Source organism: Dipteris shenzhenensis, chromosome 7 (genome assembly GCF_047967505.1).
Source record: "Dipteris shenzhenensis isolate YYH24624 ecotype China chromosome 7, Dip_SZ_1.0, whole genome shotgun sequence".
Classification (NCBI taxonomy): Eukaryota; Viridiplantae; Streptophyta; class Polypodiopsida; order Gleicheniales; family Dipteridaceae; genus Dipteris; species Dipteris shenzhenensis.
Genome location: NC_141602.1, coordinates 34,027,454 through 34,099,542, shown reverse-complemented (window position 1 = coordinate 34,099,542; position 72,089 = coordinate 34,027,454). Strand labels below are relative to the sequence as shown.

The 72,089-nt window shown below is 41.3% G+C and overlaps 3 protein-coding genes across 5 annotated transcripts; all 3 read right to left on the bottom strand.

Moving 5' to 3' along the window:
- Nucleotides 1-35,424: 35,424 nt before the first annotated feature.
- LOC147900259 (uncharacterized) lies at nt 35,425-37,277 on the bottom strand. Its single transcript, XM_087377371.1, has 4 exons — nt 36,996-37,277; nt 36,389-36,724; nt 36,082-36,300; nt 35,425-35,969 (listed from the first exon to the last, which is right to left on the bottom strand). The coding sequence occupies exons 1-4, from the start codon at nt 37,123-37,125 to the stop codon at nt 35,836-35,838; spliced, it is 819 nt and encodes a 272-aa protein (XP_087233497.1). The 5' UTR covers nt 37,126-37,277; the 3' UTR covers nt 35,425-35,835.
- Nucleotides 37,278-43,156: 5,879 nt separating this feature from the next.
- On the bottom strand, nt 43,157-44,115 carry LOC147900258 (antifungal protein ginkbilobin-2-like). The gene has a single exon (XM_087377504.1). It carries the CDS (start codon nt 44,037-44,039, stop codon nt 43,350-43,352), a length of 690 nt encoding a protein of 229 aa, XP_087233630.1. The 5' UTR covers nt 44,040-44,115; the 3' UTR covers nt 43,157-43,349.
- Nucleotides 44,116-63,376: 19,261 nt separating this feature from the next.
- Nucleotides 63,377-66,224, bottom strand: LOC147900257 (uncharacterized). 3 transcript variants are annotated; one of them, XM_087377208.1, is made up of 4 exons: nt 66,093-66,218; nt 65,907-65,968; nt 65,471-65,758; nt 63,377-65,358 (listed from the first exon to the last, which is right to left on the bottom strand). In XM_087377208.1, the coding sequence occupies exons 2-4, from the start codon at nt 65,921-65,923 to the stop codon at nt 63,897-63,899; spliced, it is 1,767 nt and encodes a 588-aa protein (XP_087233334.1). In that variant the 5' UTR covers nt 65,924-65,968; nt 66,093-66,218; the 3' UTR covers nt 63,377-63,896. The 3 variants fall into 3 exon arrangements, with proteins under 3 accessions (XP_087233334.1, XP_087233335.1, XP_087233336.1); XM_087377209.1 differs by lacking the exon at nt 65,907-65,968 and having other exon boundaries at nt 65,471-65,852; nt 66,093-66,224; XM_087377210.1 differs by lacking the exon at nt 65,907-65,968 and having other exon boundaries at nt 65,471-65,852; nt 66,127-66,217.
- Nucleotides 66,225-72,089: the final 5,865 nt, after the last annotated feature.

The following is a 72,089-nucleotide window of genomic DNA, read 5'->3' as shown; positions in this document are numbered from 1 at the left end:
ATCAACAGGCAACAGGCATGAATCTGCAACTCCCAATATCTCTGCACACAGGCATATGATGCAATTTCTGCGGCACCTTTCCACCGACTAGCCGCGCAATGGTCGCACAACAAAAAACAGGGCCTTTTTCTGAGTGCCTGCGAAGAACTTCCGCCTTCAAAACGGGCTTCAAAACGGCCTCAAATCAGAAAAATAAAGTCACTTAGGGCTTCGCCCTGGCCCGCAGCATATACTGTGCTCTCGCCACACCGCGAAGGGTGTCTCAATTTGAAATAGTGCACTCCTGCACTTCTGGCTGTGCTACCTGCAAAGATTTGCTCCCAAACTCAAAATAGGAAAGCAACACTGGTCCTCTTACCAGGACACCACGAACTTGGCTTGCTTTCTTGATCTCCTTACCACGAACAAGGCTCTGATACCATGTGAAGATAGTGGGAGAGAGGGAAGGAGTCTCACTTGCGGCTTTCTCACATGCACAATGGGGGAATACACACAAAGGTGGAGGCTAAAAACAGTTTTCAGTTTTCCTCTTCTTAGTTGTGAAAGCCAAAAGAACTCTAGTACAAAGAAATAGAAGAATCCTATATGTGGGTCTCAAACCAAACTCAACTAACTAAGGTGGCATACTAACTGAGCCACGAACTAGTGTAGATAAGGATAGCTATCATCCAGCTATTATTCGTGGGCGGTGTACCAACCGCATCTCCAGCTAACAAGTCGGTGACATAAATGCACAACAGTCACCCTGGCATATCACGAGTGGAGCTCGATATCTCAACATTTAGAGTACCCGTCATATACTCGCATAACTTTGCAGGACTGGGAGGGTTCCCTAAAAGGTTATATAAGTCCCTAAAAATAGACTCCCAGAGATCAGGTGAGCTCAAAGAGCTTCCTAGCCACATGATGAACTGGAAAAAAGAAAAAAAGACGATTACTAATAAGCTGAGAAGAAAGGGGAAGGGAAGAAAAGATTACTGTCGGAAAAGATTACTGTCAGAGCGCATATATAGACGCATTTGAGAAGCGCGTCTATTTTCGTGTATAACAATGCATCTATAAGCGTGGTTGTCTGTGTCTGCAAACAGTCTAGACGTGCTTGTAGATGCAGTTTTAGATGCACTCTGAGACGCATCTATAGATGCGCTTCGGCAGATGGACTATTCTAAAAAGTAGAAAAGAACATGCACCCGACACAAAAACGTAACACTGATACCAAAATCATTCGTTTCTTGGATATGATAAAGGACAAATCCAAAGAGAGCAACTTTCAAAAAAGATCAACCGTAAAGAGACTTACCTTGGATAGAGGTATGGAAGCTTCTTCTCCTTCTTTAAAGTTGCTTCTCTTCCTTAATCACCCTCTTCTCGTGTAAGCCTAGAAGTAAGTGTGGGTGCCTTCCTCTTAAGTGTAAGCTTGGAAGTAAGTGTGGGTGCCTTCCTCTTAGGCATCGAAACTGTGGATTTATTAATAGCAAAGCAAGCAAGCCATGCGAAGTATAAGTAATGTGAAGAAAAGCAAAGCGAGCGCACTAAAAGCATATTTGAAAACCGTGTCTATAAGCGTGTTTAATAGCACATCTAAATACATGTGTAATTGCGCATCTATATACACAGAGTAGATGCGGTTTTAGATGTGCCTATAGACATGCACCACAGAGAATAGACAGACACGGTTGTAGACGCGTCTTTAGATGCACCACATAGTTTTAAAATTAAATATTTGAAGAAAAGCAAAATTTTTTGGATTGTTTGTTTGTAGGATGTCTTCATCTTCAACAAGTAGCTCCAGTGAGGATGAATCCTTCCGTATCCACCATCGCGAAATGTGGTTGGAGCAAAAAATCAAATGTATGTGTGATCGATGTCTAGGAGACATGTATCATGCACGCAGGATTACACTTAATCACATCTCAAAGTATGGATAATGGGATGTGACCGTAAACATGGTAAGTGTTAAAGAGTTAAGGTTGATTGAGATACCTATGGGTGTTCATATGTTTGAGTTATGATCCTGTTATAATTTGATATAGGATGCAGTGCCACACTCGCATATGTTGTCCTATGCTCGCCATGAGGAGGCGAAGCATCGGCGATATGAGGTGGGATCTTCAAGAGGGACCGTTACGGATGCATGGAGTGATGGTGATAGTAGCCCTCCGCCATTACCTCATGAAGCTGTGGAGGAGGAGGTGTTTGATGATATGGTGCGGGATTTATATGTCCTTCAATCCGAAGGGAGGGATGATAGCATGAAGCAGGATGATCTTTTTACTGTAGCATCGGCTCCACTGTTTGAGGGGTGCACTTTCTCTGTTCTACGTGCCTCCCTTGAGTTACTAAACTTGCAAACCATCTATGGATGAAGCAATGCAAGTTTGAATGCATTACTTAAGTAAGCTTTAAAGTCTATTTTGCAAACATGGTGAATTATGCTAGTGGGTCAATTGCTTGAATGCTTTTCCTCATTTATGGTCTTCACGTGCAGGCTATTGTGTAAAATGCTTCCAAGGGAGATAAATTACCGACCTCAAGAGATATGGCAAGGCAACATGTGACCTCTCTTGGAGGATTAGATTACAAGGGCATCCATGCATGCGTCAACGATTGCGTTTTGTTTCGTGGACTACATAAGGATGCAAGAGAGTGCCCTACTTGTGGAGAGGCAAGATATAGAGCAGATCTCAAAACTTTGATAAGGTTCTGTGACATTTTCCCATAATCCCTCGCATCCAACATATGTTCAAGTGCAAATCCATTGCAGAGCTCATGTCATGGAGAATAAATTACTGACCTCAAGAGATATGGCAAGGCAACATGTGACCTCTCTTGGAGGATTAGATTACAAGTGCATCCATGCATGCATCAATGATTGCGTTTTGTTTTGTGGACTACATAAGGATGCAAGAGAGTGCCCTACTTGTGGAGAGGCAAGATATAGAGCAGATCTCAAAACTTTGGATGTGCCTCGTAAGGTTCTGTGACATTTTCCCATAATCCCTCGCATCCAACATATGTTCAAGTACAAATCTATTGCAGAGCTCATGTCATGGCATTCCTCCCATCGATCAACTGATGGCAAGTGGAGAACTCCCGCAGACTCTCTTGCATGGAAGCATATTGAAGACACATGGCCAAGCTTCAAGGAAGAACCTAGGAGCTTGATACTTGGATTGGGTATGGACGGTGTGAACCCATTTGGTCTCAAAAGCACCTCTTACAGTGTATGGCCAGTGATATTGGTGAATTATAATCTTCCACCCTCTATGGATATTAAGAAAGGACATGTTATGCTATCCCTTCTAATTCCAGGGAAACATAAAGTCAAAAATCCTGATGTTTATTTGGAGCCTTTGATTGATGAGCTAGAGATACTTTGGAGAGGTATTGAGGTGCATGATGTGAGCAGGCCTCCCTCATCACGAGACTTCAACTGCAAAGCAGTCTTGATGTGGATGATGCATGACTTCCTAGGCTATGGCGAGTGTTCAGGTAAGCATTGCACTTCTAATTATGAATAGGCAAAGGATGTGGCACCCTAAACCCTCCTTCAACTCTCACTACATCGAGTTACCATGCATGTCCTGTTTGTGGTCCTTCGCTAGTTGCCTCATGGGCAGATGCATTGAATAAGTTCATCTAAGAGAATCACCATCGATTTCTCCCACCTAATCATCCTAGATATGTTGCCCCTTGGAATGAAGTCCTCCCACAATCACTCACCGCGGGAGATTGGATGAGAATTTGGGATGGTTCCACAACTCCTCCACCACTTGGCATGAGCTGGTAAGGGTTTGTAACTATTGTGTGCTATATTGGCTAGAAATAAAGATTGCCCGCTAACACTAGCTTTTGTTTAGATACTCCATCTTTTATCGTTTACCATATTGGTCCCACCTCAAGAACCATCACCTGCTTGATCCCATGCATATCTTCAAGAATGTGGCATCTTCCATTTGGAAGCATTTGAATGGGACACGAGATTCTGTAGGCATAAGGGAGGATCTACGTACCACAGGGAGGATGCATGAAGCTTGGCCACAAGAGAGACCAAATGGGCATGTTTTTTTACCTCATGCCCCGTGGAGGTTATCAAAGCTAGAGATGGTGGCGGTGAAGCGCGCTATTACTACAATTCGTACTCCCACTGGATGCATGAGGTGTTTGAAGGGAGCCTCTACAAAGAGCAAGAAAAGAGGAGTAGAACAATTATATGGCTTGAAATCTCATGATTGGCACAAGATGCTCCAAGTAAGTATTTTATGTGCATAATATATTTTTCCTTTCAAATTTGTGAGCGAATAATTATAAGCAACTAATCAACCACCTCCTCGTGGGTTCAGTTCATACTACCTACTAGCATTTCTCATAGTGCATCGAAGGACGTGAAGGATTGTATTTACAAGATGGGTGAGCTTGTGAGGTACTTTACATGATACAAAATATGATGCGTATCAATGCTCCATGCAAGGTGTTCATATTGCTAATATGGTGTACTTTTTCATTTCTAGGTATGTGAGCTCAAAGGAAATAGATCCCATCACGCTTGAGAATGCTTGAGTTATGTCAGTGGAGGTGGTTTGTTTAGTGGAGGAGACGTTTCCACGTTCTATTCTCACAAGCCAACTACATCTTATAGTGCATTTGGTGGATGAGATTGCTATATGTGGTACTATACATGCACAATGGTTGTTCTTCCTCGAGTGCTTCATGAAGACCTTGAAGGGCTTCGTGAGACAAAATGCAAGACCCGAAGGTAGCATGGCTGAGGGTTGGTTGGTACAAGAGTCACTTGTATATATTTCTGAGTTTCTTGTTGATGTGGATAGCTCTCTCCCACGACTATGGAGAGATGATGAAGACCTAAGGATGACCTCTATTGTGCCTCAAGGAAAAGGATGCAACAAAGTAATAGACACGGAGTTGCGTAATAGTATCAGCCTCTATTGCATGCTTAATAGCGATGTGATGAAAAGATGGGTGACAAGATACGAGGATGCAAAGGCAAGAAGACAAGAAGAAAGGGCCCTCTTTCGTACACACCACGGATCTCGTGTGCCATACCCTTAGTATCTAAGAGCACTTCTAAAGGATATTCATGTGGATTGGCTACTTGATGAAATGGAGAAAGCAGAGAAAGATGAGGGGATGCATATCACAATGGAAGAATGGGAGTATGCTAGGGGATGCATGAGAAAGGTTGGTATATAGAATGTTATGCATAAGTTAGGAGCTTTCAATAATTTAGATTGCTTATTTAATTGATTTTTTCTTGGCATAGTGGACTATGTTGAATGCTATATGGTGTGAGGGCAAGCATTTTTGAACACAACGGATTGATGATAAGAGAAACACACAAGATTGCGGCATCATTGCTAGCTTTGAGGGAGCCAATGGAGCCATGGATGATTATTGTAGCATAATCCAAGATATTATTAAGCTTGACTTTCGATGCTTATTTATGTATGTTTTGGATGTAAAGTGGTTTAAGGACGTGGTGGAAAGAGGCCCTAATGCAACAATCAAACACCATGCAAGTGGCTTTGTAACTATTGACTTCACAAAGTTTTGGCAAAGTAGGAAGACACACTAGTACTACCGCAACAATGTGAACAGGTACTGTGCACACATATAAAAATACTCGCTTTTAAATATTTGATACCTTCGATGCAAGGAAAATAACATGATTGTATTTGTGTTTGAATTAGGTTGTCTATCAACCAATGGTGGATAATAACAGATGGTGGCATGTCATACCTATTATGCCACGTTCCAAAGTGATGTATAGTACATTTACTAATATGGAGCGTATGGAGGATGATCATGGCCATGGATGTGGTGATGACCGTGATACGAGAGAGGAGGATGATCATGAGATAGGAGATACAGATATTGAGGCCATTACTCGTGAGGACGAGCCTACCAATGGTGATGCTAATTTCGATGAGCACATGAGTAGCACAAGTAGTAGTGGGTTAAATGTATTTGTGGATCTAAACACTTGTTTGGATTTTGAAGTAGATAGTTTGGCAAGGGTTGATCTCATTGACGATGAGATTGAACCGTAGCCCATCATTGATATTGGCAAAACTATTTTACATATTGTCTCATTCTCCTCACCTCACTTAATTCTTGTATATGTGGGCTTGCAAAAAAGCATTGATGTTTTTGTTAAAATTATGTGCTTTGGTAATCATGGGCAATGTTTGGAATGTAGTGATGTACACCAAAATTTCACTTTCTATATTCTCTGTTTTGCATCTAAATATGTGTCTAATTCTCAATGTAGACGCGCTAATAGATGTGCAAATACACGCGCAAATAGACGCATTGACAAACGCAGTGTTAGACGGGCCCATATTTTCTTAGTGTAGACACGCAAATAGACATGCCAATACATGCACAAATAGACGAGCTGTTAGACATGCTATTAGATGCACCCGTAATTTCTCTATTCAATCAATGCCTATAGACGTGCCCGCTATTTTGTGCGTCTATCAAGCGCGTCTATAGTTGCTTTGTGTTGTTGTGTTTGAAGCTTTGTTGCTTGCATTCCTACTTTCCTCCTAGGTTTGTCGCTTGCATTTCACCCATCTACAAGTTTGGTTCTCTTTCATGAATCATCCATGGCAATAGGCAACCCAAGGCATCCAAATGCGAAGTGGTGTGTAACTCGGAATGCAAAAGACCTTGACATAGAGGTGAGAGTTGTTTCTCAGCGACCTACAACGTGCATATCATCTATAGAGTTTGCCAATAGGGTGAATGCCGATGGTCGTTGGCAAAAGATGGTTGTGTTGAAAGGCAGTTGGTTGCTAATGCAGCCAACAAGGAGGAAAAGCCCATGGTCGAATAATATGTTTTTGGCCTCTTGGAAAGGTAGGGTCAAAGATTTCAGAACAATGGATGGTAAGAAAGGTATTAAGGAAATACTAGTTGAGCATGTATATATGCACAATGAACTTGTGCTGCACGATTATTCAAATTATCTTCCACGGCATAGGCCCAATTGTGAGTTTTTAAACCTTTCAAATTCAAAATGGTAGTTTGAAATATTTCTATTTTCTGTGTAAACTAAACATGTTTTGGTTTCCAGATTTGTATCCATCATCATATGAAGAATGGCAATCGGTGGAGTACATTTTGGGATCCTTTTTGCATAGAGCAATAGGAGAATTACAATATCAAGGTATATCTACAACTTGATTAGCTCAGATAGGTTTCTTCTTCTATGACCATTTTTATGAATTGTTGGACAAAGCAGTGTTGCTCAGGAAATAAGATTTTTTGCCATGGAATACGATAGCCTCCTAGTAGTGTGATAGAGACATATAGGGCCATGCTATTTATAGAAGTTCAATGATCTTTACATCTAGGTATTGCTACAAGAATTATAAAAATCAATGTATGCATGCTACTATTTTTGTTGACCTATTTAACAAGCATCCAATCAAGGTGTGCAAAATAATGCTCACATACAGAGCAACTGAAAATGAAGAGAACCTTGACTTCTTGAATGATCATTGGGATAAATCAACATCTAACAAGATCTACTGTGAGGTGGTGCCAAGTATAGTTACCATTAAGTATATGATTGCAAGCCATAATTTTATATTTTCTTTCTATTACAAATGCAGCAAGCTCATTGTAGATTAATTAGTTCCAATGGACCTTAACTCATTTGGCCTTGAAAACTAAGTATTGGAGATCAAGATCTATGAAGATGGAATACTAGTAAGTGTAATATCAATAAGAAAGCACTGTACGCTAGCCCAATCGCTTCATGACATTCATGTGGAGATAGAGGACAAAGTTTCAAAATAATTCTCATCAAGATGTTTTTATTAAAGCTATACTGATATATTAATATAAAATCTTGGCAAAATTTTATTGAGGTAATTTTTTTAGTTTCACAATATTAATATAACATAGTATGATTTTGTATCTTTTCTTTTCAAATTTGAAGTAAAGATGCAAATTCTGGCGAAACTTCACTTTTTTTTGTATAAAAATTTCAAATCCTAGCGAATGTTTCAAACATTTATTTTTATTAGGACATACAAACTTTCAACACCAATATAAAAGTTTCGCTTCTTAACGAAACTAGCACCAAAAAATCATCCTAGATTCTCATTTGTTATCAACAACAAAAAGGTAGTTAGAATGTTTATAAGTCAGTTCTTATTATCTTCATTTGCGATGTTTACACGATTCATTCATTGTCTTCATTTGTTAATAACAAAACATTGCAACAACTATTGTGTAGGAGAGAGAGCACAATTCAATGCAAAAGCATTGGTGTAGAGACTGTTTATATTACTTCTCAATTATACAATGTATAGGACTTCTCATGATTTTTGTACATGTATAGTACTTCTCAATGATTTAGTAATCAACAGCCCATTGATCTTAGTAATTGTGTACATTTGTAGATATCTACTACTATCCAACTCATGGAGTAGGAGAGAGGGAGGGGAGGAGGAGGAGGGAGGGAAGGAGTAGTAGCTCAGGAATTTCAAAAACATTACTTCATTAAGTATGAATGAAAACTGTGAGAGCAAGCTCATGCAAAGTATCATACCCATCAAGTGTGTGCACGTTTTGGGCAGTTGTGTGGGCAGTTGTGTATGACACTTAGTGAAAAATACGATTTGTGGCGAGTTTGACCATCCAAAGCATATCTGATGATGATACTTGGCTCAAGACTAAACAAAGGTTAAATTGACATGATTGAAAGGTATCTTGCCCATCAAGTATGTGCGCATTTAAATAACACACCTCAAGTACTATTTTTTGGCAGTTGTGCATAATACTTGATGAAAAAGTGGGTTTGTGCTGACTTTGACTATCCAAAGCATATTCGATGGACACAATACTTTGCACACACCTCAACATAGGTTGTATTGACATGTGTGCAAAGTATCATGCCCATCGGGTATGAGGGCATTTGAATAACACACAGATACTATTCTGTGGCAATTGTGCATAACTCTAAGTGAAAAATGGACTTTGTGATCCAAAGCATATCTGATGGACATAATATTCTTCATGCATATATAATTAGTTTATATTAACATGTGTGCAAAGCATCGTGCCCATTGGGTATGAGAGCATTCGAATAATACACCTCAGATACTATTTTTTGGCGCTTGTGCAAAACACTTCGTGAAAAAGGGAGTTTGTAACACGTTTGAACACCGAAAGCATATCCGATGGGAATGATATTTTGCACACACCTCAACATATATTATATTGATTTTTATGCACAGTATAGCGGGCATCAGATATGAGGGCATTCGAATAACACACCTCAAATACCATTTTTTCACTGTTGTGCATAGCACTTGGTTAAAAAATAGGGTTTGTGGCAACTTTGACCATATATAGCATATCTGATGCACACAAAAATTTTCATACATATAAAAATAGGTTGTATTGAGGCATGTGAAAAGTATCGTGCCCATCGGGTATGTGCGCATTTGAATAACACACCTCAAAGCGTGTGTTTTTTACGGTTGTGCATAACACTTGGTGAAAAATGAGGTTTGTGGTGAGTTTGACCATCTAAAGCTAATGGGCATGCTACATTGCACAATCCTCAACATCTATTAGATTGACTTGTGTCAATATTATCATACCGATTGGATATGTGCGTGTTTGAATAACACACCTCAAATACTATTTTTTGATGGTTGTGCATAATACTTGAATGAAAACGGAATTTGTGGCAACTTTGACTATCTAGAGCATATATGATGGTACAATAATTTGCACACATCTCAAAATAGGTTGTATTGATGAACTTGAAAAGTATCGTGGCCATCTGATATGTGCGCATTCGAATAACACACCTCAAACCATGTTTTTTGGCGATTGTCCATGACACTTAGTGAAAAAGAGTTTGTGGTGCGTTTGACCATCCAAAGCATATTCGATGGGCAAGATACTTTGAAAAGACCTCAAAATAGGTTGTATTGACACGAATTCAAAGTATCATGTCCATCTAGTATGTCCGCGTTCGAATAACACAGCTTAACTCTATTTTTTTTGCGGTTGTGCATAACACTTGATGAAAAAGGCAGTTTGTGATGACTTTGACCATCCAAAGCATATCCAATGGGCATGATACTTTGGACACAACTCAAAATAGATTTTATTGATGCACATGCAAAGTATCGTACCCATCAGGTATGAAAGAATTTGAATAACCACCTCAAATACTATTCTTTGGTCGTTGTGCATAACACTTAGTGAAAAACAGGGTTTGTGGTGCATTTAACCATCCGATGCATATCTGATGGGCAAGATATTTTGCATGCACATCAAAATAGGTTTGATTTATACTTGTGCAAAGCATCGTACCCTTTGGGTATGAGCGCATTTGAATAATACACCTCAGGTACTATTTCTTAGTGGTTGTGCATAACACTTCGTGAAAAAAGGAGTTTGTGGCACATTTGACCATCCAAAGCATATTCAATGGATATCATATTTTGCACATGCCTAAACACAAATTTTATTGATGTGTGTGCAAAGTATTGTAACCATTGGTATGAACGCATTCGAATGACACACCTTAGATGCTATTTTTTTATGGTTGTGCATAACACTTGGTGAAAAATGGGGTTGTGGTGACTTTGACCATCCAGAGCATATTTGATGGGCATGATACTTTGCAAACATCTCAAAATAGGTTAGATTTATAGACGTGCAAGGTATCATGCTCATCGGGTATGTGCATGTTTGAATAACACACCTCAGAGCATGTTTTTTGGCAGTTGTGCATAACACTTGGTGAAAAATGGGGTTTGTAGCAAGTTTAACCATCCAAAGCATATCCGATGGGCAGGATACTTTGTATAGGCCTAAACATTGACATAAGTGAAGATTATCATGCCCATCGGGTATGCGCATGTATGAATAACACACCTCAAATAATATTTTTTTATAGTTGTGCATAACACTTGATGGAAAATGGGGTTTGTGGCGACTTTGACCATCCAAAGCATATATGATGGATACGATAATTTGTACGTGCATTAACATAGGTTGGATTCACGTGTGTAGAGAGTATCATGCCCATCGGTTATGTGCACGTTTGAATGACACACCTCAAATACTATTTTTTGATGGTCGTGCATAACACTTGGTGAAAAATGAGATTTGTGGGGACTTTGACCATCAAAGCATATCTGATGCACATGATACTTTGCACGTGCTTTAACATAGATTTGATTGACACATGTGCAAAGGATCATGCCCATTGGTTATGTGCACCGTTAAATAACACACCTCAAATACTATTTTTTGGCTTAAGGTTTAGGATATAGGGTATAGGGTTTAGGATTTAGGTTTTAGGGTTTAAGTCATAGGAAATAGTGTTTACAGTATAGGAATTTGGGTTTAGGCTATAGGGATCAAGGTTTAGGATTTAGGGTATGGGGTAGAGTTACAAATATTAGCCTGTGAATTTGGTTTAAGTATAAATAAACTTCATTCACAGGTTTTTAATAAGCTAGAATTTGAAAATTCCAACCCTATAGATGTCTTTAGATGGCTTATGCTGATTGATTTGAGTACTTGGAGGGCTAAATGAACCTCATACGATAAAGTTATGTTAATTTTTGGGTGAATTTATCAAATTTCAAGATTGAAATATTAGCCACACTAGTTTGGAGAAGCTCCTAAATTTGTCCTTGGGAAAATATTCACCCTTAAAAGTTTATCTTGGGAGGGTAGGGACGAAAGAAATAAATGGAATGGAGGAGAGGAAAGGGGGGGGGTTGAAGGGGGGGGAGGAAAGAGGGAGGGGGGGGAAATGGGGGGGAGGGGAAAAGGGGAGAGTGGGGACAGGGGAAAAGGGAAGAGGGGGGGAAAGGGGGTGGGGGGAGGGAAGGGGGGTAGGGGGGGGGGGGGGGTGGGGGGGGGGGAGGGAGAAGGGTGGGAGGGAGAAGGGGAGTGGGGGACTAGGAGAAGGGGAGGCAGGGGGGGAGGGAAAAAGGAGGGGGGGAAGGGAAAGGAGGAGAGAGAGAGAGAGAGAGAGAGAGAGAGAGAGAGAGAGAGAGAGAGAGAGAAAGATGGGGGAGGGAGAGGGAGGAGTAGGAAGCTTGAATTCGAGAGCGGGAAGTTGTTCCTTGAGGGGATTATATTGACTCTCACCTCTCCTATAATTCATTTTCAATCACACCCTCCATCTCGTCGTCTTCCCCTTCCTTCCTCTCTCCCTCTCCTTTGCATTGCATTGCACTCCCTTTCCCCTCTCCCTCTCCCTCTCTCTCATGTTGCACTCCCCTTACCCTTCCCCTTCCCCTCCCCCTCTCCCTCTTGCGCTCCTTTCTCCTCCCTTCTCCCTCCATCTTTCTCTCCATGTCTCTCCCTCCCTCTCTCTCTCTAGGGTCCCATAGATATGAGATAGAGGCTTCGTTTGAGCCTAAGCTTGCTCCATTTGGAGCTCTATACGTGAAGTTGTGGGCAATTCTCTGCCAGGCATCACCAATTTCTTTCTACAATCTGGCATCTCCAGCCCTCAACAGGAGAATACTACGCAATGGGCATTCCTCTCACTCCACTCCCATTCTAAAAACCAATCGAATGGGAAGCTTTGGAACAGTGCCAAAAAATGGTAAAGCAACAATGAATGCAACCTCAACAAAGACAATGCAGTCTCTGAATGCAGCAGCAGTACCACAATCCCCAACAATAGAGGTAATTCCTTTGGCATTAGATGAAATTGCAGTCCCTCTCATTCCATCACAAGGAAGCATTTGGACATTTTTGGCTACTTTGCAAGCAACTATGGCCCAACAACAGTAGGAACTAAGCAACCTTGCTCTCAAGTGCCAAGAGCTTGAATACAAGAATGTAAACATTGAACAAAAGAATGCAAATCTTGAACAAACTGTGACTATGCAGCAAGCTAAAATAAATTAGCTACAACAGACACTAGAAGAATTCCAAGGGACATGATGCATGCAAGGATCTATCAAACAGCCCACCAGTTGGGCAGATGTAGTGAAAATTGGGAATACCACTGCCAGTGAAACTATAATAGAGGTTTCTAAGAAGCATAGGCAAGCTGAGGGAGATCTAGACGAAAAAGAAATTCTTGATAGAGAAAGAAGGGCACAGAACATTGTACTAAAGGGTATACCCGAGCAAGAAGATGAGTCACCACTGCCCTTGGCAAGGAAAGTAACAGATTTTTTTACTAAACATTTTGCGATGCAGCATGTAACAAGTTTTGGGGCACACAGAGTTGGAAAAAAAAAGAAAGACAAAGATTACCATCGGTTTGTCATTTGCACGCTGTTGGATGCTAGGAAAAGAGCAATCATCCTAGACAGCAGTAGGATATACCTAAGAGGGACTTCTTTTTTTGTCACTGAGGATAGGACACCTAAACAACAGGCAGAGAGACGCAAATTTTATGAAGCACATACAAAGGAGCAAGAGGTAGAGGAAGCTAAGACTCTCTAGGGACATGCAACCCATGGGACCCAAACAATGCTTAAAATAATGTTCTGGAACTGTAGGGGTTTCCCATGGCATAAAGGCTCTGGTCTCAATGATGTGTTAGATGATGTAGAGATAGTTTTTTTAGTAGAAACATGGGAAGAGACGTGCAAAGATTACCAGCAGTTCAAGGATACATGGTACATTCACTATGGCAAACACGAGCAGGCACTTGTGGGCAAGGAGGGATTGCATGCATGTACAAGGAATGTTTACAAGACATTGTTAGTTTATGCAAGGATGATCCTTACAAAAGATACATATGGATAAAGATATAGATGAAGCCAATGCCATTATATATTGTGGGATGCTACATCCCACATCGGGAATCCCCATACTATCCACGATATGGTAAAGATGCCTCAGACCCATTTGGAGATCTATGCTCAGATGTGGCCCACTTCAGCTCCAAGGGACGAGTAATAATAATGGGAGACATGAATGCACGAATTGGAAATGCCCAAATTCAGTCATTGATAGGACATGAACACAATAAAGAGGAAGAGATTGAAATAAACACTAGTTGGCATCGATGCTCTCAAGATAAGGAGACTAATGCACATGGGGAAGCACTTATGAGTCTGATCAATGGCCTTCAAATGATTGTGTTAAATGGAACATCCTTATTTCCACGTACAAAGGTCCCGACCTGTTTCCCAGCTAGTGGAGGACAAAGTGTGGTGGACTATGTTCTAGTTTCCATAGATACAATACATCTAGTAGCATTTACAAGATAGGCTCAAAAATGCCTAAATTGGATCATACCCCTCTCTACATCGAGATGCACATACCCCATTGGCAGAAGTTAAAACAACCACAACAGAAAACTGGTCCCTCCGCATGGACACAGACAAAAGGGAATATTATGAGGCTGTAGATACATTACTCAAGAACACATGCATGCTAGATTGGAATAGAATAAGGGAAGCATTATTCTCTACTGCACAAATAGTTTTGGGGCAGAGAAAAAATAAGAGAACATGTACAAAAGGGCTACCATGTAATCGGTGGTTCGATAAAGAATGTAAGAGCACCAGACTGAAGATAAAACATATGCCAAATGGGAGTGAACGTAGAGAATTTGAAAGGCTCTTTCATGCCCTTAACCGGAGGAAGAGAAGGAAATACTTGGTGGGTAAAGAATGGGAAGATGCCATAGAGTTTGCAAAGAACCCAAAAGGCACTTGGAGGAAAACAAAGGGAAGAAAAAAGGATGTTCTGGGAGATTTTATAGCAGAGGAAATGCTTCAATATGTGAAGCAATTATACATGCACCCAAATGCCCCACCTATGGTTGTTGAGAGGTTCTTCTACAACAGTCCAGACATTTTCACTATAGATGCTGTAAATGAAGGTCTTAAAAAAATGACCGATGGGAAAGCACCAGACACTCTACATTTTCATACTTAGATGATCAAGTGGACAAAGGACTATACAAGAGGGTGCTTAGCCCACTTGCTTAATGATGCAATTAAACATGGTTTCCCACTAGACTAGCAAGATAATTGGATAAAACCCATCTGTAAAGAGGGAGATCGCAGTCAGCAGCTCACCAATTACAGGACTATCATGGTAGGATCCATTATGGCAAAGCTCTTCAACACAATTATCGAAAATGAGCTGAGTCTGTGGGCCGAGCTGAATAGAAAAAGAGCCATTGGATAGGCAGGATTCAGGAAGAACCACAGTACAGCTGATCATTTGATTACTTAGAGGGTACTAATGGAAGAAAGCAGGCTAAGAGGATAGCCCCTTTTTTGCTGCTTTATTGATTTTACAAAAGCATTTGACACTGTCCCCAGGAACCATTTTTGGGAAAGATTGGTGCATTTAGAAATGCCTGATCATCTGAGAATGACAATCTTCAGAATGTATGAGAAAGTAGCATGACAACTAAAAGGGAATAATGGGCTATCAGCCACATTTTATAGTAACATGGGAGTCAAACAAGGCTGCCCATTATCCCCAACATTGTTTGGTCTATGCATAGACAAGCTGGAAGAGTTAATTCATATGATGCTACAAGGAGAGTAGCCAACGAGTCCCCAAATATGTGGATATACCATTCTACTATTGCTTTATGCAGATGATGTGGTCTTCTTCTCTTACACAGCAGAGAATATGCAGCAGATGATGCACACCCTCCATAAATTCTGCATGGAGAGTGGTCTAACAGTTAATGTCAATAAGACCAAAATGATGGTAATAAAGACAATACAGCGAGCCAACATCCCAAGCATTATGTATGATAAGAAGGAAATCGAGAGGGTGCAAACTTTCAAATACTTGGGGATAGATGTACCATCTAACCATAGATGGGGAGATTGTGTTCCAGAGGAGGATTGATGCAGGATGGGGTAAGTACTACCGCTTTGAAAATGATTGCAAAAATAATGACACCACGAGATGGGATATTAGGCATGTGCTATTTGATGCGTATATCATTCAAACAGTGCTTTATGGTGTGGAGGTATGGGGAGGCAGCATTTCAGCATCAAAATGGAATGACATTGAGAAATTGCAGAAGTCATTTCTCAAAAGGCATTTAGGAATTAAGTCCACCACACCATACTCAATCATGCTTCTTGAAACTGGTTGCAGACCCATTGAGCTGAGAGCACTGGAAAGAGTCTTTAAATATATAAAGAGGATTCAAGATATGCAAGCACATAGGCTGCCAAAGAGAGCATGGGAGGCAAGCAAGAGACCTCAAAAAACAAACAAGAGCAAGATATTATCATCTGGATGGGGGCCCTGACATTAAAGGCTGGTTCCAAAGATGGGAAGTTGCTTCTTACCTAGATGCAATGCCAAGGGAAGAGGAGAAAAGGACATTTTCTACAACCCTTTTAGAAGCACTACATAGTAAATGGCAATCAGCAAAGAAAAGGACCAAATATGAATATTATTGTGAGAATATCAACCCCAACTATTGGACCACATACTCTCAGAAAGACAACAAAGCACACAAATATAAATGCACACCTATCTCTCTCAGGGCAAGAAGAAGCATCGCAATCATCCAAACTCAATCACACTCCCTAAAAGTGGAGAAAAAAGCATGGGAAGGAGTATCAAGGGAACAAAGACTCTGCCAGCTATGCAACTTAGATGAAGTGGAAAATGAGGCACATGTTCTTTTGACATGTCTGCGATATGAGCATCTAAGAGAAGATTTCAGCAATGTCACGCATCATCACAACAGTTTGGAGAGCTTGCTTTCCCATCCTCACCTCGCAGCCTTGGGCAATTACATTACCAAGGTCCTTGCATACCGTGACCAATGTATTACATAGGTAGCAACATGCTAGTTGTCCACTCCACCCTTCTTCAAAGAAGGAGATTTTTTGTAACATTCCATTGGGTCCCATGGGTCGATTTCAGGCCCCCAAAGGATGATAATAATAGTTTCTTTCTTTTCTTTCTTTCTCTCTCTCTCTCTCTCTCTCTTTCTCTCTGTGTGTGTGTGTGTCTCTCTCTCTCTCTCTTCTCCTTGTTGTCTCCTCTCTCCCTCCCTTTCTTCCCCACCCTTTCAAGTGTCCTCTTGACCTCAAAGTCAAGAGATTGTATAGTGTGCCCAAGAGATCGTGTTGGGCGGTGACCAAAAAAATAAATAAATATTATTTTTATATTTTTTAAAGTTTTTGCACTGCCGTGGCAGCACGATCTCTTCCCTTCCTCCTCGTCACCCAGCTCTCCCCTCTTATCTAATTAAATTTATTTTTAAAAAATCATTCCTCCCTCCTCGACTCTTCCTTAGAGAACCATTCCCTATGGGGAGTAACATGGAATGAAGCACCAAAATCCAAAATCCAATCCTGGGAATATGCATCATTTGAAGTGGTAAGCAACTTTGTAGATAAACTAGACATGAAGAGATTGTCATTGTCACTATCATGTGTGACTGCATTGATCTCCTTGATCTTCACTTTTCCTTTGTCCTCCCTTGGACTCTCTTCCTTTTGATTTGCACCCCAATTTGCATTCTTTTTCTTATCCTTTTGCTCTCTTTTAAGCTTGTAGCAATCCTTTTTCATGTGGCCCTTCTTGCCACAATAGTGACACTCAATGTTTAATGCCTTGGACTTTTGCTACGAGTTGAGACTTCCCCCTGGATTGTGATCTGCCCCTTTGCACATTTAAGGCTGCATCCTGCTTGTTGCCTTCCATTGACTTCTGTCTAATCTCCTCGGCCAACAAGCTACCAACCACATCATCAAAGTTCAACACTCCACCAAGTGCAGAGTTACTGATAGCAGTACAAAAAGTATCCCATGAGGATGGTAATGAGCATAAGAGAAATATTGCCCTCATTTCCACATCGAAATTCAGCCTTTGAGCTTGAAGCTGACTGAAAATGATATTAAATTCATTCAAGTGCAAAGCTATGGATACTCCCTCCTTCATGCATAGCTCAAACAATCTCTTCATGAGATAGACTTTGTTTGAGGCAGTCTCTTTCTCATATGTAGCACACAACTTTTTCCATAAAGCTTCTGTAGTCTTTTTAGTGACTACTATGAAATAAACTATCTCCCCAAGATGAAGTCTAATGGTAGACTTTGCCAATGCATCCAACTCATTCCATTCATCTGTGGACATAGTTGCAGGCTTAGCTGCAATCCCTTACAAGGGTTTTATCTGCTTCTTTTGAATAAGCACATCCCTTATTTGTTCTTTCCACAAAGAAAAGTTTATCCCATCAAACTTTTTAATGCTGAAAAACTCCTTTTCAGACATGGAAGAGGATGCCATGATGCAAATAAAGCAAAATCCCAAATGCTAGTGCTTGCAAGAGAGAATCACACCAAATACCAGGTGCACCCAAATGTATGTGCCACAATAGAGTGAAATATCACCAAAACTCAAAGCTCAAAGCATCAAAAGATATAGCTAACTCATGTGCATGTACTATGCATCCATATGAGAAAATCTAGCCCAAAAGAAAATGCCAACTGCAATGGCAATCCAAAACGCCAATGCCAAATGGCTCAAGCATAAACACCATCCATGGGCATATACATCAACAATATCTCATCCAAGAGAGCATAACACTATCAGTGCATCACCTACAATGTGTCAAAGCTGTCCCTCAGCATAAAATAGCATCCATGTGCAAAGCGTCCATTAAAAAATAGCATCCGACAAGGCAATCTGGGCCTATCAGCGCATCCAATGAGGATCGAAATCCATCCAAATGGCCTACAAATCATCCATTGCAACCCGATGCACACCATGAATGAGCGCACACAGCTCAAACTATAACCAGAGTGATCTGCATAAGGTATGCTCAAGAAATTATGGTCCCACGGCAACGAGCGCTGCTTAAAATAGAACCTAAGATGCCTCAAAACATGGGTGCCATTGCATAATTAGACTTAGCAAGACAATCTGCAAATATCTCTCTTTAACTGGAACTCCAAAATCCCAAGCGATGAGTGAGAAATGGGAATCAACACTTATCCACTACCATGTGGCATAAATCTAAGGTTTCAAAACCTTAGAATGAAAAATGCATAACAGAGAGACGAAATCAAATACACAGAAATCTTTAACTCTGAAAATACTCCACCGAATCATGCAAGAACTGACAGATAGGGGTTTTTAGGCATCCGAAATGCAATGGGATAGACGGCTTTGGAAACCGTGGTCCCAATCATTAGGTCCAACACATGGATTGAAAAACGTTTTTGGAAACTGAACTGTTTGAAAAGTCCACCGGAGTGCCAATGATGAGCAACATAGAAGTTTTAGGACCTTTTGAGTCCACCGAAACTGACAGATCTGCAAATGGTTGCTCCAAACTTGAGTTCCAACACCCGGGTAGAAAAACGTTAAAACTAACAGAGTGAGTCAAAAATCCAACGAAATGATCCCAAATTCAAGAATGAATGTGTTTCCAAGCTCCTGAAGTGAAATGGACACCAAAAGCAAGCAACGGTTGCCTCTACAAATCAATACGGAGTCTCTCTCATCGAACAGAATAGGGAAAAGCTTTAAAAATGACTTTTTCTTTGAAAAACACTTAACAGGCTCTCAAAACCACTTCGCAAAACCAAAGTGACTTTTCCAAAGGTTCCTTCAAGGTCTCTGTGCACTCAGATGCAAGTAAAATCACCCACAAAGCTTCCCATAGAGCTTCTCCTTCCTCCCACAGAGCTGTTGAGCCTCTAGGCATTCATGCACGCTCAACTAGATCACCCGACCTGTGATACCAATTGAGAGTGCTCTCAACGGAAGCAAAACGGAAGAGGGAGAGAGAGAAACAGAGAGCCACACAAGTTTTTGGTGGGTACAGAACACCCTAATCTTCTTTTTCATTCATTTATATATGTGTTTGAGTATTGTACATAACCGGGGTCAAGGCACAGTGACCTTTAACCCCCACATAGGAGAGTACTAGAGTGCATGGTAATGAGGGATTAGAGGTGATTAGGCTTCATGATTTACTTTTATGGGAATTATTGCCCGATGGTGGTGGCTGTCATCAGCCACGTCTATAGTGGCTATGATTCCACCGTGCCACTACTCACCCACCACCGCACTTAAGCATGCATGATCACTCTGAGTTCAATAAAAATTACCAGTCACTAGGCTCACATGCTCAGTAGAGAACTAGAGTGCATGGTAATGAGTGATTAGAGCTTCATGATTTACCTTTGTGGGAATTATTGCCCCATGATGGTGGCTGTCATCAGCCACTTCTGTCGTGGCTAAGATTCCATCAGGTTGGCAGTTAATTACTAGCCACCAGAGTGGCACCACATGGTGTCTTCTTCATGATTACCAGCCCATCTGGAGGATTCCACCGCGGTGGCCTGCAATTGATATGGATAGAACCCCGAGCTCTACCCACCACAATGGCTCGAACTTTATAATATATATAAGATCCGTGGCATTTGGCATTTTACTATGTTGCTCTAATCCGCCCATGCTCTGCTACTTTGCTCCACACCCCTCCTCTAGCTCTTTTCTACCCTTGCTCTACTTTGCTCCATGCTCCCTCCTCCAACTCTCTTCACTCATCTGCTCCCCTGCTCATCTATTGCTCACCTACTCATCTTGAACATGCCTACTACCACCACCCCTCGATGCTCTGTGATCCCAATGTTATCTGCCTTCTTGTATAAGGTGATTGCGTTGCACTCACCTGGAGTAAAAATGCTAGCACTAGTGGAGACCCTTCGTTTCCATAATCAATTTCCCATACATCTAAATGTCATCACCTTAGATGACATGCTCACAAAGGGCCTCTTTATGGATATGTTGTATGGGTTTCCCCTAGATGTCGACGAAGGCCTTAGTATTTTTAGAGCAGAGTATTCTCGACTTGTTGGGGGGGCCGTAATCTGAGTCCTGGCAATGTGCCTCCAATGTGCATGGTCTTCAGCCTCTCCATCGTATCCTTCTTTAGCTCCCTAAAAATTTTTAATGCAACAAGCTAGACTGGCGAAAAATTGAGTTGTACAAATTTCCTCTTGCTCAAATGAGGCTCTCAACAAACAATGCTCGAATGTAATCTTTTGGGCTCTCAACGATCTTTTTTCTCATTGGATATAATGTTTTGGTCTCTAAGGCACTTATGTAATCTCTTTTTGTTCAATTTGAGGTTCTCAGTATGCACTATTGTTAACTTTCATATTTGTATTTGAATGGTTATGGCTACTATATGTAATTTTTTGGACTTTAAGGCTCTCACCACAATTGCCAATTTTTAATAAATGTAAGATCCTTTGCTCAATTTTTGCTTGGTATAAGTTGATAATTTTTATATAACTTGTTATTGGACGTAAATGTATATTGTAATCTCTTTTGCTCAATTTTCACTTGATAAGTTGTACTTTTTCCCTCATTTATATTTATTGCAATAAGAACTAAAATACCAGGAAAGAAGGACTACAATTTCCTTGGTTTATGACCAAAATAGCGCTAAAATAACTCCGACCCCATCATTGTGGTTGCATGGAGATACATCTAGAAAAATACAATTAAACTTTCAGAAAATGCAATTGACGATGTGGCCCTTTAGGGGTTTGCTCTAGGGGTGAGGGCCATATCGACATGCATTATACAATATCCAGGATGCCACTGGACAAAAATGGCATGTCGATATGGCCCTTGCTCCTAAAGGGGACCCCTCAAGGGCCATATCATTAATTGCATTTTGCTTGGTTGCACAACGGAATGCATTTTCCTTGGTACACAAATATATAACTCAAAGTACCAGTGCGGTGGCTTTCATAGATCTCCTTTTGTTTGCCAGTGCACTGGTCATCATAGACCTCCTCCTGTAATACGTAAAAATAGGTAACAGAGCTATAACTCCAAGAACCAGTGAGATGGTCTCTCCAAGACAACCTTGAATTCTGGGCGATGACGGGTCATCAGGCCTGTGCTGAGGTGATGATCAAAATTATAGATTACGTCTCATTATTACACCAAAAACTAGTGCGGTGGTCTCTCCAAGCCAACTTATGATTTGCACGGGCTATGGGCAAAGATGCAGCAAAAGGCTGCACGATGATAGGTGGTCAGCCAGGCTAGAGACTGTGTTGTGGTGGTGTTTAGAATGATAGATTGCGTCTAATTATTACACCAAGGACCAACGTGGTGGTCTCTCCAAGCCAACCTTCAATTTTAATTATCTGGATTCTTCATGGATGTGTGCCTAGTGACAGGTGGCAAAGCTGTAGCAAAAGGCTACACGATCAAGCGGCGTAGGCCAGAGATTGCATTACACAAAGCAGTGTAGAGATGCCATGTGTCGAGATATGTGGTGTTCTAAACTAATAGATTGCATCTCATTAAATTATGCCAGTGTGCCTTCATGACATTGGGAAAATTTTTTATGAGAGCACGGGCTTGCACGAAATTCAAATATTCACCTAGGAGTGCATCATGTCACGGCCCCAGAATGGCCCCAAAAATAGTTTTGTGATTGGCTACACCCAAGCAAACATTGACCCCTCAGCAACTCTTTTCTTGTGAATGATCTTGAACATTTCCTAAGTGGGCCTATTTAGTTTGCTTGCCCATGTGGTGTACAATCTAGCTGAAGAATATTTTATGAGCTCTAGTTTAGCAAGCTCACTCTTGACAAGGCGAAGGTCAATTTGTGCTTGAATGTCCCCACAGTGCACATGATTCTCAAGAACATAGAGTCTCTTTTTGATAGCATCTAGCCTCTTGTGACAGACTTTATCTTTGTGTTTTCTAGCTTTAGTATTTCTTGTGTTTCAAGAACATTCCAAATCCAAAAGTCTGCAACTTATTCATTACTGAGTCTGGGAGCTATCCACAGTTCCTTCACTTTGTTTTGTATTATTCCTAGAGGGAAAAGACTAGGGTTAGCCTTAAACCACGATGCGGCTCTGCTTCCTGATTCAAAGTCGCACTGAACCATGTGGTCAGAAATTGAAAGGGTGGAATAGACAGTAACTCTATAGTAGGAGGTGGTTTGTAGGAGATTTTAAGAGAGGTAGGCTCTATCAAGCAGCCTTGCTTCTCTCCTTAACTTCCCTATCTGTCTATTGGACCATGTTAGGTCTCCTGCATAATTCATGTCAACCAACTGAAGAGAATCTTTAAGTTCTGATTGGAGCTCAGATCCTCTTATTGTAGCACCTTTACCCAACCATCTGTCTATGTTTCTTTCCACCATGTTATAATCACCTATCAACACAACCTCATTGCCAAGTAGTGCTTCTCTCATGACAACTTATGGCCTGTGGGGCCATAAACTGACACTAACAATAACTTGATTCCTTTGATAAAGCATTTCAACAAGATCCATCCATTGCCTGTGTCAACCACAACATCAAGAACGCTCTGGGAGTGTGCGACAAAATTCCAATGGTGCTCCCTCCTCTACCATCTTCCTGGGAAGTGGTATACCATGTCCTCCTCTTATTAATACATCAGCGTCATGTGACTAGAGCATCACTCATAGTTTTAACCTCTTGTAGAGCTAGAAAAGTAGGAGAAAGAGAGTTTTATATCAGCCAAGTGGCCAAGATACCTGCCTTGTTGGGGTCAGTCAGACCGCATATGTTCACGGATAGGAATGAAACAGGTTTAATTACCATGTTTTTTCTGTCCCTTTTTGGCCCTTGTGTTTGAGCTACTTGCATGTGCAGAAGGACCTTTAGCTATCGAACAGCCTCCTCTTACTGTGTGCTATGACAGTAGGTTTTCCTTTGACCACTATATCTTTATCCACTTGAAGAGAAAGAGAAAGATCTTCTTTAGAGTCATCGAAGTCTTTAGTCAACATATCATCACTCTTGTTGACTTCATCCTCAAAATCCTTGGCCCATTCCTCTCCTAGTTCAAGATTGAGAATGAGCTGAAGGTTGGGTTCAAGAATCGGCTTTGATAACACCTCAAAAGAAATTTTCATCGGGATGTTAAGGGTAAGCTTGGTCAGGCTAAGGGATGCTGTCATTTTTTGGTTTAGCAGGGCTACTTGGATGCACAGGAGCTTCTGGCTATTTGGGAAACCACTTTTCCTCAGGAACTTGAGGAGGTTCAGTGTTCCCTTTGGGCTTAGTTCTCTTCAAGGGACAACTGTTAACTCTATGGTCAGACAGACCACCCAAAAAACATGAATTTGGCAAGTTCTTTATAGGACTTTTTGTTCTCTGATCACTCCACCCCTGCACTTGAGGATTATAATAGTTTTAGGTAGCACTTCTGCTAGATCTAGCCATACACACACCTACGGGTTCCCCCTGGGATTAATCAACTACTCTCTTTTGACAATTTACTACTTCTCCTAAGCTGTTGCATATTGAAGTAGCTTGATTACATAGTGAAAAAGTCGAGTCAAGAAGCTCTACCCAGACCGGGAGAATAGTAGTCATGGACTTGGGGTTATCTAGGTTGAAGGACGGAGACCACTTATCCAGATACAGTGGTTGATTGTGCATTGTCGAGAGGCCATGTAGAAGAACTCTTGAAGCATACTCAGCTTTTTCAAAAAGAAAAATGTACCCTCGTCGAGGGAAGCGGACATTGGTGACTATGTTACCTCTCCTACTCCAATGGGTTTAAAACCAGTTTTCAAGAAAGGTAGCCAAGGGACGCCGACCATGCACGTATCCGACGAGTGCATGTGATTCAAGCCATTTGACAGATTCTTCAAGAAGGCCTTCATCAACCTATGGGAAAATAGCTTTACCTAGTTTAGTAGGTGCCCTCTCTCCTAGAAGGCCTGAGCTCTCACCTCTTGAAAGTCTCATGGAGCTTCAGGTGCTCGGACTCCAGCTGTTGTGCTATCAAAGGTGGGGGCATCAGAGTTGTCTCTGTGGGAGTTCTTGGAGGATGACTAACCATTTTCTTGGGATGGCTTCATAGCTTTGGTATGGGTCCTGTGCTTTGCTTCTTGTACTTCCTCTTGTTCGGGAGCGGCTAGAAGGTTTTTTGTTCTCTGACAGGAGCTAAGAAGAAGCCCCTCTACTTTGTTCGAGAGACCCTGTGCATGAGGAGCTAGGTGCTATAGCTTGTCTAGGGTGGCCAGCAATCAATTCTTCGGAGTGGAAAGAACCACAGCCTACTGACTTGCCCAACTTGCTTCCTCCTCATCCTGAGGTGGTAAAGGCTTTACCTTGTTCAGCAGGGGTCTTCCTTGTGAATTAGAAGGAGATGACCAGATTTCTCTTCTTCCGCCATCTTCGACATTCTGCTGAGTTGGAGCTGGAAATTTTTTGACTAATGGAGGGAAGGAAGCAAGATCAGTGAAGTCAGGGCCTCTGTATTCCGTTCCAAAATAAGGCCAAAGAGTCGAGGACACTCTCACATCATGCATGAGGAACGAGGGATTCTTTATGAGTGTCGCATGTGGCGACGTGAGCGCGTCGAGTGGGACATAAAAGTCGGGAGAAGGGATCAGTACTCAGGTTTGAGAGGAAGGAGAGGGAGCCTAGATTGCGAGGGACACAGGTCACCATCGCCATCTCCATCTCCATCTCCATCATCATCTTCCATCCCTTTTGTTTGTTATGTGTATCTTCTTCAACCGTGGTGGTTGATTCAGCATTATGTGATTTTTTTGAACCACCGTGGTTAAACAAACATTAGTTAAACCGTGGTTGGTTTAACTCAATCACTAGTTATGTGATTGTCCTGAACCAGCATGGTTGAACATACATTAGTTGTTGACTAGCCTGGTGGTGTGGTTGAGCAAACATTAACAGCAACATATTTCGCAATAGAAAAGCAATATATTGTTATTTTACTAAACCATCCTACTGGTTGGAACATCATGTAATCGTGGCTACTTCAGCTCAATCACTAGTTATGTGATTGTATTGAACTAGTGTGTTTGAACATATATTAGTTGTTGATGGTCTCGGTGGTCGAAATTACTGTGTTTCTTAGTACTTAAATTTAATTTCCCGCTATCTGGGTCATATATTACTTAATTTCTAGACCGAGATGGCTTGGACTTACTGTGATTGTCCGAAACCAGTCCAATTCTGGTTGAAGATAAGCATCAGTTACTGATTGAAATTGTGAAATTCAAAAATGAAAATATATTGTTATTTTCTAATTGTCAAATTCAAAAATGAAAAGCAATATACTTGTTATTGTTTGATATGTGAAGTTGAGACCATCATGCTAAAGTAGCTCAGTGGTTGAAATTGTGACTGTCCTAAACCAATTCGGTAGTTGAAATTGTGATTGTCCTAAATGTGTCCTAAACCAATCCGATGGTTGACTATCCTAAACGTGTCCTAAACCAGCCCAGTGATTGAAATTGTGACTGTCCTAAACTAGCCCGATGGTTGAAATTGTGACTATCCTAAACCAACCCGATAGTTGAAATTGTGAGTGTCCTAAATGTGTCCTAAACTAGCCCAGTGGTTGACTATCCTAAACCAACCCGGTGGTTGAAATTGTGACTATATTAAACCAGATTGATAGTTGAAATTGTGACTGTTCTAAACCAGATGGTGGTTGAAAATTATTTTGCTTTATTATATACTTTAATTAGACCGCGTTTTTGTGCATACTCTAGTTTGTCTTGTTTTAGTAGTGCAAAAAGGGGGCTCATCGTACTATTGTTCCATTTAAAAGAGGGCTCACTATTCTATTATTGCCACATGTTGGGTCAATAGGCAGAGTTGTATCTCAAGTTTATGTATCAGAATCTTGACATATCAATTTCGGTAGAGGAGCTTTGAGCATTGTAAGCACTGGTACATCAGGAAACTCAAAGACATGAATGCTTGCTATTGCAAAACACACATAGACTTTGACCTGGCCTAGCAAGCTATGAATGACTTGAGATCTGATCGTGTTGGAGCATTGCTCCATGGGAATCAATGCCCATGTATCCTCGACGAATGCACAGAATGTAGGCCACCTGGATCCTCATCATGTGTTGCAAGGGAGAGCAGGTTCTATACCCTAAGGTTTCTATGGAAGTCAATGGTTTGTCCAAAGGGAGACTGTGAGTGGCATCACATTGAATGCATCGGCACATGCACGTATTATAGTCTAAAACTGAAGAAGAAGACATTTCATGTCTGTCCAAATGAAATGAGGGAAGACAACCATGTTGCTCTAAAATGGAGGAGATTTGAAAATTTCAAGGTTGAAGGATCCGATAAAAAGAGATGACTACTATCGCATAAGATCACTTAGCCGAGGGAGCTTATAGGTCATGTGGTTCAATCCATTCCAAAATATGTGCTTCACAATTTCTTGGCTAGCTGGCAGGATAAGCAGCTTAAGACGTGCCTTGCCAATTTTCCCATGACACCTATCTGTGTCATGATTTTGCTGAAAATTATTCATTTCAAGAACAAGATGAGATACAAAGTGCTCACTGGTACAATAAGGAGATAACAATTCTTGTGCATATCAGGTACAGTCATTTGATTGATTCTTCTACGATTGATGCCAATCTACTATGACTCAAAAGATTCCAAGTCAGTCCAACACACATACCATTTCTACATTTCATATGATAAGGAACATGACACCTTATTTGTGCAGCATGCTTTTCTACTGCATTAGGAATGGATGAAAAAGGAAAATTCCCATGCAAAAAATATAAAACAACATCGGGTGTGGTCAGATGGTGCTGCCCCTCAATTTAAATCAGCTCGTGGATTCTACTTTGTCTCAAGGTTCGAATCCTTGTGACCGATCTAGACATGATGTGGAATTACTCTGGGTCTAGCCATGGCAAGGGTGAACATGATGGATGTGGTGCTGTTATTAAGCAAGCTCTATTTAAACACCAATTAACATGTCCTCAAGAAAAACTGAATGATGCCCATGATGCTTTAACATGGCTTACAACCAGCCTCTCCATAGGCGTGCAAAGCCTTAAGAATAGTGTAGTACACAAAGTGTTCCATAAAGTAAAAGTGGATGAATTGCAAATGAGAAGCCACCACAATTGCAACAAAATTAAAGAATTTTGTGGTTTGCACAACTTATGGGGCTTTTCAAACAACCACCTGATTAAAATAAGAAAAATTTCTTATTTTTGCAGTGTGTGCATCATAAGGGATATCAAGTAAGAGCTATTAAGTTCCAGATGCAACCTGTGCCACAATGAAAGAAGGGCAAGAGTGTCTTCAAATTGGATTTAGATATGCATGAGTACATCTTGGGGTGTCTTGGAGTGGTGGACGAGGATGACTAAGATAGTACTAAGAAAATTCAGTCTCATTGCAAGGAAACAATATTCCACTTATCCCGAAAAATGGAAAATGTATTTGAGACTACAATTCTTTTAGTAAATCCCAAACTAACCACCACACTTGTTTTTGTAAATCCCAAATGATAAATCCTGATGATGGCAATCCAAGATAGTCCACAAGTCCAAGAAATGGCTATAAGATTTTTCCTTTTTCAAAAATACGATGACATTTTGCGCCTTAGGGAAATTTCATGCTCCCAACTATCTTATCAACATCTCTATAGCAAGCATCTCCCAGCTCTTTAGGCTAGTCTCATGCACTATTGAAGACCTCATCCACCCTTTGGGGTTCAGCCAGCTCCTCTTTAGCACCTTATCTCTCACTGTAGTATATTCTCTCTCTACTGTTCTAGCCCCTTCCTACAAGCATCATCCTCTTCTCAGCACTTTTGGAATAGCAACATCCTCCTCTCTCCTTCCCCTAGCCTATGAGTAGCCACATCATCCTTCTCTTTCTTGATGCAGGCTTTCTCTCTCTTTTGTAGGCTCTCTCTCTCTAGAACATCATACTCTTTCTTCTAATCCCCTTATCCATGTAGAAAATAGCCTCTCTCTACACCTCTAGAATTGCAGCAACATCCCCTTTTCATCTCAGAGCTTGGGGACAGCCATAACACACACTCTCTCTCAAAGTATAACCCCTTTTAGGCTTTCTCTCTCTAGCCTACAATGCATTTTTCTGAATTTTTCTTACTCTAGCCCCATGATCTCACTCTTCCCACCAAAGGGAGCTGCAAATGCATCAAGTACTCCATATCCAAAGGAGTCAAGTCATGAGGGGAGTCTGTAATTTCAAGTTTATCTCATTTGCATCACAATTTCATGTTGATATTGCTCGCTTTCTAGATAACTAGCGCTCGCAACTAATGTCGGATGAAAGTGGTGATTGTTGTAGGCTTCCTCCTTATGGACTGGGATGGACAAAAGCTGATTCTTTGTCATCCTCACCCTTAGAGTCTTTCTCTCTCTATTGTCTTTATCTCTCTACAGTTGTCCCCAAATCATCTATGTGAGTCCTAGTCATCAATAACTGCGTTCTCAATTTGGAAGGTGCTTGCCTCTCAGTTTGGAAGTGGTGATTGTTGCAGGCCTCTCACAAGAATGGCCAGAATTCAATTCTCTATCAGCCCCAACCTTGTAGTCTTTCTCTCCCTATTGTCTATATCTCGCTACAGTTGTCCCCAAATCATCTATGTGAGCCCTAGTCAATAATTGAGTTCTTAGTTTGGAAGGTGCTTGCACCTAGGTCTTATATCTCTTATTTCAAGAAATAAAGGGAGCATGGATAAGGGGGGTGGGGCCGTCTTGGCCCCTCAACCATATTGCAATCTCAATTTGTTATCAGCAATTGTTAAGCTATGTATATTTGAATTCAGCCTCCTCTGTAATCCCTAGAATACATCATTTATGTGTGTGGTCAATTTGCAACAGTTTCTATAAAATAAAGCTGTAAGACTCCGTTGTCTAAAGTGATAAAAGCACAGAGTAGTTTACAAATATACATATCCTATGCATCACATTGATGAGCTCTTTGATCAATTATAAGGGGCTAAATATTTTACAAAATTTGATTTAAAATATAGATATCACCGAGGACTAAGTAGAGAAGAAGATGTACCCAAAACATCTTTTTGTATTGGGTATGGACATTATCAATTTGAACTTAATAGTTGCTTAAAGCCATATTTAGAAAAATGTGTTGTAGTATTTCTAGATGATGTCCTTATCTATTGTAAAACAAGAAAAAAGCATATGGAAAATTTGAGAAAAGTATTTCAATTACCTAGAGACAACTCTCTTTTTATTAAAAAATCCGCAACTTACTTTGAATTCTTTGCGAAAGAAGTATGGTACTTGGGACATATCATATCCCAAGAAGGGATTCATATTGATTGTCAAAAGGTAAGGGCCATGTTATAATGGCCACATTCAACAAACTTAGAGGTATTATAGCCATTCTTAGGTTTTTATGGGTTTTATTCTAAGATACCTATTTTGATGATGGGTCAACTTAAGGGGAAGGGAAGTAGGTCATGTCAGGTGAACCTCAAAGAAAGACTTTTGAAAAGTTAAAAGTAGCTATAGCTAGTGCTACTCACTTTGCTATGGGTGCAAAACTCTAATAGAGGTGTTAGTTTCGATAAGAAGTGAAACTTTTATATCATTATTAATTTCTCTCCTATTAATAAAGCGACTATCAGTAGGAGAGAAATGATTAATTTCATTCAACTGACAGGATGAGCTCCAGATGAGAGTTTGGACAAAGAGGCTTTGCTCCATGAGAGCATCTTGTTTTAAAGATGAAGCCATGACTAGCCACCACCTCTATCCCTCAGTTCCAAAATCGCTTCACGTGGATTGGACCATCACATTAAAGTGTTCTGCTAGATGCTCACCATGCAAGAGATTAGTGGCCCCATCCCACACCTAAGGTAACATCACCCAATTAGAGCTCCCATGCAATGCCATGTTTCTCAACCAGTAACAAGAATCGATCAACTAAAGAACCATCCACACATTACCAAGGCCAAGGTCCTCATATCCTAAATGTCCCAGAACGTCCCCCCATCATGAATTTTTACAATACATCTCTCTCTCTCTCTCTCTCTCTCTCTCTCTCTCTCTCTCTCTCTCTCTCTCTCTCTCTCTCTCTCTCTCTCCCCCCCATGTGTGGGTGTGTGTGTGTGTATGTGTGCGCGCGCGTGCGTGTGTGATCGCATGCATGCATGTGTGTGTGCACACTTGGTTTTTGGTAGGTTGATGCTCTCTCTCTCCCCCCCCGCGAGAGAGCGAGCGAGCGAGAGAGAGAGAGAGAGAGAGAGAGAGAGAGAGAGAGAGAGAGAGAGAGAGAGAGAGAGAGAGGGAGAGAGAGAGAGAGAGAGAGAGAGTAACAAAAGTCATAAGCACTCCCATATAAACGTTGCTATGCTTTTTCACCAAATTGGGTTTTGCTTTTGGAAACACATAACACAAGGCAAGGTCCTCATGGGTCCATTAGACATCGATCCTGAGGATTGAACTCAACACACATAACAATAAGAGTCACTCCCATAACAGTCAAGCCTGATCACCAAGAGCGGTAAGAATGTTGGCCAAGATGAGACTATGTACCACTGAAGAGAAGAATTTTTTTAACATCAGGCCACAAGGAAGGGCCCTCACAGGGTCATCAAACGTCAATCTTGGGGATAAAACTCAACACATCTAACAACAAGAGTTACTCTCTGAACCAACAATCTTCTCACCAAGAGTGACAAAAATGTTGGCCGGGATGATGAGGCTATATAAACACCAAAGAGAAGGTTTTTTTTTCTTTTTGGGGAGAGAAAGAGAGAGAGAGAGAGAGAGAGAGAGAGAGAGAGAGAGAGAGAGCCATCACAAATATAGGAGATAAGATGGATTCTAGGAGTCATCGTGACCAGGAATCTTGGAGGGTTGCTAATGCACAACTAAGGAGAATCCACCAAAACCAGGGAGAAACAAAATACCAAGAATCTCCGCAACCAAGGGCGACCTCTACTCTCCATGCATACCTAAATCTCGAGAGTCCTCCATATAGTTTGACACTTGTTGATGGCACTGAACAAAGGACCTAACCTTAGTTTGCCTATCCCAACAGCCACCCTCAAACAATAGGGGACTTCAAGATTACCTGTGACAAAAACTTTGGTACCAACAAAAATGCACAAAGACAAGAGTTTTGTATGAACATTGATACAAATAATCAAACTGAGCAGATACAAAACGTCCCTCACAAAGCAAGGTGGGGATTTCAAGGAAATCTAAAACCAAGGCCTTGGACTGGCTAAAAGAAAAAACAATAGACTATAGGGTTGAAAGTCACAAATTTGGTCAACTCAAACGTCTCAGCCTCCATCTTTGAATTCTCTTTGATACCAATTGGAGAATCGTAATGAAATCTATGCATGCACTAAGTTGTCATGACTAGGAATCATGGAGGGTAGCTGATGCATAGCTAAGGATAATCCACCAAAACCAATGAAATCTATGCATGCAATAAGAAGTTGTCATGACTAGGAATCATGGAGGGTTAGTGATGCATAGCTAAGGATAATCCACCAAAACCAGGGAGAGACAAACCACCAAGAATCTCTGCAACCAAAGGCCGCCTTTACTCACCATGCACACCTAAATCCTGAGATTCCTCCATGCAGTTTGGCATTTGGTTGATGGTACATGATTCCTCCATGCAATTTGACATGTGGCTGATGGTACTCAACTAAGGACCCTAACGGTAGTTTGCCTATCCTAACAATTGCTACATATATTAAGGAATCTATCATCTTCCAAGAGGTAGTACAATCCAAGGAGTGTGGACACGCCATGGAAGAAAAATATAACGAAACGTGGCGCATGGTCGTAGGGGCCACACCTTCTTTATTGATCTCTCTTCCCAAGCTTGCAAGATTCATGGGCAGCAAATTCTCATGATAGACACATATGATGTGGTTCCCCCCTCCTGAGAGCATTTGTTGTCATCATCGAACGACAGGGTTTGGGAGACAATTGCCAACATTACTATCTGGAACATTTGGGTGGCCCATTGTAGCTTGGTGATGGGAGGCTAGCAGGTCCATCCGTCAGCCACTCTTGTCCCTTTGGCAAGACATTAACTATATGCTCTCCAGGATCAAGAGTCGAAAGGCGGGAGCATTTCTTCAAGGCTTGGCCTACATGCATTTTCTAACTTTTATCGAGCAAGGCATTCACTGGATGTATAGATCCCCAACCTCACTCACTATTAGCCCCAGTTTTGAAGATTCCCCAGGTAGCGAGCTGGGTTCTCCGGAAACAAGTTGGTTTCTTTCTGATAGCTTGGTTTTTCTTTGTACTTACCATTATTGGCTTCCTTCGAAAGCTACTTTATATGGTGTTTTCAAGCATTAATAGAAAGTTCATTTCTTTGGAATAGGAAGAATATAATGAAATTCTCAAGAATGGGAGTTCGTGGGACCACCCAAGGGAAGAATGTCATTGGTAACAAATAGGTCTACAAGATCAAGCATACGACTAATGGGAGTATAGACAAGTATAAAGCAAGATTGGTAGCAAAAGAATAGGCCAAGCAAAAATACTTTGGGGATGAAAAGCATACGGTTAATACTCTCGCATGCAATATGGATTTACAGTTGCATTAGATGGATATCAAAGTCATCTTTTCTTGAATGGAGACGAGTGAAGCAGCCACAAGATTACAGGATTTAAACATTTAATATCTTATGATCTCAAGAAATCCCATGGCCTTCGTATAGAAGGATTGACACTTGTTTAATACGATAGTGGTTCAGAAGTAGTGAACTAGAACTGGAGTTTATGGAAGAGGATATATATGCTCTCACCATCATTGCAATTTATGTAGGTGATCTCATTGTGTAGCTGCCAACAACAATTGATGAAGGAGGTCAAGGCCAATCTTGGTAGAGAGTTTGAAATGCATGATTTTGAATTCTTGCATTATATTTTGGGTGTTGAGGTAGAGCAAACCAAAGATGGCATTTTCATGAGTCAATCAAGATACCTAGACTCTATCTTGGGAGTAGCATAGGATGATGGATGTCATACCTCCAATGAGTACAGCCATTGAGATAGGGCATAGACTCTTTGTTTTGGTAGCTTAGGATGCTGGATTGCAGACTATTGAGTACACCCATTGAGACTAGGCATACCAAGTAGAAATGGAGAGCACTCCATTTTCAAGTACCATACTGTACTGACAACGTAGATGATAAGCTCATCAACATGATAAATTCAACACCATGTGACGTATGTTAGCAATTGGTCTTGTCAACCACTTTAATAACAAAGATGTGCTTGTAACGTTGAATCGTGTGGAGCAGGTATAAGACATCTAAGTGGGACAACAAACCATGCACAAGGATAGCTAGGGTTTTGTGATGTAGACTAGGGAGGTGGCTTTCAAAAGAAGTCTATATTAGGATGCATATTTACATTGAATTGTAGTTGTGTATCTTGGTTACATTGAAGGCACAATATCTCTCTCTTGCCCAATGTGCTATTTCACTAAGATGGTTGCTAGAGGATCTTGGAGTAGTCCAAGATGATTCCACAATTATCTTTTGTGACAATTAGAGTACCATTGCATTGGCTGAAGCAGTCAAGAGAGTCTCATTGGCCAAAGCACTTAAGGGAATTGCCCACTCCTTAAGAATTTTGTGCTTGTAGTGGTACTTCAGAATGCACTAGCATCTTGAAGAAATTCATCAAAGATTGCTCCAAAGTTCTAGCCCAACGAACAATCTTCAAAAGGATATGAGAAATCAGTAAGGCAAGCCACGTCCACATAGAATGAATATATAAAAACCTTTTGAAACTTTGGAATATTATTTGATCCAATTAAACCTGAAGCAAATGCTAATGACTACATCATAAGTGGAGCAACATAATTCCAAGACCTCAAATCCATAGCTTTTGAAAGCAAGAAGCTTCCACATGCCCTCTACTAACAGTGGTTGATGATTGAGGTACCAAGTTCCCTTCGCTTCTTCTACGAAAATTGTAGCATTGCATAAGTAGGTGCTTGCCACCTCAATTGACACATCATCACTCTACTTTTACTCCTCTTATTCAAATCTGTTATCAAAATATTCTTTGGAACACCTGCATGGATGTTGTAATCTATGTTTGCTTTGGGAGCTTTCATCCTTGAGTATATCATTTTTTTAAAATAGGAAAGGCCTACGCTTCCTTCAACATATTCTCATGCTCAATCATAACATTCATGTGTTACAAGCATAAAACACTTTCCAGATTATCAGCCTTCATACTACATTTTGCATTGTAGAGCCTATTCTTTAAACCCGGTTGCTTTCTCATCATCTAGCTGAAATTTTAGGATACAGTTTGTTCAAGCCGCATTTGTTTCGATTGAAAACCTTAGAACATTACCTCTCTTGTGTCCTCAGACTGAAGCATTAGAAGAGCATCAACAATGCCCACAAACACCCAAGGGACTATTACTTAATATCTTCAGACTGAAACATTAGAAAGAGCATCAGCCCACAAGCAACTAATTGCATGCCTTACCACCTGATTTCTATTTCTAGCTTGTTCATCGAGTTGATTTAAAACAGCAAACACAAATGAGAATGACAATAAGCTTACCCACATCATTGGCCTGATGTAAGGCATCACAATTGACACTGCATCATGCCCATAATGCTTGATTTCCAATTGAAAGGGTGGTGCAAACGTTTATACTAGCTGCTTCCCTAACACTCAACTCTTTAATGTTCCACAGTCGTTGCATACCAGGAACAAGGGTTCGTGATTGTGCCAGTTAAAACATAACACAACAAGCCATTCCCCCTAAACTCAGAAACACTCTTCAAAAGTCAACAAGATTTGAAGCTCAATTCCCAGGCCGCATTTCCTATATTCACTGTACATGACAATTTCCATGTCGAACACCAAACAAAAATTGGCCCACCGTTTAATCTAGAGATGAAAACAATGTGAGCCTGTTATTGATAACTTGTCACTGTCCAGAAAGTCCAAAAATTGGTCACAAATAACGATCCATGTTGAAGGATAGTCTTTCTCCAGCTTGCTTTCATTCTTCTTTTTGGTTAAAGATGATTGACCGTGTCCCCATTTAAGGTTCCTTGTGGCAGGTGTGTTCTACTCCGGCCTAGCCAAATGTAGTATGGAACTTTCAACAGTGGCACATAGGGAATACCCCCGCACTTGTTTTCCTCATACACTGCAAAACAGCCAAATTTTACATAAGATATGGCTATCTTTAAGTACAGGAGAATGAAAATGGCGTTGAGAGTTGAGACTCCAATAGAGCACAAAATATAATACTAAAATACCTTGTTCAAGATGATGTTCAAGGTACTGCCTTCGTGCAGGTCCTAGGTCAATATTGTCCATATCGAAAATAGTTCTCCAGAACCATCTGCAGATGTAACTATTTTGCCTGGCAGGTGTATCGTGCTTCAGAGAAGTGTAAAAGTCAGCCACACCCAGCATGCCATTTGGATCCAGATACGAGAGGGCTTTGTCGACGGCATCCATAAAAGGAGGAATCACTGACAAAGTTGAAACCCAGAGATTTAAGATTCACTGGAGATTCTCATTGAAATTGAACTCTTAAAAACAACCAATCCATATACTTACTGCTTAGAGAGTAGGAGAAGGTGATTAAAGTGGCAGGTTTTGTGTCGGGCTCAAACTCACACACATCTGCTTCTACTACCTCCACGTTGTCCCAGCTAAGAGAACTCGCTTTTTTTCTTGCTACTTCACACAGAGGCCCGCAAATATCCACCACATAAATTTTTTGAAACCTAGACAGATCCATGTATTTTGACATTGACTTCACATTTTCCGCAGTTCCACCTCCCAGATCCACCCAGACAAGTGCGTCAGATTCTTCCCGTTCGATCATCTTCTTCGCACAAGCCTTGAGCATGCCATCTCGACCGTGCAGGAATCTGGATCTAAAATGATCATCTGCGAAGGGGCAGAGTGTAGGAATTTAGGAGGAAAGAAGAGACGGCCCAACAATGGCAATCATGCAATTATCGCAATGTCGCCATCCCCAAGGCTTCCAAACAAGCCTCACAGAAATACCCAGAGCTTGCATTGAAATCGCGTTCGAATTTTCGTCTCATTCGCTAGCTAAACACGCTGCCGTCCGCAGTCTCCCGCTGCGCAGCTCGAGTGAGAGGAAGAAAAGAAGAAGAAAGGAAAGACCCAAATCTACAGCGATAGAAAAACTCACAAGCGTCGGCTTGGGGGCCATAGAAGCTCTCGAGGCGCTCCTTGTGGGAGCTGCCAGAGATTTTGGAGAACCACATGGACTTGAGAACCTGAAGATCCTTCCATTGGTTCTGGATGGCGCCCAGCAGCATGATGAATGAAGAGATGATAAGACCAAAATTCAGCAGGGGATCAGTGAAAGGTGGACTGCATATACCTCGAATTGCTGCCGAAGGGGAGCAACTTAAGGCGTGCCATGAGGTTTAGTCGGGGTAGAATCTCCCTCAGAATATGCACTCTCTTGTGTGTGGGGTGTGTGGGTGTCTTTGCGCGTGAGAGAGAGTGTTTTTTGATTTGGGGGGGGGTGTTTTGATTGGGATTTGATTGTGTGTGTGTGTGTGTGTGTGTGTGTGTGTGAGAGAGAGAGAGAGAGTTAAGTCTTTTGCACACCAAAGGCTACTCACCCATCCCAAGTGAGCTAACAACATTCCAAGTGACTTGGACCAACGAAAGCATATTTTGAGACTTGCCTCCTCGCGTGAACTAGCAGCCATCCCGAATGAGTTGGACCAACGAAAGCATATTTTGAGAGCTGCCATCGTGGACTCCACGTCCTGCCCATCCGGCCTTTGATGAAATGTTGAATACAAGGAGACCACAATGCCTTGGCGGTGTGTAAAGCTTGTGCCTAGGCACTAAAATGGTTGTCTACCCACAAGCTAGGGTGGGTTTGGGTAAAACTTGGCGCTGTATTCGCCCTTAGAGTGTTGACACACTCGTTGCCTACCCATGAAATTCTGCTAACAGGCTACAGAGGCAACTGTGGGCACCAAGTCACATTTGTTTTACACATTGTTTCCTATGTTGCAAACAAAAAAGAACACGACATTCAGGCAGGTAGCAAACAAAAAGATTCTATTGCATGGACAGAAGGATGCGTGATTGGAGGAGTGGTTGGTGCCCATCATTTGAAGCGGGCAATTGTGCCCAGCAAAACGAAGTGAATTTGGGCTCTAGTCAGCATCCACGAATGCACCAGCATAGAGTTTACGTTTTTGGGCGTGGATCCAGTATGTAAGAGACTTCTACTTGGGCGTCCTTAACTTGGAATCTCATTGGCTATGTAAAATAAGACTTGGACTTACACCCAAGTGTGTAAAATTCCTTAGTTAAACATACATAGCTAGTATGGGTAGACATCGAGTGGACTTTAAAACAAGAGAACCATGATGGACATCCTAAGTAACTTCATAGATTCACATCTCACCGCATTTATTTATTAATCGAACATTATATATTATAGTCTCTTCTTTGTCATCATGAAGCGCATACTCATTAATTTGAAATACAATCTCAATCCTACCATTTTGTAAACTTTTTAAAAAGAACAAAACAAATAAAATCATGGACATGACACATGACACAGAGTCCGTTGGTAATTTATAGTACAATTTATGGTATAATTTTGGATCTCAACTTGTGTCATCCAACCAAACCTAAAAGATTGAACAAAGGGATTCAGAAACTGACATTGCCAAGGGTAGTTTAAATAAGCTAAAAGGCACTACCATTGAGGGAAATCTCTCACTAGTAGAGTACTAACTTATCAAAAGTTTTGTCAAAGGATTGCATGAAGAGCTTCAGGAGCAAATGGATCATTATAGTTGCAAAACTATAATAGAGATATATGATGTTGCATTGATGATTGATGTATCAATTGAAAACAAAAAACAAGAATCAATTGAGATGGGTTAAGGAATGGTTGAAGCAAAATTGGAAAGGCGTTTCCAAACCCAAAGGTGATACAAGCAAAGCCATTTCTAAATTTGCCAGCACATAGGTCAAAGCCTGTAGAATCATCAGATGCACTAATTGATAGTGCATATAATCTGCCAATATGTTCAAAAGCATCACTTGTGCTCAATGGAAGGTCAACCGACAAGCAACATGAATGAAAAAGAAGAAAGGAGCTAAAAAAGGTATAGTGAATGTACAAACAGTCGACAATCCTAAACCAACATACTTTTGTATCCATGTGCTTGATGTCCTTGTGTCCATGCTTCCTCAACACTATCAATGTGTGCTAGCATCATCTACCCTTTCAATCTCCCATCCTCCTCCCTTCTCTTGCTCCTCCTCCTCCTCTTCCTCACCCTTCTTCACTCCTCCTCAATCCTACACCTCATGAATGTGTAAAGGAGGAGACTAAACCAAACATATTTTGGAGGAAGTATGAAGATGTTTTACAATATTTTCCATACACTTATTTCTAATATAATGCAATCTAGTTCAGCTTTTAGTGAAAACTTTTCAAAAAATGGCTATAAAATTGAATTTTCATCAAATTTTTGTGATAATTTTTTATTTTGGAGCCATGTTTTTGCCCAAAAAAAAACTTTGGACACTAGGATGATGGTTTGACTCATTCCTCAAAAGACATGGGCTTTGGAAGTGAGTGGAGATCCAAGGTGAAAAAAAAAATGACTTTTAGTCTAGGAGTTTTGTTAGGATTCTTCTCTATTAATATATATCTTTATGCCCTGTTCCTTGATTTTGGATTTGATTCATTCTTCAATGGCCTTGAAGGCAAATGTTAAGAGAACCAAGAATGTTGTGCATAGGGTTCCTTTTTTCCTTAGCCATGATGGTGGTCTCTGATATTTAGAATTTTCATATCTTTTCTTGGAATAATCATGGGGGTAATTATGTACTCAAGCTCTCTTCATATGCTCAATTATTTTTTATCTTCTTCATTCAATCTTATTTTACTTCAAGGAACAAAGGCGGTGGAGGATGTTATTGATTGGTTAAGTGTACTTCCTTGGGTATCAAGTGTTTCACTCTAACCGATGACAACGTTTGGGAGGGGTAGCTTTGTCTATCAAGTAGTGTTGGAAGACTAGCATTTGTCTTTGAGGATTGGGCCTTGCTGGTTCAAGCATCGCACAGATTCGCTCACTCATTGTAGGTTTTGTTTATGGGTCTTGATATCCTAGGGATGGAGAGGGATGGAGAGGTTGAGTTTTCATTCTAGAAATATTAGATACTTTGTTTAGTGTGAAAAGCATGAGGCTACATGTGAATTGATAGCTACATATTCTCTAGACCTACTATATGGACAGAGAGGTGCTCTAGACCTAGGTATAGGAGATGTTGAGGGCCAAGGCTTTTGTCTAGGTGGGAATTGGAATATGATGTTGATTCAAGAAGATAGAGAGAGATAGGGAGCTGCTCTACACCTAGCTGTAGGATGCCCTTGAGGGCCATCGCTTTAGACTAGGTGGGGATTGGAATATGATGTTGGATCCAGGTGAGAGATCATAAGTCAGCAAGGACATGCTACCTAGTCCATCAAAAGATTTTAGGTGGACAAGTTCTATGTTTTGGGTTCAAGATCGTGGCTAGTAAGCCTCAAAGGGATGATCAATGAATAGTACATCCCTTTTCTATCATCAATCCCATTGAGTGGGAGTCTTCATTTTTGTGGGATGGGGAGAAAGAGATAAATTTCCCTTTCAAGTTCAATAATGGTTTACACCAATGATTTGGGATTTCGGCAATAGTTTTCTTTAACTTCGAAGAAATTTTCTCATTTGAGCAAGAACCACTTGATTCAAAGGTGGTTGGACTATGTGCGAGACATTGTTTTGCTGGTTGTGGTAGAGAGTTAGTTGATCAAAGGAGGGACAAGGAGAGTGTTTAGTGGCCAATACATTCCTTGCACTCTTCTATTTCCGCGTATGAGAGGTATAGGTTGACACATGGAAAGTAATTATGCTGCTGTGGACATAGGGGAAAAAGGAGTGTTGATCACAAGTTCTCATCTTATAGGGCTAGGGGTTTAAGTTTAAGAGAAGAGTTCACGGTTGAGAAATAGTTGTAGAGTTGAGGATTCGAGTTTTTCTAAATATTTGACACTTTTCCACTGAAGGATCGTGGAAACAAACACACTACTAGTGATATCCACCTCCTAACTAAACCGGACATGTCTAGAAGCATTTGATGCTATTGACCCAGAATTGGTTTCAAAACCCCTTCTTTCTCTTCCCCCCAAAGCCAGAGTCAAATTTGTCTAGGTAAAGGCAAAAAGGGTAGGCTTGAAAAATGGAAGCCCAAGGATATCTCTATAGGGAGCAAGTCAGAAGACAATGGAGAAAATAAAAAGAGGAATCATGATCAAAAGTTTTTCTACTATGACAAAGCTAGGCCACAGCTAAAGATTATAGAAAGGAAAAGGTAGACGAAAGGAAAAAGGAAGGCGACGAATTTAAAGAAGTCTCAAAGCTAGATTCATCCAACATTGCAAAAGAGGGGCTCTTTCTAGTCATATATATTGCTTGGCTCACACAAGAAGTGAGGATAGTATTGGCCATTATGTTGACACTGATGCCTCCAAGCATGTCCAACAATAAGAATTGGTTTGAGGAACTTCAACTTGCTCATCTCTATTTATCTATAACAATTGGAGACAAGAAGAAGTGCTTACTAAAAGGCATATAGAGCATCATTCCATTCACCACAAATTTAGGTGTTGCAAATGTTCTTTATATTTCTAGTCTTTTTTAGGTGAAGAAAAGGCACTTACAAATGTTCTTTATACTCCTGTTGTTTTTAGGTGAAGAAAAGGTACATCCAAATGTTCATTATATTTCTAATCTTTACAAGAATCTTTTGTCTATCAAGCAGATAACAAAGAACAAGATCCATGCTGAGTTTGATGATGGAAGAGCCCTAATCGATTGAAAAATGTAAGAAAAGTGGTGGCAGGAATAGAGGAGCATGGGCTATACATGGGCTATGCAAAATCAGGGCTTTAATGTCCCAAGTGGATACAAATAGCTCAAAGTTGTGCATGAAAGGTCATCGGCATGTTAGTTATGGGACTCTCTCAAAGATGCAAAGAGTCGGGTTAGTGGATGGGCTTCCACACATTACAAAAATTGTAGAGTCTACCATAATTAACATCTAAGAATCTTTGTTTTTCAAATTTTCAAACATTTACATGAAAGATAAACATGGACTTATCATGGTAAACATGGACTTATCGTTATTGACTTATGCAAGCCACAATATTTCGTGGTTAGAAAATCATAACTAACATTTAAGAATATATTTTTTTTGAATTTTTAAACATCCCCATGAAAGATTAACATGGATTTACTGCAGTAAGTCCATTGCTAACACTTTGTTTTATAAAATGTGAGGCACCTCCCCCGACTGAGGACTACCGGCCTGAGGTACCCAGTTGCTCGCTCTCAATAGGACAAAGTTCAGGCCCCATTTTTGTCGGTGGTGGTTGTCAGCAAGACAAATTGTCTGGATGCTCATCAGGCACTTGGAGAAGATGAATCAAATGTTGGAGCTACTAATACTTGTCTAGCTTAGCTTATTACTTTATGTTCTCCTCCCTTAACACTTGCCCTTCTATGGCCACCTCCCTTAGTCGTGTGTTTTCTTGCTAAAGAGCCTCGAGCTAGTCTCAAGGTACCTACCATTGCCTATCCTCCAAGACCTTTTTCTGTGTAGGCATTGTAGGGCATGCTGCAGTTTGACATTCCTCTTGGAAATCACGACAACATTTGCCTAGGCCTTGCCTGCAATATCCTTTAGATGCACCACTTCACACTCTAGATTACTAGTCTATTTTTAACTTAGTGTGTGCATACTGCAACTGCATGTGGGTGTGGAGAATGTCATCATGAACTTCCTTCTTGCCTTCTAAATTACTCCTACAGAGACTTGCAATCAGCTGTTACCAGGTCACCCTAAGCTCGACGCAAGTTGGCAGCCCGTTCCTTGAAGAACCTAGTAACCTCCTCTTGGTACTTATCTTGTAAAAACAGTTTGTGCTCAAGTACCTAGGGAGGGGTCCCCAGTGGTTGGCTAGGTAGCTAATTCTCAAAGTACACATAAAATTCTAGTTGGCTAGCCTAGCATGTATCTCGACCATGAAGATAAATTAAATGATTTTTTTAAATATTAGTATTTTTGAGTTTCTACTTTAGTACACGCATCCCTACTAATTAATGAAAGTAAGGAGTGGAATCTTTTGAGAATAAATTTCCTATGAATATCTTTTTTATTAATAAATATTCACTAGTTTTTCGTTTAAGAAACATGATCCACATGGAGGTGATAAAATAATTTGGTCCTCATCCAACTTCGCATTGTTAGCTGATCGGATTGAGGAGATCCACAAAGGAACTTGTCACTTTATCATATAGAAAATAGAGATGGCTATATGAAATTCTTACTTATAAATAGGCATTCCCCCCCGTGAATGAGATACTCTCCCATTATTATTAGTTATATGTTGAAACTTATTTGACTGGTCACGTCGTCATGATAAGTCTCGCTTTGGAGACAGGTATGCTGACTACATATAGTAGAAAGGATAAATTTCGAAGCGGTAATAGCAACTTACGGAGTGGACTTGGGCACCCACAGCATGATCACAATCCTGCCAGGAGTTTGCATGGGCTTCCAAACAGCTTGAACAGTCCGCTTCTGAAAGATATCCGAGGCATTGGGCAATAGCGTAGAGCCCTTGGGCACTTGACGATGCGTAGCCATTGTTTTTGGGAGCCGCAGCGATAATTTTCTTAAGCGACGCCTCTACCTGATGTTGAAACGCACTACTGTTGTTCTTCTCGGTATTGCACAGCTCCACAACGATGCTCGAGTCGGGTACGAAGAACGAGTAATTCTCGTACCTAAGAAAGCAACCGTCAAGCTGCACCCTGGAGCCTACAGGGTCGGAGCAGCTGTTGAGAGCTATGTCCACAGCGTCGGACACGCATTGCGAGCACACGTCTATAGGAACGTCGTCTCGGCACTGGTAAATTGCATTGATTGTATCACGGCTGGCGCTATGGTATCTTGCAAAAGCAGACTCCCGTTTGAGAGCGGCTAGAACTGTGCCCAAATCGCGGCTGAAAGCGGTGTCATTGGAGAATTTGGCAGTGTTACAGAGGGTATATACGCTACCAAAGGGATCCAAGGCAGAAGCCAAAGCGAGCGAGAGAGCTAAAGAAAGCTGGAAAACAATAGCGGGCTTACAATCCATGGCGATGAAGGGTTCAAAATACAGGCTGATATGCAAAACGGTGGAAGAGTGGCAGCTCTTTAAGGAGTGCGATGGAAGCCTCGTCAAATGCCTCATCCGCTACAATAAACAAATATTGTAAATATTTAATTCTTGCATGGTGCTAAAGTCAACGTTTCCGGGTGCAACTTTTCTACAACTCCCCAATGACTAAGTCACTCATTCTTACACACTCATCACTCATGATATCCTTACGATGGTAGCCGTCTCCAAATAATTGCCAATTAGCCAAGCAATGTATTGAGAACACTAACAACGTTTCGCACATCAACCTGCCGAGTCATAGACAAATTGAATGTCATGTCTATAGAGGTATGTTGAAGTACAGGTCCCTTGGGAGCTCAAATGGCTATGGTTGAATACATAGAGAGCTTGGAAGTCGACTAGCAATAGGCATAATTCGATATAGACATATGGGCACTTTTAAAGAGAGGCAAGAGTCAAGGAGTTCTAGAAGAACTTTTGGTAGACTTAGCATTCATCCAACCGGCCATAGAAACATAGAGCTTTTCTAGAACATCTTCGTATAGAGTTGGCAAAGTCTTCCCTTCCTCTCCTTGTCACCTCACATTTCCCAAGTAGCTCAAAATTACTATGAATACTATTTGGGCACATAAAAACTTAAGATGCATGTTAATCTATTTTTTTCTCAATTCCACCAAAAGGCTAAAATAAGGAAATTCTCTTTTCTTTTCAAAACTCAATAATTTTTTCATCCTTTGATCTGAATTCCTAGGAGTAGTAGTGGGGAGTGTCAATTAGTGTTGTATACGATAGCAACACTATCTATAGTTAATCTATTTTCCTTCGAAGACAAGCTACCTGTTGTAATGTCCAAATTTGACTTTTCATCTTTGAGAGAGTATTGAATAATGGAAGCATGCCAAGTGGAAGTCACATAAGATAGTGAAAGGTCACATCAAAATGCTAGAGGGTATCCAATCAATACAAGAAAATATTTTCAAGGGTAGAACAAGCACTACACACAGCTCCCATTTGTGAAACTTTATTTCATTGGAGGGGCTATCTTTGAGTATTGTACATAGCCGGGGTAAAGGCACAGTGACCTTTAACCCCCACAACCTCCCACTTAAAGGACAATGTGCCTTTAAGGGAGAACAACCAGTGAGCATACTATCCAATGCCCATCAATACACGACAATACTCAAACCGCTAACTAGGTAGACTCTTCGTCAACATATCTGCAGGGTTATCATCTGTATGAACCTTGACAAGCTCTATGCGCTTGTCCTCAAGTACCTCCCTGATAAAATGGTACCTGACCTCAATGTGTTTGGTCTTTGCATGAAAGACCGGATTCCGTGCTAGCTAAATAGCACTCATGGAATCACTATGCAATGTCGGTACACCTGTATAAATCCCCAAATCTCCCACTAGCCGATCAAGCCATATAGCCTCCTTGCAAGCCTCTGTGGCTGCAACATACTCAGCCTCTGTGGTAGACAAAGCAACACACTTCTGTGCGCGAGACATCCATGACATTACACCACCTGCAAAGGTGAACACATAACCAGAAGAGGATCTCCTACTATCCACATGCCCTGCATAGTCTGAATCTGTGTACCTCCTCTACCAAAGCAGATGCACATCTCCTTGGTACCCTTCATGTACCTCATGATGCACTTAACTGCCTCCCAATGCCTCTTTCCTGGATTAGCCATATACCGGCTAACAACTCCCACTGCAAATGCAATGTCTGGTCTAGTAGCTATCATAGCATACATAAGACTCCCAACCGCTGATGCATAAGGAACCTTGGCCATCATGGCCCTTTCCTCATCTAATTTGGGACTATCTGTATGACTCAGTTTCACATATGGAGGCAATGGAGTACTCACTGCCTCCCCCCCTCCATATTGAAACGCTGCAATACTTTTGTAACATACTCTTTTTGTGAAAGCCAAAGGAGTTTGCTACTCCGATCATGCGTGATGCGCATACCAAGAATATGACCTGCAAGTCCCAAATCCTTCATATCAAAGGCCTCATGCAACTTGGCCTTTAATGCATCTAGCTCATAAGTATTCTTGCTAGCCAATAGCATATCATCCACATATAGTGCCAAGATTATCAGGCTATTATCCTTAGCCCTTTTAGTGTAGAGGCAGTGATCAATTTCACTCCTTCTAAAACCCTGGGACCGAATGAAAGCATCAAACTTCTGATACCATTCTCTAGGCGCTTGCTTAAGACCATATAGACTCTTCTTTAGCTTGCAAACTAAATGCTCTTTGCCCTTTTCTTCAAAGCCTTTCGGCTACACCATGTAAATTTCCTCATGCAAATCCCCATGCAAGAAAGCTGTCTTCACATCCATTTGCATAAGCTCCATATCCTCTAATGCCACTAGTCCAAGCATGCATCTAAGTGTGATCATCTTCACAACCGGAGAGAATATCTCATCAAAGTCCACACCCTTCTCTTGCTTGAACCCTTTAGCGACCAAACGGGCCTTGTACCTAGGCACATCATCACCTGTGACCTTCACTTTGTAGACCCATTTACATGGCAATGCTTTCTTTCCATGTGGCAAAGAAACCAAGTCCCAAGTCTTATTCTTCATAAGTGAACTCATCTCTGATTGCATAGCATACTCCCGCTTGCGTTGATCCTCGCGCATCATAGCCTCTTTGTAGCAAGAAGGCTCCCCGCAATCAGTAAGCATCACATAGTCTACCCCTGGAACAAACCTATCAGGCGGTCTAGACACTCTAGATGATCTTCTCAAGGGCATTTCAGCTTGCTGTTCCACCTACATATGTTGATAGACAGCAAGCTGTCCATGCACCAAATGTGCAAGAAATGGTGCCACCAAGTACTCCCACAGGTATACAATCAAGGGTAGATGATGGATCATCTATTGGTGGAAATGATGGAATCAAGAATGGAAGAGGGAGAGAGAGAAATAGAGAGCCACACAAGTTTTGGTGGGTGCAGAACCACCCTAATCTTCTTTTTCATTCATTTATATATGTGTTTGAGTGTTGTACATAACCGGGGTAAAGGCACAGTGACCTTTAACCCCCACAGTAACTGGTAGGTGAGTAAATGCAGGCCACTGCGGTGGCTTGTAATTAACTGCTGCTAGCCTGGTGGAATCTTAGCCGCCATAGACGTGGCTGATGAGAGCCACCACCACAAGGCAATAATTACCACAAAAGTAAATTATGAAGCCTAATCACCTCTAATCACTCATTACCATGCACTCTAGTACTCTATTGAGCATGCAAGCCCTGTGACTAGTAATTTACTGCACATCATAGTAATCATGCATGCAAGCCCGATGGTGGTAACTAGCAGGTTAATAATTGCAGGCCACTGCGGTGGCTGGTAATTAACTACCAGCCTGGTGGAATCTTAGCCGCCACCATAGACATGGCTGATAAACTTAGACGCCACCACCTCTAATCACTCATTACCATGCAAGGTAGTACTATCACCTTAAATTAATCAAAATTCAGGCCAACCACCACGGTGGCTCTCACCTTGGCACTTCCTTGTAGTTGGGCTACAAACTTAAGCCTCCGCTATTCCATTCCCTGCACTATTTTGTCTTTTATCCCTCTTGACAGTTTCTTTCTCCCTTGCACTCAGACTACAAACTTAAGCCTCCACTATTTCATTTCCTTCACTGTTTCATCTTCTATCCCTCTCAACCATTTCTAACTCCCTTGCACTCTTCCTGCAACTTCTATCCCCTCTCGTAATGCATCCTCCTGGACACACCAAGCTCCAAAACATTTTTGCACAGTTTGAAATCACATTGAGGCAAAAACGGTGTTTAATGCTTGATCAACCATACAAAGCATATCAGATGAGTGCAATGAGCTGCATGCAATGTGGCTTGCCAATCGGATTTGCCAGCATAGGTAGATCTATCCTTCTTCATCCTCATGGGGGGTGGGCACCTTGTGGTAAGCCTCGTAGCCTACTCTTTTTCTCCATGTGCTGTTGTTGCTACTAGCACCTCTACCCTCTTCCAGGGCCTCTGTTGATGAGCATGTGCAGCCCTCGCATGTAGCCATAGATACGGGATTTGCTGCCCCACATGGAAACTTGGATGTTGGTCATGTGGTAGCTCTTTATTTTCTCTCTAATCTCCCATAGTGGCAATCATCCATAATCATGGCATCCTTTTGTCACAAAGAGAGAGAGAGAGAGAGAGAGAGAGAGAGAGAGAGAGAGATAAGCAAGCATCCTAACCCATGTTAGAAAACTGTGTGTAGATATAGTCAATGATATCATAGTACATGTCCACCGTAAACCTAAGAGGGTGTAGAAGCCAAGGTAGAGGAGGTAGAAGCGAGGTCCTTTCAAGCACGAGAGCAAGCTCAGGCTGCTGCAAAAATGGTTGACAAGGAAAGGCATAGAAGATAAGAAGCAAAGAAGTGCATCAAGGGGCTCTGAGATAGGCTTGAAGAAGTTAGAAGGGATGGGGACATTGCGGACAAGGAGCTAGCGATGATGTGAAAGGAGCTTGAAGATCAGAGAGCCAAAAAAGAGGCTCTTTACAAATGGCTCTACAACATGCAAAATGCATCGAACATTGAAAAGACCATATGACGGAGGAACTAAAAAGGGAGAATGCAAAAACCAGAGCGGTGATGTAGGAGTTGCGAAAGAGCTTCAAGGCTAGGAAGGATGGGGTAGAGAGTAGCCGGGGTGGAGAAGACAATGAGGCAACTCTCCAGGCTAGGAAGGATACAGAGAGCAGCCACAGTGGAGCAAGTTGCAGCAACCATAGTGGGGGTTGCTATTTCAAAAAACACTATTGGAAGTCCAAAGAGTAAGCTACAAGACCTTCCAACAAGATTATGATAGGGTTGTGCACGAGCTTGCAGTGGCTTTCAAAAGTTTTGAAAAGCAATTCCTCGTCGAGTGAGAGATTTTCAAACTAGAGTGGAAGTCTTGGAAATGGCCCATGTTGATGTTGTTGAGCAACTTAAGTAGCTTCAATAGATGTTGAGGGAATCAGATGAAGCTATTGCATAGAGTGAGCAAAGAGTGGAGAAGATGAAGGAGAACATCCGCAGCCTTAGGATGAGGGAGGAAGGAATCAAGAAGCAACCTCATCATGTACAGAGCAAGACTGTGGTATTGACGGCCTCAATAGTTAAATCGAATGCCTATCCTACTATGCAGCAAGGTCCGAAATGCATGGTCTGCCATACCCCCATCATAGATGACAGCATTATCCGATGGCCTGCGTCCTACCACCCTGTGCATGTTTTTTGCTTTGGGGTGTTTGTGCATGCAAGCTCGGTATGTAGAGAATGTCATTTGACATTGTCCAGGTCATGAACAGATCAAATGGTTCGGCTTGCTACAGCTATCTACGATGAATTTTCCATTTGGGAAAAAATTGCAAAAGACAAGGAGCTCAAATTGAAGAAGGCCAAGCTCGAGCCTGCTAACTGCAAGGAAAAGGAGCTTGAAGGGAGAAACAAGCCCCGTTCGGGAAAGGAGCAAGAAGGGTCGAGCCTATAACCAAGAAGCTCAAAGAAAGGAAAGAGAAAGCGACACAAAGGGAGGGGCCAGGCCCTGAAGGAAGGAACCAGCCCCCTTTGGGAAAGGAGCAAGGAAAAAAGCAAGGAGGGCCAAGCCTGCAATCAGGGAGCTCAAAAAGGCAACCTGCTCAAAGCAATATGGAACTAGTCCCCTAAAGGAAAGGAGTCTTTGAGATGTAATCTGTGTGTAATCTATTGAATTATTAATTTTCTCCAAAGATTACTTGGGCAATGTATCTGTTTTAGGATAACACTTTGCAAGCAATGTGACTCGTTCTAGTATAATAGCTTCTAATATAATAGCACTGGTTGGTTGCAGCTCGGAGATTGGTTGTGCCTAGGATATTAGCTACCACCAGCGTGGTTTTTTGCTTCTATTATTACGAGGATATGAACTTAATTGCCACCAACGCACGGTGATTGGTTGCTAGCACAGTGGTTGGTTGCACACTAGGAATTGAACTGCCACTAGCACAGTGGTTTTCTTCTATTATTATTATTACAAGACAAGATGAATGGCATACAATTCATTCATTTAGGAATTGTGGATTAGTTATGGGATTTCATATTTCTCAATGTAAGTGTAGTAACTGTTGTTAACATATATATATATATATATATATATATGTATGTATGTATATCTATATACATGCAATATTATAATATTTCCAAAGTGACTGAAGTGATGTTTTCTCAACTATGTGACTAGATAGTGTCCTTTGGCAGGCCAAGGACCATAATGTGAGACGAAAGATTTCAATTAAATGGAGTTGAAGATTTGAAATAAAGTGGTTGGATAATGCTAATGAGAGAGGAAGAGATGTCGCTATGATGAAGGTAGCACTTAGTACAACAGGAGAATGCTATGAGTCTGGAAAGTGTCAAGACACGCCAAGGACCGCCGTAATGTCAAACCAAATATCTACATATATCTATATGTCTGTATATATCCAATTTTATAGAGGAAGTGATTGAAGTGAGGTTGTACAAAGATCCAAAGTGATCAAAGTGATGTTGTACAAAGCTCCCAAGTGGTTGAAGTGATCCTTTTCCAGGACAAGGATCATAATGTCAGACGAAAGATTTTGAATATCTATATACATCTATATGTCTATATATTGTAGAAAGATTGCTGAAATTTGGATGCTCTTTGATACAAACTAGTGAAGGAACATAGATGGAAAGCCACAGTAGAAACAACATTTCTTTAGCCTATTGTCCTACGGAAGATGGAAGTATGTTGCTGAAGGCTACCACTATGCTCTATGTTGTGCCACTGTCCTGAAAGTCGTGTGTGAATATCAAGTCCTTCAAAGATGGCACACTTGATCTCTCGGAGCTTCGGCTACTTTGTTTTTTTTTCACTCCTCTTTTTTTTTTGTTTTGACTTCAACCTCCAAAACACTTTTTCATTCTGAGTGAAACCAATTCAAAATATATTTTATTTTTTAGGGGATGACCACCCCTCTAATATAGGATAAATGGTCACCAGCATGGTGGTTGGTTGCACACTAGGATATTAACCACCACCAGTGCAGTGGTTTGCTTCTATCATTACTAGCATTATTCTACTTGCACATTATCTTTGCATATCTTAAGAAGAATAAGAAGGTTGGGCTCAATGAACTCTCTCCATATTTAAGTGTAGTGCAAACAAAACTAAGAGCCCATTTTGAAATCTAGACCCGAAACTCTATATGTACCGATCCATCTACTGCAAATCTATGGCATTGGAATCCTCATGTTCTATCGAGAACACTGTTGGATGAACTCCTCGCAGAACTAGACCCAGAGAAGAGGAAGGATAATAGCTACAAGGAGGACATGCTTCACAATTGGCTGTATGACCTGGAGTCGGCAAAGACAGTGAATATTAATTTCCCTAGCTATCATTTTTCCTACTCCTTTAAGGTACTTGTCAAGCTCATGATGTAGGTTTCTTTTGGTAGGAAATGATGGCGATGTGAAGTTGTATAGAGCGCCAATACCAAGATGAAGAGGATCCCGAGCAAAATAAGGAGTTACTATGGACATATAAGTTGGAAGAGGCACGCTAGCCCACCCTTTGCCCAATTAAGAAAGAGGGCTAGCCCCCCTTGGATTTTGGTGGGCTACAAGGGGGACAGTAGTTCTTGCAGTGACAAGTGGTGCCATGGTCCATGCATGGCCCTCCACATGAGGTTGCGAGTGTCTCATGCGTTGCCATGTGGCTATGCCACATGTCAAGGTTACCATGATAGCATGCCATGTCACCCAAAACCCTAAAAATACAAAGTGGTTAGAATTTGATTCTGATTTCACTATCGGGTACCTAATAGTTTTTACTATCGTACTCTAAAGTCACAATTGAGCCATAATGGAGCTCATTAGTTTATTGCCTTATCTTGTATCTCTATGTCTCTTGGCATGCTTCCAGGCCCACACCCAAAGCTCAGGGAACATTCTTTTGAATGAGTCCTAGGTCATTATGCAATCAGTGTATTTGATTGGTCCAGTAATTGGATACTTAGGTGGGGTGTGATTTCCTAATGTCCCTCTTAAGAGGTCATCACTCTTGCGAGTCACTAATTCCCATAACCCCAAGCAGGGGTTCCACCCCCCCCAAATGATAGACCTAGTTCTCATTAACCTAAGTGACACAATAGGAAAAATATTTATTTTCATTCTTTAACAAGCATGCTTATTGAAATAATAAAAAAGAATTCCCAAGCAAGTCAATACATGCTATTGAAGCAAAGTGACATTCCCTCCGTCTTTTATTGTGTTTTCTTCAACTGAAATGCTTCCTCATAAGCATCCATGGTTTCAAGAAACTTCTAAAACATAGCTCTATCCATCCATTTGGCATTTGTGGATGGGCGTACTTTGAACTTCAAAAGGTACTGCTTGCGAATCTTTCCTCATCTCCCTGTGATGAAGTTGTGGAGAATGTTTTGTTTTGGGATCAAAAGGATCTCATTGTCCTCCACTTCAGGTGGGTCTTCCAAGATTGGCTCTTGGGGTGGCTCCCTGATGAAGGGTTTCACCAGACTGACATGGAAAATTTTATGGATCTTCCAATGGGGTGGAAGAATCAATCGAACTGAAACATCATGAATTACCTATAACACCTTGAAAGGACCATAATACCAAAAAGAAAGCTTGAGGTAAATCCGCTTATGGCCCACTTTGGTTTTTAACCAAGATTTTTCAAAATTCAGCAATACCCATTGACTTTTATTTGCATCTTTTCTTTGTTTTTCTTTCACTTTCAGGATGGCTACCCAGACCGTGGCATAAGCAGTCATAGTCCTTGAGGTGGTAGGCATTATGGGTGCCTCCAGCTTTCAGATGTGCCCATGGCTGATAAAAATCAGCATCTCCCTCATAGAAATCCTTTAGGGCTATTAGCTCATTATGATCGAAGACTGAAATATAGTGAAGCCGTGGTCTATGAGAGAGGGCATCTACCACTACATTATCTTTTCTAGGAGTGTATTGGATCTAAAAATGAAATGATTACAGAAAGGTAGATTACTTCATATGTCTCTCTCTAATCAATGGTTGAGTTAGAAAATATTTAAGACTTTCATGAATGTTCTTTACTAGGAAATCTATCCCAAAAAAGATAACGTTTCTAGAGCTTTAGAGCGTGAATAATAGCTAGGACTTCCTTTTCATAGATGTCGTAGTGAATCTCATCATCCCTTAGCCATTGGCTTTCAAAGTCCACCGCATGACCATCATGGGTAAAAGAAGCCCCAAGGCAATCTCCACTGGCATCAACTGCTACTAGAAAAGGTTTCCTTAAATTAGGAATGATAAGTATAAGAGCTGTAATCAGCAGGGCAACCTTTAGAGCATTAAAGGAGTCCTTTTCTTTTTGGGTCCATCTAAACTTTGGATTTTTCTTAGTGAGGTCACGTAGAGCGGTTGGAATTCCTTAGGTCAGGCCATTCTACAATGGTCTGTTGGGTCCATACGGACACCACCACGTGAAATGATGTGGCCAAGTTAGTGAATCTCAGGAAGAAAGAACTCACTCTTCTTCTCATTGATGTGAAGAGCATGCTTAGCTAAAACTTGCAATACAATCTTCATATGCTTTTTATGCTCTTCCTCATTTTGGCTGAAAATGAGGATATCATCAAAGAAGACGGGTGAGAATCCTCTATAGTTTTTGAACAACCATTCCACCAGCCGATTGAAAGTGGTTGGGGCATTGGTAAGGCCGTATAACATTACCAAGTGTTCATACATCCCGAAGGTGGTTCGGAAGGCTGTTTTATGAATGTCCTCAACTTGAAACTAATGGTAGCCCCTTTTGAGATCTATGCAGCTGAAAATTTCAAATCTTTCTAAATGATCAAAAATGTTATCTATTCGAGGAATTGGGAATCAGTTCTTAACCGTCTGTTTGTTTAAGGCTCTATGGTCCATGCACATCCTAAAGGTTTTATCCTTTTTCTCGACTAGCAAGATAGAAGAGTAGAAAGGAGAGCTACTGGGTTGGATCAATCCCTTGTCCAAGAGTTCTTGGACTTGTTTGAAAATTTGATCCTAGTGGGATTGATTGACTCTATAAGGAGGTCTATTCAAAAGTGAAGTGCCACTAGAAACTATGTCAATTGTGTGATCTTAGGGTCTTTCAGGAGGGAGGTGACTAGGAAGTTCTTGAGAGAAGCAAATAGTGAATTCTTGAAGAAAATCTAATCTATTTTGTGTAAGAGGATCCAACTTTTCTTCTCTTGTTTTTGTATCACACACAAACACAAGGAAAGAGCATACTCCTCTCTTAAGTAAATTGGAAGATCATGCATGACTTACTAGAGGAATGGTATTTCTTGAAACTCCCTTTGCGATGCTAACATCCCTACACTTATGTTGGAGTTCTTCACATAATTGATCCATGGGTTGACTTGCTTATGCCAGGGCATGCCAAGAATTACATTTGACCATTGGAGTGGTACCACCATGAAGGGTAGATGATCCAAATACCCTTGGATGTGTACCTGTAGCTTGTCAATGATGGGGTACACCTCTTCTTGATTCTTGAATGCTGTCGATGCTTCCTGGGCCTCTCCTTTGTCTTCTAGGGCTATCCCCAAATTCTATGCATCTCATGAGAAATAAAATTGTGAGTAGCCCCACTATCCAATAGAAAAGCAACGGATTGATCCTTTATATGACCCTGTGTTTTCAACAAACTATGAGAAAAATTTGTAGCTCCTTATTCTGGACGTGCCTCCACCTTGTTGACCACCAGGGTTGTCTTCTTTGGGGCTCCTAATTTTGACAGCTTATGGGAATTTGTAGAAGTTGTGTCCTTGCTTGCCACACTTGAAGTACTGTCCCTCGGAGTAGTATTTCTGTTTTTGCTGTGGTGACAAAGAGCAGAAAGTTCAGGCTGCTTTCTTTGGAGGAGGCTGGCTGCTTGTTTTCAACTCCTTTGGCATGTCCTTACCCTTTTCCTCCCTGGAGGAGGGTCCTTGGAACTTCCGTTTGTTGTTGCCGTTGCACTTGTTGGAAAAGAGCTGCTTCTTTTCCACCTTCAAAGCGACATCGATGGTCTCCTTTAGAGAAGTAGGAGCATTGATGTCTACCTCATTCTGGATGGAATACCTTAGACTAGTGAAGAACTTCCTTTGTTGCTCCTTTTTATATTTCCTACTGAATGCTTGAACTTTTAACAAGGTATCCCAAAAACGATCAACATACTCACTGACTTGTCATTGGCAGAGTATGTCCCATTGAACCATCGTGTCCCTCATGAACTCTTTGGACAAGAACTGCCTCATCAAATGCTTCTTGAAGAGCCTCCAGGTGTGGGCTTGTTGTCGAGTTTTTACCATGGCTGCCCACTAAAGTGAAGCACGGTCTTGCACATGCAGGAATGCAAATAGGAACTTACCTACTCTTCATACTTGTTCCCCTCAAAGAAACATGTGAGGTCTCGAACCCAGGCCAGCAAGATTTCCGGCTTATCCTCTCCCTTGTATTTGGTAAATTTGAAGAGCTTGTCTCCAAGAGGTACCTTATGCTTTGCATAGCGCCCTCTCCTGGAACATCTGAAGGGAGATGGACTTTGATGTCACTGTCTACCATGAGGAGAAAAGAAAGAGTATGACTTTCCCTCTCTATTAGAGTTCTGGTTGTCCGAACGGCCTCTTCCTTGGGATTGGGGCCCTATGTCATGAGTTCCTGCCTGATTGCTTTCCAAAACTTGTATCTCTTAAGAAATATTAGACACAGGGGATTCACTAGTAGTAATAAGGAGACGTCACCTGCGTGTAATAAATATATGAAAAGTTGCGAATTGCCCACACACATAAATGATGTAATTTAGAGATTGCAGAGGAGGCTGAATTCAGATATACATAGCTTAACAATTGTTGACAACAAATTGAGATTGCAATATGGTTGAGGGGCCAAGATCCCCCCCCCCATCCAAGCCCACTTTATTTCTTGAAAGAGGGGATACAAGACCTAGGTGCAAGCACCTTCCAAACTGAGAATGCAGTTATTGATGACTAGGACTCACATAGATGATTTGGGGACAACTTTAGAGAGATATAGACAATAGAGAGAGAAAGACTCTAAGGGTGAGGATGACAAAGAATCAGCTTCTGTCCATCCCAATCCACAAGGAAGAAGCCTGCAACAATCACCACTTTCATCCGACATTAGTTGCAAGCACTAGTTATCTAGAAAGAGAGCAATATTAACATGAAATTATGCTGCAAATGAGATAAACTTGAGATTACAGACTCCCCTCATGACTTGACTCCTTTGGAGATGGATTCCCTGATGTGTCTGTAGATCCCTTTGGTGGGAAGAGTGAGATCATGGGGCTAGAGTAATAAAAACTTAGAAAAATGCCATGTAGGCTAGACAGAGCAAGCTTGGAAGGGGTTATACTTTTAGAGAAAGAGTGTTATGAATGCCCCTAAGCATAGAGATAAAAAGGGGATTCTAGTGCAGTTCCATAAGTGCAGAGAGAGGATGTTTTTTGCATGGAGAAGGGGCTCGAACAATAGAGAGAGAGTATGTTGTTCTAGAGAGAGAGAGCCTACAGAAGAGAGAAGAGAAAACCTGAAGCAAGAAAAAGAAGGACCATGTGCCTAATCACAGGCTAGGAGAAGGAGAGGGGAGGTTGTTGCTATTCCAAAAGTGATGAGAAGAGGCTAATGCCTATAGGAGAGGGGCTCGAATAGTAGAGATAGAATGTGTTGGAGTGGAGAGAGAAGGTGCTGGAGAGGAGCTGGCTGAACCCCAAAGGGTGGAGGAGGGCTGTTGCAACAAGGTGAAGGGAGAGAAGGACGGACTGAAATGGACATTGGATTTTTGTGTAGGAAAGAGGGGGGGAGAGGCCTTCTTTTATAGGCACAGCCCACTCTCTACCCAATTAAGACAGGGGGTTGGTCCCCCTTGGACTTTGGTGGGCTACATGGGGGCTCTAGTTCCTGTAGTGACAAGTGGTGCCATGGTCCATGCATGGACCTCTACATGTCCCCACAGGTTGCCATGTGGCTATGCCAAATGTCAAGACTACCATGTCAACATATGCGACATCACCCAAAAACCCTAAAAATACAAAGTGGTTAGAATTCAATTTTGATTTCATTGTCGGGTACCTAACAACTTGTACTATCCAATGATGTACTCTAAAGTCACAATTGAGACATAAATAAGCTCATTAGTTTGTCATCTTATCTTGCATCTCCATGTCTCTTGGCATGCTTCCAGGTCCACACCCAAAGCTCAGGGAACATTCTCTTGAATGAGTCCTAGGTCGGTATGCAATTTGTGCATTTGATTGGTCCCATAATTGGATACTCAGGTGGGGTGTGGTTTCCTGATGTCTCTCTCAAAGAGAGGTCATCACTCTTGCGGGTCACTAATGCCCATAACCCCAAGCAAAGGGGTCCACCCTCAAATGCTAGACCTATTTCTCATTAACCTAATTGACACAGTAGGAAAAACATTTATTTTCATTCTTTTACAAGCATGCTTATTGAAATACAAAAAAAAAAATTACCAAGCAAGTGGATACATGTTGTTGAAGCAGAGTGACAAATTTTCATTCTGATTTTATTTAAAGCTCGAGAATCTATGCATTAGGGAATAATACATGTGCCTAGCTGCACTAGAAAAGCAAACCATCTCCAATGACTAAACATATGCCAAGGATGTGCTTCTCAAAAGCATACCAGAAGAACATGACAACTTGGTAACTACTTTGAAGAATATAACAGATCCTACCTTCAAGGCAATCGTGTGTTATCTACAAGAAGTAGAGATAAAGAGGACAAAAGGCTCTTTCAAAGTACAAAGGCTCTTTCAAAGGATCAAAAAAATAAACCTTGCGAACATTGTGAAAAGGGTATTCATCTAAAATAACCCTATGAATCAATTGTTTTTCAAGGAAGGACAATGTTACTATGGTTGAAGAGAAGGAATCATCCCAAGAAGCAACAAACTAGTATAACTATAATATGAAACTAGAGCCTAGGATCGCATCACTAGCATATGAGTCTAGAGCCTTAGATTTACCCTTGACACAAAAAATTAGATTTATCCATGATACATTATGAGGCAAAAATCCCTATTAGGCTCTCTTATGGAACAACATGTGCAATGTGTGTGTCTCCAGAATCTCTCTCTCTAGATGTGTGCTTGTGCATGTCCTCCAAGAGTAGGTGGTAGGTGTGATTGATAGTGTGTGTGAGAGTGATCTAAGCAGTAGGTGTGAGTATGGTTGGTTGATTGAGCCTACTTAAGGATCACATCTATCATGAATAAAGTCACTTTTTGTGTCTACATTGTTCAAACTATACTACTCTCAGCCATGTTCACTTTAGTTCTTTCCTAGTTAGATTCAAAGGTGGATACTTCAATGCAAGCATGGGACATGAGGGTGACATTGTGTAGGGCTACCTAACAAAAGTGAAGGTATTAAGAGTCACTCAAATCGTTGGTCTCATAAGGTGGACCCAGTTCACTTGAGCTTCAAGACATGTGTAATAACCAGCATTACGACTTTGAAAAGGTCGAGGTTTCCTATGACGATTACTATGTAAGACGTGGCCCGCTATGCTATCATGACTAAAGGTTGGCCTTCATCTTGAATGGCAATGTACCTCTCTATAAATTGTGTGAAGGAATATACTAAGTGTTTTTGTGAAACATTTCTCTGGTCTCAACCAGGCAAGTCATTCTTACAAGTATTGTGATGTATTGCGTTTGATACGGGATCGGGGGGGTTACTATGTATAAAGCCTCTATATCACGTGTGTTGAAGGCCTTTTTGTAAAATCCCTTAACTATAATTTTTTAAAAAATAAAATGTATCCTTTTTCTTTACAAAATTACTTTGAATAATCCCTTATGGAAATAATTTTTTGTCAAATTTAGGAATTAAAAATTCTTCCCAACCCTATATGCTCCTTTATGGTCTTTGTTTCAGTATGCAAGTAAAATAAGTGCCAATAGACTCTCTTTCCTTTTTTCTGCCAACAAACATTTCTCTTGGGCATTTTTCGGTCATAGAGAGAGCTTTCAAAGAAACCAAGGCTTTGCATTATTTCCTGCCAACAAACATTTCTCTTGGGCATTTTTTGGTCATAGAGAGAGCCTTCAAAGAAACTAAAGCTTTGCATTATTTCCCTTGTTAAAGAAAGGGTAGTATGAAGATTTTGCTTGGCCTCATTTGTGTGTGTGTGTGTGTGTGTGTGTGTGTGTGTGTGTGTGTGTGTATGTGTGTGTGTGTGTGTGTGTATAATGAAATGGAAATAAAATAGCAAGAGCAATGAACAAAATGAAAGTACTCACATGTAGACCAAAGAGCATGTAGGCTTGATACTTGATTGATGTGAGAAGTGGAAAGTACAACTCTTATATAGAGCACACACACACATATGAGTACCAATGCATATGGGATAACTCCCAATGTGACACATGGCATCCATAGGACACACTAGACTAAAACTCACACTAGGACTCACTAGAACAAACCAAAACTGACTCAACTTGACTCCATTTCCTAACACCCCCTCCCATGGAGGAAGGTGAGTGACTACTGGAATGGAACCAAGAACAGAACATGACAAGGACGGTCATCAAACTGTGCAATGACGGTCTAGAACTAGACATGGCTCCCATGCTAACTCAGAGGCAAGTGAGCATGGTATAGACTCAGAGGCTCACCTAGCATGGCTCAGAGGCTCATCATGCATGGATGCATGACCAACTCAAAGGTCTAGGAGGCCAATGCACCAACATACTGGAACTCACATGCCAGACTTAATAAATAGACTTGTCAAAAGCCAATACATGGCTCCCACAGTACATCCCCCTCTTGGCTCTAGAGACTAATGAGGGACACGGAGCCACACATGGCAAATATAAAGTCAATACATCATTTTAGGAGGACTATCCAAGGATGAGAACCTTAATTGACACCTCAAACATTCATTTTAGAGAGACTACTCGAGGTAGAGAGCCTTTATTGACCCCAATCATAGAAAATAAAAATACATTTCATTCATTTTATGCATAGCAAGGGCAGAGAGCCCGTAAATGACCCCAAGTAGCTGCTGCACATAAAAGTGCACATCCCGATCCGAAGAAGTATGTCGGTAAAGAATATGGTGAGAATGCCTCGAATGATATGTCGATGTCGGCCATGGGAGCAGCTACAAGGACATGATGACTCTCAAAATGTCACGATGTGAGTCACCAAGATCGGACTAGAGCCTCAAATTTGAGCAATTATGCCCAAAGGAGGCAAAATACCCAAATGAATATACCAAATAGTAATGAAATTACATCAATTTTGGAAAATACCCAAAAAATTTACATGCCAGAGGCTTCAAATATGCAAAATTCAGAAAAGCCCTAAATTCTGGAAATTAGGGCTTTTGTAAAAATTTAGGGCTTTTCAAATTTGTTGCAGGAAAGTATCCTAGCAACACTCAGGAGCCCTCTGATCATGAAAGTCCCAAAAAATACTGAGTACCCAACCTGAAATTTCAAAACTTGACTTTTAGGTCAAAAAACACAGTTATGACTGTTTTTCTCAGATTTCAGCTGTTCAGAGTGTTGTCCATTAGCAATAGAGGTTGGCGACTATAGAGGTAAAGGTGACAGCTGATAAACGACCTCAACCAAACCCTAAATCATCCAAAACAGTGAGGTGACTGGTAGAGAGGCCACAAACTTGCTAAAAAAGGGGGTCTAGAGTGAAGTTTTCGCAATGAAGAGCTCCAAGACCAGCAGCTTCACCAATGGCAACAGCTCCAAGCTTGAATTTTTTAAAGAAGAGCAGCTCATGAAGAGGCTAAGGGTGAGAAGAGAACAAGATGGGGAGAAAGGAGTGGAAGGGAGCTCAATCATAGAGGAGAGGATGCCTTCCATTTGCAGGCTTCCCTCACCCTCTAGATTGAGCATGGAGAAGGTAAAGGTACGAAAGAAGGCTTTGATACCACATGAAGGTCATGCGGTGGAGAGGGAGAGAGACAAAGGGTAGGCTATGGAGAGAGATAATGATACTCAAAGAGAGACATAATGAAATGGAAATGAAATAGCAACAGCAATGAACAAAATGAAAGTACTCACATGTAGACGAAAGAGCTTGTAGGCTTGATCTTGATTGATGTGACAAGTGACAAGTACAGCTCTTATATAGAGCACACATACACACGAGTACCAATGCATATGGGATAACTCCCAATGTGACACATGGCATCCATAGGACACACTAGACTAAAACTCGCACTAGGACTCGCTAGAACAAACCAAAACTGACTCAACTTGACTCCATTTCCTAACAATCCTTAGTTTCTAAGGCTGTGCATATTCCAAATCATTGGGACTCAAATCACTGCTCAAGTTTTAATAGGGTCTCACCTGCCACTTCTTCCTAATCAATTAAATGATACCAAAGCCTGTCTCAGGACCTCATGTAGAAATGACGACTCCATTTCTAACATCCTATTAAACTTTGCTATCACCATAGAGTCACTTTTATCTTCTTTAATCCAACCAAATTTTCTGAAGTTGGCCCTGATCTTTCCTTTTTCCCATTCCTCACCCAACCTATGGATGTTCCAAGTGCCTTTTCATTGTGATTATTAGATGTCAGCTTACCTTTTTCAGGTCATCGGGGGGCATGCAAAGTGATTCCTTTCTGCCACACCCATTTTCTCCACTTCCCCCTCCTTTGTTTTATCTTTCCATTACCCCTCGAACCCTCTCTCTTTGTACTGCACACTCAACCTGCATACGTAGATTTCATTTGGTGTTATTATGGGGTGCTGCTTTTGCTTGCGAGTAAACAGCATACTGTTCTGCCTTTCTTTTGTGATAAACTCTTCAGAGAGCGTTTGGAGCTGTTTACAGATTCCGATCTTGCATGAACATAGTGGTTATTAAGGGGGCTCTGTGCTCTGTTGGTTTGCTGGCCCTCATTTGTGTAATTGTGAAACCACTGTCCCTCACCTTAGGAGTCATCTCTCCTAGTTTCCGAGAACCACGCATTTTGTTCTCGCATCTGGAAAATCCATACCTCTCTGCATATCTGCCTTAACCTGCTGTCTCCTGGTAGGGATATCTTTCTTCATGGTTTTTTTGGGCAAAATGTTACAGTTCTAAAAAGAGTGGAAATTTTTATTAATCTTCACATCCAACCGGATACCCAGGTCTCCCCCTACCACATTGATAACCTTTGGATTGCCATCTCCATGCTTCACTGATAGCAAACTCTACCTCCACTAAACTTGCTCAAACTGCCTTACCTACGCTTCCTGCCTCAGAAACCCTGGCTATTTTGGCATATGCAGCCACACATGGCATTAGTTTAGAGAAATACTGGATTGAACCAAGAGACACTACACTTTAGTCACCAGAAGTCCTCTTGTACAACAGCTCCTGTTGAGATGATATAACCGCCTTTGCACCTAGTGAGTCTTCCTCAAGCTAGTTTCATCTGCACCTAATGATTCTCAAGATCCCTTTGGATGTCAAATCACCCTTGCTTGCCCCCTTTCTTTTGCAGCAAATGGATATAAAATCAGAGCACACAGCTTCCCTTCTTTACCTTTCTTAGAGATACTAGAAGGGATTACCAACCTTTTCAGTGTGAAATAGGAACTTCAAGCTCTTATTGGGAATTGAGTGCCCAGTTCCAACAAGGGCAACAACCTTAAGCATCTGTGAGATGGCATCAGTCATGTATGTCCTATGGTATGCATAATCATAACTTTGGAAAATGTTCCTTAAGCTATTAGTTTGCCCTTAACTAGTCCAAATGTCAATGCAATGGAAAACCCGTTTCGAAAAACAAGTTGGTGTGAAGATGAAAGTGCATAACAGCAACGCTCCACGTTCACTAATATCCAAAGAAACATAGAACTAGGAAGGCTTCCAGAGGTAACATGCAGACTGTGAAAATAAGGTGAAGGATTAGCGCATGAAAGCATTCTGTACCAGTTTAGTAGAAAATAATTGTGCTACGATTGGATATCCATTTATTCCGATGGAGAGGCAATTATTTCTAAAGAGTGAAGAAAATAAAAAGTGGGACTAAAAAACTGAATATCATGCAGCAATGAAAAGTATTGGACTGCAGATTGCATAGGATTAGATCGCGAAGTAGGTTATTGTTAGTGCATATAGAAGGTGAGATAGCATGTGGTGTTAGACGTTTAGATGTGAAACCAATGTGTGGAAAGCATTAACAGTTCAATGGGAGTATACGTCTGCAACTATGTCAGCATTTTTGTACATATCTGCATGCTTCGTATTCCTCAACAGAAAACATTCCACAAAGTGCATTTTACGAATGCTTTCAACACTAAAAGTTTTCTTGACTTATACACTTCTGCTGTAGAATGAACCATGCTCAGAACTCTGATAAAGGCTTTTTCAGTTTTCAGTTTTGGGCTAAAAACAGCGTCCAAGTTCACGTAAGGAGATTATTAGAACGTGATTAAAAGCTTCATGATGGTTCCATGGCCATACCCACAAAAGATTTCTCTTGTTAACTCTGACAATTGTAACTGTTGCTCCACAGATGAAATGATAATGGCTGCTTTGAATGTCTCTCTGCTTTAGAGCTGCAGCACCTGTACCAAAAAATGCCAAGATAACAAAGCAGGATGGCTTATCTTAGGTGTGTACTACATGCATTGCAGATTCCATTTGGAAAACGAATCTCTGATTGTCACAAAGGGAATAGGATTTTGTATGGGCGATCGAGCAGCCAAATGTCCTCAATTCAAAGGTATAATTGTAAGTAGGATAAGCAAATAGCCTAACCAAAAAGAACGAAAACTATATCTTCATCAGACTCTTCCTCAGGCTTGCTTAGATTCCCAAATTCTTTTGTCTGATCACTTTTAGGGAAAGAATGCTCTGTTTCAAGTGCAACAGCTACCAAATTTTTGTATGCATTAACAAAAGCATGTGAAGCAGCAGCCAGGGTTGGGTAGCTTATTCCCAAAGACAGGGCAGCCACCATAGAAACACCAGCTTCGAACCCCTCCAAAAGATTTTCCTCTGTCAACTCAAGGACAACAGGATCAACGACAGATCCATCGTTATTCACGGTCTGGATATTTGAACGCATGTGTTCAACAGACCCTCTGGCTTCCTTCCCACCAAGAATTGTCGAAGCTGCTACCAAATTTTTGTATGCATTAATAGAAGCATGTGGAGACGCAGCCAGAGTTGGGTAGCCTATTCCCAAAGATAGGGCCTCCAAAAGACTCTCCTCCGTCACCTCAAGGACAGCAGGACCAAAGACAGATCCATCGTTGTCCATGCTCTGGACAATTAATCCACAATTTGAGCGCATGTGTTTAGCAGAACCTCTAGCTTCGTTCCCACCAACGATTGTAGACACTGCTACCAAGTTTTTGTACGCATGAACAAAAGCATGTGGAGCCGCAGCCAGAGTTGGGTAGCCTATTCCCAAAGATAAGGCAGTCACCACAGAAACACCAGCTTCAAAGCTCTCCAAAAGTTTCTGCTGCGTCAACTCAAGGGCAGCAGGATCATAGACAGACCCCTTGTCATTTACGGCCTGGACAATCAATCCACAATTTGCTTGCGTATGTTTGACAGACCCTCTAGCTTGCTTCCCACCAAGGATCGGAGAAGCAGATTTAGGTGGAGGCAATCGGTTCATTGTAGGCACGTAACCGGGTTCCAAGTGGTAGTGAAGAATGTCATGATAAAGAACTTTCGGTAAAGCCTTCCTGTAAGGAAAGACTTTGTGATAAAAATCCTTCGGAGAGATCTCAACAAAGCGGATAAGCGAGATGATATCCTTCAGTGATTCCTTCAGTGAGTAAAAATCTTCTGAAGACCATTTAGCTGTGGAGTCAGGCAGACCAGGATTTTGTGCTTTGCCCCATCGAACAACACGCTCCCACATTTTAATTTCATCAATTGCCAGACGGTCTTGCTTGAGAATTGAAATCAATACTTCCCTGTTGATGGTAGTAAAATCAGCAGAATCAAGAATAACGGCAGGGGAAGCGGCTACGAGAGTTTGGCAAAATTCCTGCACCTTGGAAAATGTTTTATGCCGGAAACTGATGTTAAGCAGTTGAACGATGTTGTCTTTGATCCAATTATTCTGGCAATCAATGACGTGATATTGAACGTGGTCGACAAGCGCAACGAGATCCAATTCGTCAGCTGCAGCAAGGAGTTTGAGAGTTCTAGCACCATCCAATTGCTCGATTGAAATTGCGCCAGTATACAAGTACCTACAAAACAAGACGTCGTTGGTACACAGACACAATATGTAAACGCTTAATTTGAAAACCATGTCCGTTTCTGTTGTTTTTCTATTGCTCAAGAATGATGATCGCAACTTACTTGAAAATTAGTCCGAAAACTTCTGGATCAAGCTTCGGTTTATTGATAACTGCCATGCCATTTTCTCTCTTCGCCCTAACCGCTGACAAAGCCCTGTGGAAATAGGGAGATCGTGCACGCAAGATGATGGAATGAGCTGGAAAGGCTCTCATGTCCGTTCCTTCACCAACTACAATACACACATCATAGTCATCTGCTGTTTGGAAGATCCTTTCCAGATCGTTAAGCAGTTCGGTAATCAAACGGGACGACATGTTTGATTGAGATTCACGATTGGCTGCTACACGCCTGTTCCACGAAGCAATCCACGCTATGGCTTAATCTTCTGCATGATCCGAAGAGGCTTTTCTCGCAATTCTGTTTTTCGACCTTCAATTCTGACCTGCGAATTCAAAGGCGATTCTGGATTTCAATTCTTCTTCTCGCGGTTGCTCACCTGAGAATTAAATCCATGACAGAAAGGAGGCTAGCGATCCAGCCTCATCAGTTTCTTTCTTCCTGCAAATTTTCTCAATCTTCAATTCTTCCGGCATGAATTCTCAACGTCAATCTTGCAATTCTTCGTGCAATTCTTCTGCGCAACTGTGAAAAATCAAACCATATGAAGCAATACTGTGCTAACCTGTGAAATGAAACCATAGGAAGGAGAATCATACGAAGGAAGTAACGATGCAAGCGTCCCTTGCCAACATATTTTTGTGTTGCAGATGTCGATCTTCGTCTGGCAACTCCGGTTTTCAGTCTTTTGTTATGGCCAAATCTGTGTTGTTCTTGGGCAGTTGTGTTTTTCTATCTATATCATGACGTCATCTATTCGGCCACTTGTCGTCTATGTCACCAGCTGACGTGTCGTCCATGCAAACCCGCGCATCCACCTTTCTTTGGTTTGGTCAGAGCTGTTGTTGTTGCAGAGAGCCGTTACGGGCGCTTCTGTTGTATAAATGGATCCCGGGATGGGAATAGAGTCGTTCTTGTTCTGCTTCCTTCTCCAGCTGATAGTGTCGTCCATGTAAACCCGCACGTCCACCTTTCTTTGGTTTGGTCAGAGCTGCTGTTGTTGCAGAGAGACGTTACGGGCGCTGCTGTATAAATGGATCCCAAGATGGGAATAGAGTCATTCGTGTTCGCTATCTGACCTTTCTCTTCACTTCTCCTCGATCCTCTAGTGTCGATCTGTGTGTTAGCTTTAGTTAGTTGTTACGTTAGTGGTGGAGACGCCGAGGTCGATGGAGTTAGAACAAACATCCCCTTCACGCCAACAAATCACGTCCGAAGTCCTCGCGACGTTGCTATTTGAACTAGTTCAATCAAATATGCATGTAGCAAACCTCACTCCTCATCTTACGTCCAGACAAATGCATAACATAGGCCATGATTCATGAGTGCACCCGAAACCATTCTATGGTACTCCCGAGGAAGACATATATCTATGGCTCGACCATTTTGCCAATTTGGTAAAATATCACCAATGGTCTGACGAACAGAAGGTCAATGAGATCAAGCCATCTTTTCAAGGGGCATGGTACCACCAGTTGGACGACGGAATCAAAAGATCGTGGCTTCATCTTGTACACACGCTCACAACTGCATTTGGTAATACAGATACGGTGAGGGATGCACTCATGCAACTTCAAGAGCTTCAACAGTTATTGATAGAATGTGTCTCTCAATTTTGTGTTAAATTCACTCACCTTTTAATGCGAGTTGACCCTAATATGGTAGAAGATCTCAAGTTATTTTTTCTCTAGCCAAGATTAAGAGCATATGTTTCTAGAAGAACATAGGATCAAGGGCTGAAGACGCTGAATGAAGCATTGTTGATCGCACAACGGATTGAAATTTCTATGGGAAAGTACAGTACAAAGGTTCCTCCGCTACCCCCCGTATTACCGATACCGACTATCGGGGATATCTACCATATTCAAAATGCACAACAATTTCAAAGGCAACAATATCGAAACACCAGACCGAATTCTTCCACAGACAACAAGGCCGAACACGCTGTTTCAACTGCAACAAGTATGGACATGTACACAAATATTTCAGATGTTACAACCAATGTAGAATGCACGAATGTTAGAAGCTAATACTAATGATTTCCTAGTCTCGGGAAAAGATCAATTGAAGCCGTAGAGGAGGATCCGACTCCAGTAGTACATCAAGTTCCTCCAATAGCATTTGTGGTGGAAGATATGTGTTGTAATAAACCTCTTTTAGTGTTAGTAGATACAGAAAGCTCTTTGACGACTTCCTACAAACCTTTTTTAATTCAAGGAAAAATTCCATTGTACTCTCTGCCCAAAAATAATGTGGCGTTTGGTGATAATGTGACTAAAATGCCTAGGAGCTACGATAGAAATACACTTAGCAAATCATGAATTTATTGTTCCAACTACTATGCTACCGAACCAAAATTTCCCTCTTACTCTAGGATGTGACTGGTTAAGCCAAAACTCTACCGTAATAGATTTCAAAAAGCAGTCTTTGCATTTATACGACTTAGTAGATGTCCCATGGATATACTCTAAGATCACACATTCTCCTACATTGTGTTCTATGGTACAAGACGAACAAGCTCAAGTTAACCAAATTCTATCAAAGTTTCGAGATTCTTTTGCAGGAACTGTTCCAACAATTACTACAACATCCATATATCATGAGATCCCAACAGCGAATGCAAGACCTATCACAACGGCCCAATGAAGGAGATCCGTCAAAGAAATTCAAGTCCTCCATGAAGCATGAACATGTTGAGAAATAAAATCATTGAGCACTCAAAAAGCGCATGGGCGTGTAAACCACACTTGGTGAAAAAAGAAGATGGTGCCTACCGGTTCTGCATTGACTACATGCCTCTTAATAAAGTGACGACTCGGGATGAATATCATGTGAGCGCACAATGGAAACCTATGGGAAGGAGAGCAAGAAGAGAGCCACATAAGTTTTGGTGGATGCATAACACCCTAATCTTCTATGTCATCCATATATATATGTGTTTGAGTATTGTACATAACCGGGGTTAAGGTACAGTGGCCTTTAACCCCCACAACCTCCCACTTAAAGGCCAATGTGCCTTTAAGGGAGAACAGCCAGTGAGCATACTATCCAATGCCCATCAATAGATGACAATACTCAAACCACTAACTAGGTAGACACTTTGTCAGTATATCTGCAGGATTATCATCTATATGAACCTTGACAAGCTCTATGCGCTTGTCCTCAAGTACCTCCCTGATGAAATGGTACCTGACCTCAATGTGTTTGGTCTTTGCATGAAAGACCGGATTCTGTGCTAGCTGAATAGCACTCATGGAATCACTATGCAATGTCGGTACACCTGTATGAATCCCCCAAGTCTCCGACCAGCCGATCGAACCATATAGCCTCCTTGCAACTCTTTGTGGCTGCAACATACTCGGCCTCTATGATAGATAAAGCAATGCACTTCTGTGCACGAGACATCCATGACACTGTACCACCTGCAAATGTGAACACATAACCAGAAGTGGATCTCCTACTATCCACAGGCCCTGCATAGTCTGAATCTATGTACCCAAGTACGGACATCTCTTTTCTGCCAAAGCAAATGCACATCTCCTTGGTACCCTTCATGTACCGCATGATGCACTTAACTTCCTCCCAGTGCCTCTTTCCTGGATTAGCCATATATCGGCTAACAACTCCCACTGCAAATGCAATGTCCGGTCTAGTAGCTATCATAGCATACATAAGACTCCCAACTGCTGATGCATAAGAAACCTTGGCCATCATGGTCCTCTCCTCATCTAATTTGGGACTATCTTCCTGCCTTAGTTTCACATATGGAGGCAATGGAGTACCTACTGCCTTCCCGTCCTCCATATTGAAACGCTGCAACACTTTTGTAAGATACTCCTTCTGTGAAAGCCAAAGGAGTTTCCTACTCCGGTCACACGTGATGTGTATACCAAGAGTATGACCTGTAGGTCCCAAATCCTTCATGTCAAAGGCCTCATGCAACTTGGCCTTCAATGCATCCAGCTGATAAGTGTTCTTGCTAGCCAATAGCATATCATCCACATAAAGTGCCAAGAGTATCAGGCTATTATCCTTAGCCCTTTTAGTGTAGAGGCAATGATCAATCTCACTTCTTTTGAAACCCTAGGATTGAATGAAAGCATCAAGTTTTGATACCATTCTCTAGGCGCTTGCTTAAGGCCATAGAGACTCTTTTTCAGCTTGCAAACCAAATGCTCTTTGCCCTTTTCTTCAAAACCTTTTGGTTGTACCATGTAAATTTCCTCATGCAGATCCCCATGCAAGAAAGTTGTCTTGACATCCATCTACATAAGCTCCATATCCTCTATTGCCGCAAGTCCAAGTAGGCATCTAAGTGTGGTCATCTTCACAAGTGGAGAGAAGATTTCATCAAAGTTTGCACCCTTCTCTTGCTTGAATCCTTTAGCAACCAAAAGGGCGTTGTAGTTAGGCACATCATCATCTGTGACCTTCATCTTGTAGATCCATTTACATGGCAATGCTTTCTTTCCATGTGACAAAGAAACCAAGTCCCAAGTCTTATTTTTCATGAGTGAATTCATCTTTAATTGCATAGCATACTCCCACTTGCGCTGATCCTCGTGCATCATAGCCTCCCTATAGCAAGAAGGCTCCCTGTAATCAGTAAGCATCACATAGTTGCCCTTGAAACAAATCTCTCAGGCCGTCTAGATACTCTAGCTAATATTCTCAAGGGCATTTCAGCTTGATTTCCTGCTTGCATATCAACCACATTTGGCTCATCATTTTCACTAATAGATGATCCATCATCTGCCCTTGATTGTGTACCTGTGGGAGTACCTGGTGGCACCCTTTCTTGCACATTCGGCGCATGGACAACTTGTTGCCTATTCACATTCTAGAAAGTAATTCTCCTTATTTCCACATCCCTCATGGGTGTCTTATGCATCTTCTTCTCATTGAAGACCACATCATGGCTTCGTATGATCTTCTTTTCTTTTAGATCCCAGAGATGATAGCCCATCTCTCCACTTTCACCATAATCTAGAAAGATGCATTTCCTAGACTTAGGATCTAGCTTCTTCCGAAGCTCTTTTAGCGCATGTGCATATGCCTCACACCCAAATATACACAAAGGAGAGTAAGAGGGCTTCTTGCCACTCCATGCCTCTTCAGGAATACCACCATCCAAACTCTTACTAGGTGATCTATTGATCATGAGCATTGTAGTCTTCATTGCCTCAACCCAAAAACCACCAGAAAGACTTGCATTGGAAAGCATACATTGCAACCTTTCCTGAATGGTGCGGTTCATCTGTTCTGCAATTGGATTTTTCTCTGGAGTACGAGGGGACGTGAGCTCCCTCTTGATCCCACATGTATCACATAAATGCTGAAAGTCATGAGAGAGATATACTACACCATTGTCAGTCCATAGGCATTTAAGCATTCTACCTAGCTGATTTTCAACCAAAGCCAGCCATTTCTAAAATACTTGGAACACATCGCTCTTCCAAGCCATAGCATAAGCCCATACTTTTCTTGTTGCATCATCAATGAATGTCACAAAGTATTCAGCCCCGCCTAATGACTGTGTAGGCATGGGACCACATACATCTGAATGCCCCAGATCAAGCTTTTCAAGCTCTTTCTTTCCCCTTCTTTTATGGGCTAGTTTTGTCTGCTTCCCATAGAGACAATGCTCCCAAAATTCAAAGTCAGAAAAACTCTAATGCGGTACATAACCCAAATGGCATAAGAGTTTCATTCCATTCTGGCTCATGTGCCCCAACCGGCAATACCACAAAGAAGTACTTGGCTGCTCGGTTATTGCAACAACATGATCAGACACCCCTGATACATGAAAGGGATACAATGTCCCACACTTGGTACCTCTTGCCAAAACCAACCAGCATCATCTAGCTGACCCACTAAAATGAGACTCTTGGTCATCTTAAGCACATGTCTCACATTTTTCAAAACAAATGCAGACCCATTTGCAAAAGAAAACTTTATGTCACCTTCTCCCGCTATGTCACATGCATAGTTATTTCCAAGATGCACACAACCTGTCTTTCCACTGTCATAAGTGGAGAACCATTCCCTATGGGGAGTAACATGGAATGAAACACCAAATTCCAAAATCCAATCCTGGGAATATGCATCATCTGAAGTGGTAAGCAAGTATGCAGGTAGACCAGACATGAAGAGAATGTCATTGTCACTATTAGCAGTGATTGACTGCATTGATCTCCTTGATCTTCACTTTTCCTTTGTCCTCCTTGGGAGTCTCTTTCTTCTTGTTTACACCCCAATTTGTATTATTTTTCTTATCCTTTTTCTCTCTTTTTAGCTTGTAGCAATCCTTTTTCATGTGTCCCTTCTTGCCATCGTGGTAACACTCAATGTTTCATGCCCTGGATTTGCTACTATAAGACTTCCTCTTTCTTGGGACTTCCCCTTGAACTGTGATCTGCCCCTTTGCACATTTAAGACTGCATATTGCTTGTTTCCATCTAAAGACTTTCGTCTAATCTCCTCGACCAACAAAGTACCCACAACATCATCAAACTTCACTACCCCACTAGGTGCAGAGTTATTGACAACTATACGGAAGAAT

Bases quoted from the DNA above. Each gene is read 5' to 3' on its own strand.
- LOC147900259 (XM_087377371.1), bottom strand. From the start codon at position 37,125: ATGCTGCTGGGCGCCATCCAGAACCAATGGAAGGATCTTCAGGTTCTC. The intron at 36,725-36,995 runs GTGAGTTTTTCT...GCCCCTTCGCAG, and splicing joins TGGCCCCCAAGCCGACGCTT to ATGATCATTTTAGATCCAGA. The intron at 36,301-36,388 runs GTAAGTATATGG...CAACTTTGTCAG, and splicing joins CTTCTCCTACTCTCTAAGCA to TGATTCCTCCTTTTATGGAT.
- LOC147900258 (XM_087377504.1), bottom strand. From the start codon at position 44,039: ATGGATTGTAAGCCCGCTATTGTTTTCCAGCTTTCTTTAGCTCTCTCG.
- LOC147900257 (XM_087377208.1), bottom strand. The intron at 65,359-65,470 runs GTAAGTTGCGAT...CTTGTTTTGTAG, and splicing joins GTTTTCGGACTAATTTTCAA to GTACTTGTATACTGGCGCAA.